The 61,177-nt window shown below is 37.4% G+C and overlaps 2 protein-coding genes across 2 annotated transcripts; one reads left to right on the forward strand and one right to left on the reverse strand.

Moving 5' to 3' along the window:
* The first annotated feature begins 4,643 nt into the window (after nt 1-4,643).
* Nucleotides 4,644-43,595, forward strand: LOC123238756 (NACHT, LRR and PYD domains-containing protein 3-like). The gene is given in 11 exon segments (XM_044665960.1): nt 4,644-4,923; nt 6,750-6,887; nt 16,068-17,709; nt 25,989-26,183; nt 27,446-27,616; nt 29,527-29,697; nt 36,812-36,979; nt 37,527-37,697; nt 39,515-39,685; nt 40,733-40,903; nt 43,496-43,595. Coding segments are annotated over 11 exon segments (3,378 nt in total).
* Nucleotides 43,596-52,028: 8,433 nt separating this feature from the next.
* LOC123241185 (olfactory receptor 52I1-like) lies at nt 52,029-57,709 on the reverse strand. Its single transcript, XM_044668888.1, has 2 exons — nt 57,612-57,709; nt 52,029-53,094 (listed from the first exon to the last, which is right to left on the reverse strand). The coding sequence occupies exons 1-2, from the start codon at nt 57,707-57,709 to the stop codon at nt 52,029-52,031; spliced, it is 1,164 nt and encodes a 387-aa protein (XP_044524823.1).
* Between the last annotated feature and the right edge of the window lie 3,468 nt (nt 57,710-61,177).

Consider the following 61,177-nt stretch of genomic DNA (forward strand, 5'->3'; position numbering starts at 1 on the left):
TGAACAACTGAACCAGGGCAGCTCCTAAGCCTGCATACTTGGGAAGGGATAAATGAGAGTGGAAGAATCTGCCCTCTTAGCTCACACAAAAACCCTAAATTCCAATCCAAGTTTTGAAAACTGAGACCACTCAAATACTTCCACATATATATTTCTCACTTAGAATCTGGGAGTGAGGGATGATTTGGGAACTCTCCTATTTTCTCTCCACTATAGACAAGTGAGGTTCTGGAGAAAGAGATAGAACAGAACATCTTCCAATTCTGCTCTTTCTCCATTCTTTTTCCCCAAAATATGACTAAAAATAACCAGATTTCCAGTCTCTCTTCTGCTCTGGGCAACCCAAATCTCTACCCTTCAAAGAATCATGGAATGTTATATATGTAATGAGTATTAGAAATCACAGGATTATAAATTTTTGTGTTGAGATTGCTTAATGAGGATTTATTCGAAGTGTTCTATTTTGCATCTGGGGAAACATTCAAAAAGGGGAAACAACTTGTTCAAAATCACATAATCAAGAAGTTGCACTAATTTTTTTAATACAATACCAACTGGTCCCATACTTTTATTTCACTTTTCTCTAATTGGTTCTCTATTGCATTCACACAAAATCTGTTCCAAACTTTTCCTTCTCTCCTCAAGCTTCCCATCCCACTCCATCAGATTCCTTAGAATGAGAACTTTATACCTGAGAACCGCACCTCAGATTTTATTGATTAGAGATCACTCAAAGTGAACTCCCTCTTTTCTGCATCTCTTCACAAGTCTTGACATGTTCCTTTTCTACTTCACTCCAGACTAATATAATAACTTACATTTCTCCATGTGACCCTCATATCCCTTCCAAAGAATTAACTCCCATAAAAAAGAGAACCAATGTGGGGAAAAGTTCAGCAAAATGACAAATATTGAAAAAAAGGTTGACAATTTTCATTATTCTACATCTATAGTTCCCCTATATCAAGGAACAAAAGGTGTTTTTTTTCTTATGTCTTCTTTCAGGCTAAACCTTGGTCATTATATTTTTGTAGCATTTGGTTTTAAATGTTTTTTTTTTGTTATTCCTTCCATTGATATTGTTTTAGTCATTTTGTATATTGTTTTTCCATGCTGGCTTCACTTTTTTTGAATTTAAATTTATTTGTTTGTTACAAGAAAAATCCAGTTAATTTCCTCCTATCTTATCTCTCCCCATTAGAGAAGGCATCTTTTGACAGAAAGATACATCTTTATGTGAAATTATGTCTTACTTAATTCTATTTATCATTTCTTTCTCTGGAGGAAATTTTTCTGTTGCTACATATAATGTTCTCTTGTTCCCTCTACTCATTTCACTTTTTGTAATTTCATATAGGCCTTTCCATGTTTTTTTCCAAAATTAACCTGCTTGTCATTTCTTATGGTACAGTAGTATTTCTTCACAATCATATGCCACGACTTGTTCAGCTTTCCCCAATTTATTGACATCCCTTCGATTTCCAGTTCCTTGCTACTATAAGTATTTTAGAACTTATAGATTCTTTTCCTTTTTCCCTAATCACTTTAGGAAATAAACCTAATAGTGGTGTTGCTTTGTTTTTGTTGTTGTTGTTTTTATTACATATATATATATATATACTGTGTATTATATACAATACTGTGTATTGGCTCCAAGGCAGAAGAGTGGTAAGGGCTAGGCATTGGGGGTTAAATGACTTGCCTCTAGGTCTGGCTCTCAATCCACTGAGCCACCCAGCTGCACCCCTTGTTGTTGTTTTTAAAAACCCCTGCCTTCTGTCTTAGATACTATGTATTAGTTCTAAGGCAGAAGAGCAGTAAGGACTAGGCAATGGGGGTTAAGTGACTTGCCCAGGGTCACATAGCTAGGAAATGCCTGAGACCAGATTTGAACCCAGAAACTCCCATATCTAGGCCTGACTCTGAGCCACCCAGCTGCCCCCTATTGCTTTGTTTTTAAATATTTATTTATTAATTCTTTTTCTTCTTTTCTTCTTTCCTCCCTCCCCCTTCTGTCTTTCTATCCCTTTCTTCCTCTTTCCCTTTCTTCCTCTCTCCCTTCCTTTTCTTTCTCCTTCACTTTCATTCTTCCTCCTTCCCTTATTTCCTTTCTTCCTTCATCATTCTCCCTTCCCTCTGTTCTTCTTTCCTTCCTTCCCTCCTTCTGCCCTTCATTCCTCCCTCCAAAGCTATATCTTTTCTTCTATCTCTGTGTGCTCTATCCATGATCTTATTAGATATCATAGATTCAGTTTTCTATGCAGATACCTCCTCAATCTAAATATCCAACCCTAATTCCTCTCCTGACCTCAAATCTTTCATTTCCAGCTACCTGGTGGGTATCGTCCTCTATAAAATGAGGGTAATAATACCTCCCTAATCCTACCAAACATGTCTCAGTGTTGTTCTGAGGATAAAAATGGGATATTTATTAAGCACTTTACAAATCTTCCTTCTTTCCCTCTTTCATTACTTTCTTCCTCCCTTCTTTCATTCCTTTCCTCTTTCTTTCCTTCTTTTTTTCCTTCCTTCCTTCCTTCCTTCTGTCTTTCTTTTGTTTCTTTCTCCCTTCCTCCTTCTCTTCCTTCCTTCCTTCATGGAGATCATCAAAAGAGAGTGAGAACTTGAGAACAGGGAATAGAATTGTTCTATTTGCACCTAAATTATTGAGACCGAGTGAATTGGGTTTGGGAGCTAGCATAAAGGGATAAAGTCAATGCTAATCTTGTGGAAAGGGTAAAGAGAGCCTAAGCTACCAAGAATGTGAGAATTCCAAGCTAAGTATATTGAAGCAATATATGGGTAGAGGGTAGAAAGATTTGGGAATGTACAGGAATGAATGTGTATGTCAATCAAACCTATAAGAATACTGGACTCACAAACCCCTCCTACAACCAGGGCCCCTATGATCTTTGCCTATACAGTGTGACTATAAAACACAGTTTCTAGCTGGAACAAGCCTGGAGATGTTATATTCTCTCACTCATCAAGAGGCAGAGAATTTGGTGCTGGAAAGAACTTTGGAACTTATCTAGTACAGCTTGAATTAATTAAAAGGATATTAGTTTTGGAGCCAGATGGAATTTGGGCTTAAATCCTTCCTCTGATACACAGCAGCTATGCAACTCAGCTATTTAGCAAACTTCCCTGAGATTCACTTTCATTATAAATGTACTTAAAGTTGGTAGGGTTATTGTGAAGGCCAAATGAGAAAATGCATGCAAAAACCTTTGTAAACCTCAATGCACTATCTACTATTGTTTTATTATAGCACAGGAAATTGAATTCTAGATGATTGTGAGGACCAAATAGAAAAAAAAAATGTATTTATAGGCTTTTGTAAACTTTGATGCACTTTATATGTTAAGTATAATATTTTTTTTATCCTGGGACTCCATTCTAGGAGCATAGGGCCACAACCAGTAGGCAATGGGACACACAGTCGCTCAGGGTCACCCAGCTGAGAAGTGTCTGAGCCCAGACTTGAACCTAGGACCTTTCGTCTCTAGGCCTGGCTCTCAATCCACTGAGCTAGCCCAGCTGCCCCTACTTCAGGTTGCAGTTTCTTTAGCAGATGTAGTTTTTACAGGGTGGGGTTGCTAGCCCCACGCCCAACCCTCCTCCTTTTTCATCAGGGCTAGGGACCATCCTTGGCCCAGGAGTGGTAAGGGTGGGCAGTAGGGGTCAAGTGACTTGCCCAAGGTCACACAGCTGGAAGTGTCTGAGGCTGGACCTGAACCTAGGACCTCCAGTCTCTAGGCCTGGCTCTCAATCCACTGAGCCACTCAGCTGCCCCCAAGTATAATAACTTCAAGTATAATATTAATGCTAAGAAAAGCTAGGGAAGTCTACTCTATGGTGGAGATCAAATGAGACAAGTGATTTAAAGGACTCTGTAAACCTCAATGACATTTATGTGTTAACTTTTTTTTAATCTGAGGAAATTGAAGTTCAGAATGATGAAGCAATTGCCCAAGGATCACACACCAAGTAATTCCCAGGAGTGAGATTCCAATCCACATCCCTCCAAATCCCCACTCCACTGCTCTTTCTGCTACAAAAAATACTCTCAAATCTTTCTAGAAGTCTCATTCAGCTCCAGTTCTGCATCCTCACATGGAATGGCATGTTGGGCCCTTTAAGAATTAATGATGAGGAAGTAAAATTGCGCATTGAGAAACATTGTCTGTTGTTGCCAGACTTGGTTAGGTAAGAGAGAGAGAAGGCAGAACCAGAATCCCAATCCGGACTCCTGCTTATTGGGACAGATCTCTTGGTCCGTAGGACATCTCATTCATTTCCACTTTATATTTCTCTCCCAAGCTGAGACTTTGAAAAGTTTGAGATTGGAGACATTTTTGAGATTGATTGGCCCTGGTAGAAGTGAGTAAGGATTAGAATATGAGAATGGAATATTAGAGGGAGAGACTAAATGGGAGGAACCATTGGTCATTTTTTTTTCAATAAAGAAGTGCTGAGAGTTTGGGCTTGCCTGCACTGATCTAGAGCAGAAGGCATTGAGTAATTGGCAGGGATGAATTAAGGAGTAAAATAGTAAGATGGCCATAGCCCATTAAACCCAACTTCCTTACAAGGTTAGAATTTTTTCTACCATATTCTCTTGAACTTGGCTCTGGGACGATATGACTGAGAGTATCCGCTGTATACTGGTGTGATACTTAGAAGAGTTGACCTTTGAGGAGCTCAAGAAATTCAAGTTATTTCTGGAGGATTCTCCCCCTAAAGAGAAATTTCTCAGGATCCCTAGGGGACAGATGAAAAAGGCTGATAATACTGACATGGCTGAACTCATGGTTCTTCATTATGGGGAATGGGAGGCATGGGATGTGGCTCTCATGATATGGGAGAAGATGGGCCTGAGAGAGCTGTGGGAGCAAGCAAAGAGAGAGGCTCCACAAATGGGTGAGTATGGAGAGACCTTTGCCTGTTGGATATACCTATTTTCCAACCTTTTTCTCCTATTGTACCACTTCACCAAACTCTTATTTTCCCCTTTTTTTCCATGTCTTCTAATACCCAACTTCTCTCCCAATTTCTCCTAATTTAATACTAGTTTTTGCTCATTTTAACCTCTCTTTCCCACCTCATCCCTTCACCCACCATATTTTCATTTCCCTTACCTCCCTTCCTTTCCTTTTTCCTATCTTCATCCTCTTTTATGTATCTTCCTAATTCCTTCTATTACTCCCTCACTCAGAACCCCTCTCTATTCTTATTTGTATATCTGGGAGACTCAAAATAAACAGAATACTAGGCTTTGAGAATGGATTAGTGGGTAGAAACCTTGGGCTCCTTTTTGCTCTCAAGGCCATTGGCCTTGCTATGACCTCTTATTCTGGGAAATTATAATTTGCCTTGTAGTTATTTATTTGTATGCTGTCTTTTCTATTAGACTGTAAGCTCCTTGGAGACAAGGATTATCTTTTTGCCTCATTTTGTATCTCCAGCATAACACAGTGCCTAGCACGAGTAGGAAATTAATAAATATTTATTGACTGACTGATGATCTCTGGAAATAAGGGGAAATTCTTTTTCCCCAGGCATTGTCACAGGTGAAGTACCAGTTGTGACCAAAAACAGAGAGGAAAAGTTGGGCCTTAGAGAAAACAAGAGTCAGAGAATCTCAAGTGAACTAGGACAGAGAAAATCAGAATGGGATAGAGGGAAGAAAATCAGGGGACAAGATAAGTTGAGCCCCTCTTCTGAACAGAGAAGAAACTTGGGCTTAGGAGAACAGTCCCAGGAAGAGAGTAGCCAGAACAATGGTTTGGGGGTAGGATTTTCAGGTTCTATGTCTGATATGTGATGTTCTTGGAGTATCAGACAACCGTAGCTCATTTTGGCAAATTCCTCAGGACTAATCAGTTTGAGGTCAGGACTTCAGGTGAGTTGGGCTTGGCATTTCTGCCATGTTGTCATTGGATCAGGAGATAGAGTCAGTGACGATAATGATTGAGAGGAATGGCACTCTGATGGGATCAATGGATGAGAAGCATTCCTGGAGCCAAAACGACAACATTATGCATGTGGGCTTTAACCATAGCTCATATCCCATCTGATTCCTGGTCTTCTGATCTATCCCAGGAATAGCTATCCCCTTTCTTGAGAAAAGAGGGAAAGTTTCCCTATCTATTAGAGTGACTATTTAGAAAGGAACAATAACGTTTTTGTTCATGTAAGTTGATAACATAGTATGAATCTAAGGCTGATGCTAAAAAATGGAAGGGGAGATATTTCTCTAAAATCGGTGTGGGAGACATTTCTCGGAGTCTTGTATTTGACCATGCATGGTCTTATACTGCTTATATATACTGCTTAGGCTTCATTTGTATGTTCCACATTCATACTTCCTCCTTAGAATGTAAGCCCTTTGAAGGCAGAGACCATTTGAACTTTTGCTTTTTTTGTTGGTTTTTGCCTTTCTTTGTAGCTACAGAACTTAGCAAATTCCAGACACATAGAAATAAATGGTTGTTGTCTAACTAATCATTGTCAATATCTGGGCAGCACCCAGCTTCTTTCTAATGCCAATGCTATCTCTTTTATATTGTTTTAGCATATAGATTTAAAGACTTCAATTCTATCTTCTGAGCCAAACAGGTAAGCTCATTGTTTTGAGGTGGATTGGGAGGTCTGACACTAGGATGAGTCTTTCTTTTTCTTCCTGGGCTTCTTCCAAGTCTCTTAAGAGAATACTTCCCCTAATAGTTTCTGCCTATGTTTTTCAGATAAACTCAGATGGAACAGCAGGTTCCTGAGAGGGAAGGACAAAAGATCAGAGAGAAGAAAGTTGGGATTTTGGAAACATGTTGACAGACTAATGAAAAAGTGGTCAGGCCAGGACCACATGGACCAATGGAATGAAGGTATAAATCAGGAATTCAAGAACTATATATGGAAAAAGTAACTAACTACGAGTATGGACCAATAAGTGACAACATTCAGGAAAGAGGAAATACGGGCACTAATGGTCAGAAAGGAGAAGCTGAAAGTCAGTGGCTAGACCAGAATTCATAAAGACATAGTACCCAGCAACAAGAATTGAAATCTGCCTCAGAGATTAGATTGAGAGCATGAACTAAGGGTTAGAAGGAAGGAGTAAGATGAGTCCTATCAAGGGAACATTAAATAATCTATATCAGTGATTCCCAAAGTGGGCGCCACTGCCCCCTGGTGGGTGCTGTGGCTATCCAGTGGGGCAATGATGGCCACAGGTGCATTTATCTTTCCTATTAATTGCTATTAAAATTTAAGAAAAATTAATTTCCAGGGGGAAAAGCAATATTTTTTCTGGAAAGGGGGCAGTAGGCCAAACAAGTTTGGGAACCACTGATCTAGATAAAGAGCATTCTACCTATTTTTTTTAAACTTAGGTAAGTCCTATGTTCAAGCATGATATTAATTGTGAGGTTATAGGAAGTGAAAGATTGTTATATTATACAATTATATAGTATCATATAATTATTATTAACAAAAATCACAAAGTATCTGCTCTCAAGGAATTATTAAATTAGTGTATGTATTTAAAGCTCTTTATGAGCCATAATGCATTATGTGAATGTTAACCATTATTGCCATTATGAATGTTACTCTTATGGGATCATAATATTAACATTAAATAGTAAAAACAGTATGGAGGATGAAATCTACACTCTCTTCATTACCCCTTCACAACCAGAACGGGGCAGTCATAATTCTCTCAGACAACACTTACTGGGCCTGACTCATAGAGCAGTGATCTATTCTGCATCCCTCTTTTCCCTGCCCTCTCTTCACTCTTCTCTAGCTTCAGTAAAGAGCATGAGAAGGATTTATTACTAGGGAGGATATTGAGTGTTTTGGCTCTTTAGTTGTAGAGGAAATATTTACCTCAGATCTATTTGGGCTCCTTTCTCTAGTTCTGGGAATATCCAAAAGTCGTAAATTATTTTTTAGAATGGGTGTCTGAAGGCAACTCCATTGAATTTCCAACCATAAAAAGTATGATTTTGCTTTGTATATTGTAAAAAATAAAATCTTCTTCTCAGAACAAAAAAAAAAGATATTTGGCCCAAGCACATGAAGGGTAGCCATTTTTATCAAATTATGAATCAGGCTCACAAAATAGTATTTCAATAAGAGAATGTCATTTCTTCCTTCCTCCATCTCTATATCCTTCTCTTCCTTTCTTCCTCCCTTCCTCCTTTACTTTTTTAAAAGTCCTTGCTTATACTAGCTATCAATTCTAAAGCAGTAGAGTGGCTAGAACTAGGCAATTGGGATGAAGTGACCTACCTAGGGTCACACAGCCAAGAAGTGTCTGAGGCCAGATTTGAACCTAGGTCCTCCCAACTCCATGCCTGGCACTGTCCATTGTGCTACACAGTCATCCCCTTCCTCCTTTTCTCTCTTCTATTTTGTCTTCCTTCTTTCCTTTCTCCTTCCTAATAATTTCTCATTGGATCCCTTAAAGAGAATGTAACTCATGTTTTCCTTTCTGAATATCTTATAATTTAGTTGATTAAAACAACATTTTTAAAGAAATTGCTTGAGTGTTTTTCTCAGATGGGACAAAGATACTTTGGGAGCTTTTGAGAATAAATTGAGTTCTCAGGTTCTCTAACCTTATATTCCATTCTGAACTTTAATATTTGAAATTTGTAGTATCCCTCTTAAAAAAAAGACAAGCCATGTTAACTTATAAGATAGAGCTCATTTGTGGTTCTATAGTTCACCATCTTCTCAGATTCATTATTACCTCACTTAGGGAGTGACACAGTCTCATTTCTGTTATTCAAAGAATCCGAGAATCATAGAGCTTACAGCTAGAAGGCACATGGAAGATAATGTAATCAATTCAACAGTAACTTGTTTTCAGGTAAAGACCTGAAAACCATGATGGGTTGAATGAATTGATCAAGTTCACAAAGTAGTAAATCTCTGTCAGGATTAAATCAGTCTACTGACTCCAAATAGAATGCTCTCACCAGAACATTTTGCTACCTCTTTTCTTAAAAAAAAAAAAAGAAAAAAAACGGTGGAGAAGAGAGATGGAATTTCAACCATAAAATATTGTTCAATAGAAACTGTTCTCATTCTTAGCTTTTTTTAAACCCTTAACTTCTGTGTATTGGCTCCTAGGTGGAAGAATGGTAAGGGTGGGCAATGGGGGTCAAGTGACTTGCCCAGGGTCACACAGCTGGGAAGTGTCTGAGGCCGGATTTGAACCTAGGACCTCCTGTCTCTTAGGCCTGACTCTCAATCCACTGAGCTACCAGCTGCCCCCTCATTCTTAGCTTTTGTTATAGCAATATTTCCATGTTCTTCCTAGTTTATTCACCTCCCCTCAATATGTCCTAATTCTATGGGTACAAAACTCACCTTTTCTACATAGTATGGAAATATTTTCAAGGTATAAATCACAGCTATGGGAGCACCATCTTCAGTATACTTTCAGATTTTCAGTCAGTTTCGCTCAAGTTTAATATTCCCATTGGCTTCTATTACACTTTGAAAATTCCTTAGCAATTTTTAGCAAATTTAGCAAAATTTAACAAAATTCCAATGCAATATTACTTTTTTAAAAATTCTTACTCTCTATTTTAATATCAATTCTAAGACAGAAGGGCAAGGCAATTGGGATTAAGAGGCTAGTTGAGCATCACAGAACTAGGAAGTGTGATGTCAGATTTGAACCCAGGTCCTCCCAACTCCAGACCTAGTACTTTATTCACTTTGTCACAGAGTTGCCCATAGCAATATTCTTTTTTTTTTTTTTTTTTTTTTTTTTAACCCTTAACTTCTGTGTATTGACTTATAGGTGGAAGAGTGGTAAGGGTAGGCAATGGGGGTCAAGTGACTTGCCCAGGGTCACACAGCTGGGAAGTGTCTGAGGCCGGATTTGAACCTAGGACCTCCCGTCTCTAGGCCTGGCTCTCAATCCACTGAGCTACCCAGCTGCCCAGCAATATTCTTAATTACAACTTTCACCTATCCTTATATCTTCTAAGCTCCACATCACCTCTTTGTAGAGATATACGATTTCTTCATTTGATCTCATATTCCTGAGGAGAATCTAGAACTATGAAAAGCAGCATGGAACAGGAGAGAAAGAAGAAAAATAGACTGAAAAAAAAAGAGTAGATCAAGTTACAATGAGTGGGTAAAAGTTTATTAACTGACTTTCTGAAAAAAAAATGTACTCAGGATAACTTTTAAGTTTATTCTGCATTATAATTTTTTCCATCACATTCTTGGGTTTAGATAAATGACAAAATAATAAATCAAGCCCTGATTTGTAGCCATTTGCCAATTTCCAGTGGGAGCTGGCTCCAGCACACCCCTGAGGTCAGGTGTATACTGATGGGCATCTTATCAACTTAAGGAGGTAATCAGGGATGAGCAAGAAAAGAGGAGCTCATCCCCATGTCTCATCAAGAGTTGGATCATTTTCCTTTATTTTTTTAGCATTTACTCATAGATGCCTAAACTTGTTTATTAGATCTGGAGGCCATATTTCCTTCTGTTGTTACTGTTATCCTGATAATTCATCTTTTGATGTTCATGATATTTGAGTTTCCTTTTTTGTGAAATCTTTGGTATTTTTCCCCCTACCCTTTCCTTAGTTCCTTATTACTCACTTCCTGATTCCTTCCCCTTCAATTGTGGTTTCCTTTGGGGCTGGATCTCAAAAAGTCTCAGCCTCCTCTCATTCAGAGGAATTCACAATTCACCAGATCATGTCTCTGCCAAATAAATTTGGGATGGTCAGAAATGACCCCAGTTAGATACTATGTTTTTCCCCATCTTTGGTGGAGTGCTCCCAACTCATATAGTGTCCTGTCCTGGTGACTCAGCCTATATCATTTCCTCTCTTCCTCAGTTCTCTGACCTGGAATCAGAAGTTTAGATCCTCTTTTCCCCTCAGCAATAGCAGTTTAGAACTTTGCAAAACTGCTACTTTCAGGTTTGCTGCCTCTGACAGACTTTTGTTTCTGAAAGGCTGTGACCAAGCTGGTTGTTGAGGCTTGAGTCAACTTCTGAAGCTTAGGGTGAGGGTCTCCATAGAACTGGAAGGAGGCATGTATGAGTGGGTTTTGATATAAGCCTGAGTCGTGTCCTTGAATCTTGTAGTGTAGACTGGTAGTGATGCCAGTAGTGTGGGAAATAGAGGAAGGGTGTTAAGCAGCCTCAGAGTCAGTGAGTATCAGTTTCTGGGGTTTTTTAGCCTTCTTTTCTATTCTAGGTGTCGTAGGCACTATAGATAGCTAAAGGAGCTTTATCTTTGGTATGTAATTTCTGCTTTTGAAAGGTTTGAGAGGTCATAGGTATTGGAGAAGTTGTCTAGCTTGCCATGCCCTGGATGATTACCCATGTCAATCTTGGGAGAAATTATCACCCTGCCTCTCTAACTTTTCCCAGCACACATCATGTTTCTTCCTCAACACCCTTGCCTAAGAGGTCGATTTCCCAAAGCCACAAAAGCTGAGAAACTGGTCAAAGTCAGAATCAATTAGCAAAACAAAAACATTTTCCTCAGACCACACACTCCCAATCTTAGAAATTTCTGAGAAACACAGTTCCTGTTCTGCCCTCTTATACCTTTCCTGGCAGATTACTAAGCAAAGTATACTCATACGGGAGGGAAATAGCATGAACGTTCTACTTTCAAATCCACGTACCTCACTTGTCCAAAGAGAACGCTTTTATTTCAGAGGTTTAACCTAATGTGTGTGGGTTCTATTTGAAATCTGGTTTGGGAATGGGGCTCAGAAATTGATCTATTATTAATAGATGATGAATCCATCCTGAAAGTATTTTTTTTAACCCTTAACTTTTGTGTATTGTCTCATAGGTGGAAGAGTGGTAAGGGTGGGCAATGGGGGTCAAGTGACTTGCCCAGGGTCACACAGCTGGGAAGTGGCTGAGGCCGGGTTTGAACCTAGGACCTCCTGTCTCTAGGCCTGACTCTCACTCCACTGAGCTACCCAGCTGCCCCTCCTGAAAGTATTTTTAAAAGAAATTTTTTTAAAAGTGGCTTAGTTGGAATGGGGAGGGAAGATTCAGGGAAAGGAGACAGAAACCTGGAAGATGGAGTGGATGAAGCAACACCAGGGTCATAATCAGGTTAAGTGCTTACTATAAGGAAGTGACTGAAAATAATGTTTTTAAAAATATGCTTGACAAAGAAAGTGGGCACAAAGGAAAGAAATGATGAAAAGTCCTGAGTCAATAAGTAATTAGTTATGATTTTATGTTATATCTAATTATAGATTAATACTATATATACCACTGCTAGTTTTGTCATCTAACTATAACAATAACTCATAATAATAAAAGTTAATATTTCTAAATTTCTAATTTCTAAATTTTTTAGATTTTCCAAAGAATTATCATCACTATACTGAGTAGCATTATGTATTCTAAAGAATATTGATATAGGGGTGGGGAGTAGAGGACATAAATTTAGATCACAAATCTGTTGCTTGCAACTTTAAGCAAATCTTTTAACTTCCCTGGCCTTTGGGTTTCTACTTTGTAAAATTAAAAGGATGTCTAAATGTCTCAACTCCTTTTCAGAAGTAAATTCTATGACAATGTGGATAGAAAAAAATATTATTAGTAACTTTTTTTTTTAATTTTAAACCCTTAACTTCTGTGTATTGACTGGAAGATTGGTAAGGGTAGGCAATGGGGGTCAAGTGACTTGCCCAGGGTCACACAGCTGGGAAGTGTCTGAGGCCGGGTTTGAACCTAGGACCTCCTGTCTCTAGGGCTGGCTCTCAATCCACTGAGCCACCTAGCTGCCCCCTATTAGTAACTTTCTTTTACAGATGAGAGACTTAAGCTCAGAAAGTTTGAATAAATTATTGAAAATAACATGTTCATAAGCTTTGGAGATGTAATTTCAAAGGAATTATCATGAATTCAAATCCAACATACTTTCTACTACCCTATGCTGCCCTTCTTGAACTCTCAGAATTGTATTATGGCCATGTTTTGTGTACTGGACTCCTTCAGTAATCTGGTTAGTCAGTCAATAGACATCCGTTAAGCACCAACCATATACCAGGTACTGTGCTAAGTGTTGAGGATAAAAAGAAAGGCAAAAGAAACCAACAGACTCCTTAGAAAAGTGGTTTTAAGTGAATAAAATAAAATATATTGTGAAATTAATTTCTGTACCCTAAAACTCCAATTCCCAGCATCCCATGTACCTTCTCACATTACATGCTGATATAGGGAGGATATAAATTTGATGTAGCCCTGCCTCTTGCTCTTTTTCGATAATAGCACACTGTGGAGGTGAGGTGAAACAAGAAGCAGGAGAACTTGCTCACATGGTTTTCATTTTGTTAGATAATTAGGTTTTTTTCTTCTATTTCCTTTTTATTCTTCTACTTCAAGTGATTATTAATAAACTCTAGAAAATATAATTCTTGGAGTATTTGGATATTAATTTTAATCCTATAATATAGAATTACAAAGGAGATCAATTATTCTGAAATAAAGTGATGATTATTTTTAATTTAGAGAACTCAAGTTTAGAACATTTGTTTCTGAAAACATAAGTCTGGCAATGTCACCCTCCCTCCTTAGTCAATCAATTTCAATGACTCTCTAATACATCTAGGATGTAAGAAATAAAATTAATATAGCGCGATAAAATTTAAAATATCATGGGTTCAATGGTTTTATTGAAAGCCATTTAGAAAAATGAAGCCACGTTGAGTTAATTTAAAGGGACCCGCCATTCACCTGCTCCTCCTCCACCATCACAAAAAGAATGGGAGACAGTCCCAGCACTCCCTATTTAACCTTCTATTTATAGTATTAGGTAATTGCCTATGTCATTTACATAAGCCAGGAATCATGGGAAATGTAGTTTCAAGTCCCCTAAACATCCATAGGAAGTTTAATATTTTATTTTTTTAGAAAAATTTTCCATGGTTACATGATTCTTGTTTTTACTTTCCCCTTCACCCTCCTTCACCACCACCCCATATCCAATGTGCATTTCCACTGGTTTTAACATATGTGATCAATCAAGACCTATTTTCATATTATTGATAGTTGCATTGGTGTAGTTGTTTAGTGTCACATCCCCAACCATGTCCGCATCAACCCATGTGTTCAAGAGGTTGTTTTTCTTCTGTGTTTCCAATCCACAGGAAGTTTAGATCAGGGACCTCAAAATTAGTTCAAGGACTCCCAAATTTCCAATATCAGAAGGATCAAATATGGATTCCTCTGTTTAGCTTCCAAAATCCATCATAATGTCATTAACCATTCCAAGTATCTGATGCTTTATTCCCATCCTGACCCTCACATACTCTTTGATTCAGTAATACCAGCTTCCTTGCTTTTAACAAGATGATCTATATCCAGAATCTGAGCATCTTCACTGGCTGTCCCTTGTGCCTGAACTTTTCTCTCTCCTCATCTCTATCTCTGGGTTTCCTTAGGTTCTTTCAAATCCCAGAAAAGAGAGGGCAGCTGGTAGCTCAGTGGATTGAGAGTCAGGCCTAGAGACAGGAGGTCCTAGATTCAAATCTGGCCTCAGACACTTCCCAGCTGTGTGACCCTGAGCAAGTCACTTGACCCCCATTGCCCACCCTTACCACTCTTCCACCTAGGAGCCAATACACAGAAGTTAAGGGTTAAAAAAACAACAACAACAAAACAACAACAACAACAACAAATCCCAGCAAAGATCTCACCTTCTACAAGAAGCCTTTTTTTTTTAATTTCCCTTAACATTGGTAACTATCCTTTATTGATTCTCTCCAACTTATCCTGTAGAGATCATGATGCACATAGCTATTTGCATGTTGTCTCCCTCATTGGACTATGAGCTTTTTGAGAGCAAGAACTGTCTTTGGCCAATGTATCTCCAAGTGCTTGGCACAGTGCCTGGCTCCTAGTAGATGTTTAATAAGTATTTGTCTACTTGAATTTTAGATGAAATAAGAATTATAATTAGCACTTGCTTCAGTGGGGATTAAATTTGTGGCAATCATAAGAACAAGGTATCATAGAATTCTAGACTTGAAGGGTCCTCAGATGTCATTTAGTCTAGCCTCTTATCATAATAAGTTGGGTAATTGTTGTATCAGGAAGGAATAATCCCTATCTATAACTATTTATGCAAGGCTAATCTCATTTGAGTGTAACTACTATAAGTGAAGTCAACTGTGGATATTCTGGGTAGGTTAACTTCAGGCCATAAACATTCAGAAAGGACCATTTCCTCTCAAGTTAACTATTTGCCTATTAGCAGGACAGAACATCTTGAGGAAACTTTTATTTATACGAGATAAAAATTAACTACTAACATTTGGTCTTGGGCTTATTCTGAGCCTTTGCCTGAAGGACATATGTCTAGCCATAGGGAAGAATGTCAGTGCTGTATGTTTTCCCCGGGAGATGAATTTGAGCCACAATTTCAGCTTCTCTATTCTCAAAGAGTCATCAATACAAAGTTGGAGGAAAAACCCACATTTTGGTACATTCAATGGAGCGCTGATTAAGAATAGATTCCATGTTTTTAAAAAAATGGAAGAAACTTTCTCATAATTAGACTTCACTAAAAATTGAATAGGTTGCCCCATTTGATAGTAATGTCCCTATCAACATAGTTCACAAAAAGATACTAATCATCATTTGTTGGGGATGTTATATACATGGGAGTTGTGACCTTAGGTAGGAATTAGATGACTCCTAAGATTTATTAAAACACAATATTTTGAGATTCTGATTCTGTTCCTCAATTGTCTTTCTGAAGAACTTACTGGGGCAGCTAGGTCATTCAGTGGCTTGAGAGCCAGACCTAGAGACAGGAGGTCCTGGGTTCAAATTTGGCCTCAGATACTTCCTAGCTGTGTTACCCTAGGCAAGTCACTTAACCCCAATTGCCTAGCCCTTACCACTTTTCTGCCTTGGAACCAATACCCAGTATTGATTCTGAGATGGAAGGTAAGGGTTTAATTTTTTTTTTAAATCATTGATCTCTGGAGTTCCTTCTGAACATGATGATTGTATTTTTTACCTTGATTTCACTAATATAGGTTGCCAAAAAACATATAGAAACAGAATTATGGAGAAATATCGGGTCATGAGAGACAGGAATTCTTGTCCTGGGGAATATGAAAACTTACACCACCGATTCACACAGCTGTTGCTTCTGCAAGAATATCGTTATAGAGAGCAGAAAGAACACGAGCTCTTGGCCAGTGGATGGGAACATGCCGAGATCATGGAAAATCAAGGACAGCTTATAGAGGTGGCATCTTTATTTGATCCTGATAAGAAGAGAGAAGCCCATCCACAAATTGTTGTGCTTCAAGGGGCTGCTGGGATTGGGAAAACAACACTGGTCAGAAAGGTGATATTAGACTGGGCAGAGGGAAATCTCTACCAGGACAAGTTTGACTATATATTCTATCTCCATTGCAGAGAAATGAATCATCTAAGAGGAAAAAAAACAAGGTTTGCTGATTTAATTGCTAATGATTGGCCATTTCTAGAGGCTTCTATGAAAGGAATCCTGTCCCAGCCAGAAAAACTCCTCTTTGTCATTGATGGCTTGGATGAACTAAAATTCTCATGCGATGAGCACAGCTATGACCTCTGTAAAGACTGGAATCTGCAGCAGCCAGTGCCTATTCTCCTGAGCAGTTTATTGAGGAAAACTATGTTGCCTGAATCTTCCCTGCTCATCACTACACGACTCACTGCTCTGGGGAAATGCGATTTTTTATTTGAAAATCCACGTCATGTAGAGATCCTAGGGTTCTCCGAAGAGGACAGGTGGAAGTATTTCTGTAAATTTTTTGGAGATGAAGATCAAGCCCAACAAGCCTTCAGTTTGATAGTTAACAATGAAACTTTGTTCACCATGTGCTTTGTCCCACTGATGTGTTGGATAATCTGCACTTGTATGAAGCAGCAGATGAGGAGAAAAAAGGATCTTAAGCAGGCCTCCAAAACCACAACCACCTTATACATGTGTTATCTTTCTAGTCTAGCATCCCCTGGTGCCAGAAGCTGTTCAGTTCAGCACCACAGGAGCCTCTGTCGCATGGCTGCGGAGGGAATTTGGGAAGGGAAAATCCTGTTTGATGGAGATGACCTCAGGAGGCATGGTTTAGAGGCCTCTGATGTCTCTGCTTTCCTGGATATGCACATTTTTCAGAAAGATAGTGACTCTGAAAATTGCTACAGCTTCATTCACTTGAGTTTCCAAGAATTTTTTGCTGCCATGTTTTATGCCCTTGGGGAAGAGAAGGAAATCAGTGGCAGAGTAGCCCCTCCCATTCCTGGAGTCAAAGACCTTCTAGCAAAGTGCAGAGACTCCGCCACTAGCTTTGTGGCTTTAACAGTGCATTTTTTGTTTGGTTTCCTGAATGCAGACAATAGAAAGAGGCTAGCGGAGATATACAACTGTAAAATATCACAAGAAATAAAGTTGGAATTATTGCAATGGATACAAGCAGTGATTGAACAGCAACATAAAGATCCATCCTTAAGGAATGATCTACTAGAAATGTTTTCTCATTTATATGAAACTCAAGATGAAGAGTTTGTGACAACTGCAATGGCTCACTTCCAGGAAATCAGTTTAAACATTTATTCCAAATTACATTTCTTGATTTCTGTTTTCTGCATCAAGTGTTGCCATAATTTGGGGAAAATTTGCCTCAACATAGCGTAAGTACCCCATGTTTCTTCTATGCCTCATTCAGACCCTTGGCTTCTGTTTTCCATTTTCCATTAGAAGAACTGAGTGTCAGTCCCATGTTGGGGAGAAAGTGCAAATTATTCAACCCTAACTTTGGGGAAAATGTGTACCCTTAGCATGCCCCATCCTGACCTTTCTTTGGCTGAGGGTAGAAGGTTCAATGAACTAAAGGCATGTGGCTGTTACATTATCCAGCTAAACTTTGGGGCTGCCCCCATCTTCTTCAAATATTTTTCAGGAAAGAAACAAATCCTTGAGAGTGAGATTCTATGTCCATGAAATAACATTAGTATCTTAGTTATAATTGTCTTCTGTTGACTTGCTAATGACAATATAAATGACTTCTACTTTCCATCTTCCAGTTTACCATAAGTTCTTTGTTGTTAAAATCATTTTGTACCCTAGGATCAATGTTGTGCAAGAAGCAATGAAGGAGGGGGCAGCTGGGTAGCTCAGTGGATTGAGAGCCAGGCCTAGAGATAGGAGGTCCTAGATTCAAATCTGACCTCAAACACTTCCCAGCTGTGTGACCCTGGGCAGATCACTTAACCCCCATTGCCTAGCCCTTACTGCTCTTCTGCCTTGGAAACCAATACATTGGTTTCCAAGGCAGAAGGTAAGGGTTAAAAAAAATTTTTTAAGAAGTAATGAAGGAAATAGGCACTTATTAAATGCCTACCATGCATCAGGAAATGTATTAAGAACTTAATTAATATTATCTCATTTAATTTTCAGAACAACCTTGGAAAGCATGTGCTTGTCCAGGGACAAACACTTGTAAACATATGAGCCTAGAATTGAACTCAGGTCTTCAAGACTCCAGGTCCAGAACTATATCCTCTGTGACATCTAGTACCAGAAAAAAATATAAAATTAAAAATTAAGAAGGATGACCTCCAATCTCAGCTATCACCAACTACGTGACCTTGGACAATTCACAACCACTCTAGGCATCAGTTTCCTCCTCTATAAGAGGAAAGTATTGGATTAGGAGCCTCTGAGGTCCTTTCCAGTTCTAATATTTTAGAATTCTATGACTCCAAATAGTTAGTATAGGTTTCAGGAAGTCACATTTCCTGGTGAGAGATATGAAGTAAGCCCTTACTCTAAGTATTTTCTTTCACAAGATGAGGAAGTTAGAAGCACTTGGCAAATTTTTTAATGCAATAGAAATGTGAAATTATTATTATCACCATTTTATGCCTTACTTTCAATCCAAATTTATAATTTCCAAGGTATTTTACCTTTAATTTCTGTACCTTTAAAGTTATCATGCATGATCAAATGAGATATTATATAAAGAGTTTTGTTAAACTAAAATCACTATATAAATATTAGCTATTGTATTGGAGTGCCAGAAATCGTGGTATCACCATAATTACTACCTGTGAGACCATGTAAAACTACCTGATTTTTATGAGGATCAGTTCCCAGATATGTAAAATGAGACAAATTCTTACTTTATTTTATAAGGTTGCTGTTTGGAAAACACTTGGTAAACCTTAGAACACCACAGAAATAATAATTTTCTATTATTACTATGACAATTTTCCTCATGTCTTACATTTGCATTTAATTTCAAAGTTTTGGGGATACTTTACACTTATTCTCCAAACAATTATTTAAGGCAGAAATGGCAGCATAACATAATTTCACAATAAAACAGGCATTGGAAAGCACTTTAGTGGCCATCTACTCCATTCTATTCCTTAAAGGAACCCTCCCTATAACATTTTTAGCAACTAGTCATACAGTCTCTTTTGAAGGACTTCCAAGGAGGAGAAATGAACAACTGCTCAGAGTTAGCACATTCTGATTTTAAAGAGCTCAATTGTTGGGAATATTGTCCTGACATTAAGCCTAAATTTATTTCCTTGTACTTTCTCATTACTCCAGTTTTTCCCTTCAGAATTTAAACAGAGTAAGTCTATTTACTCTTCCACATAACATTCCTTGAAATACTTGAAAACAGCTATCAGGTCTGCTGAGTATTCTCTTATTCAACTTAAACACTCCCATTTTCTTCAAACAATCCTCATATTAAATATATTCATGGTGCTTCATGATTGTGTTTCTTCTCTTCTGAATGCTCTCCAACTTACCAATATCCTTGTTAAGCTGTTTTGCCCAGAACCGAACATAGCATTCTAGAATACTAGGTAAGAATTATTATCCCTATTTTATGGTCAAAAAATGGTGGACAGAATGTCATGGAGAAAATGTCAGATAATAAAGCGAGTCAATTATATAGAAAATATGAAGTGAAATGAGTGTGGGGTGGGAGATACCTTAAGTAATGAATAAGATGTAAAAATGTCAAGAGAAAGGTTTACAAGACATTGGGTAGCTCCTCCACAAATGAAGAAAATATACAGGAATTGCATACAATAAGAAGGCATGGATGGTTTAAAATATTTCTGCTATGTGGGCCATAAACTGTGATACTCATTCCTTTCTAACTTTGCTTCCTAAGTATCTAATTATTCTTCTAGATCACCCTTCTGTGGTACCACAATTTTTTTTTACCCTTTTCGGTGTATTGTCTCATAGGTGGAAGAGTGGTAAGGGTGGGCAATGGGGGTCAAGTGACTTGCCCAGGGTCACACAGCTGGGAAGTGGCTGAGGCCGGGTTTGAACCTAGGACCTCCCGTCTCTAGGCCTGGCTCTCACTCCACTGAGCTACCCAGCTGCCTACAATTTCTTTGAAATCCACAGGGTTATTGTTTCATTGTATATCAGCTAAATTTGCTCTCTACTGAAATCTTTAGAAAAAATTGTAATATTTTGGAAATCCTAGTATTCATCCTCTCTTCTAATTTTAGTTTACTCTCTATTGCTTCATCTTCATGGATTCTTTGTTGTTCACTCATTTCAGTCTAACTCTTTGTGATCCCATTTGGGGTTTTCTTGGTAAAGATAGTTGCCATTTCCTTCTTTGTTTCACTACAGATAAGGAAACAAAGGCAAACATAATTAAATGACTTGCTGAGGATCACATAGATAGTAAGTGTCTGAGGCTAGATTTGAGCTCATCTCTTCCTGACTCAAGGATGGCACTCTATCTACTGTACCACATAGCTTCTCTCATGGACTCAAGCTTTTTAATTTACTTTTCTCCTTTTTTTTTAACCCTTGTACTTCGGTATATTGTCTCATAGGTGTAAGATTGGTAAGGGTGGGCAATGGGGGTCAAGTGACTTGCCCAGGGTCACACAGCTGGGAAGTGGCTGAGGCCGGGTTTGAACCTAGGACCTCCTGTCTCTAGGCCTGACTCTCACTCCACTGAGCTACCCAGCTGCCCCCTTTTCTCCTTTTTTTGAAGCCTTTATCTTAGTCTTTTTCACTGTTATATGCTTTATGAATCATCCCCCTTTAAAGCTTGATTTCCCCACTAAGGACAGAATCATGATGCTCTCTCCCATTCTCCATATTAAAGAATTCACTTTTCTCTGGCCTTGGCCCCTGTCCTATGTAGATTCTTAAAGGATGAGAATTTCCCATCTTGATTCCAATACCCTTTCCTTCAGGCCAACATAGGAGTTAACTTCACCAGTTCTTCTTGTTATTTAGTTGTTTGACTGAATCAATGTCTACCACTTGTTTGAGATTTTGGAAAAGGCAATATCATATTCAGAGTTATCTCTGCCACTTTTGGATTTCCTCATCTAAAGAACACCTCACAGAGAAGAAAACTCATACCTTCTTCTATATATTTCCCCATTCCCCCTGATATGGATAGACAGAGTCAATGTCTACTTTTTGTTGCAATAGAAAAAATGAAACAGCAAGTTTAGGGTGCATTGGCAGAGTTTTTATTACAGGAGAAAATCCATGAGTAATTCCCAAAGTATAAACCAATGAATCCATTTGTGTGCCATGCCAGAGAATAGTCACTGGTTTAGAAAAAGGGATGAGTGAATGAGTTAAGAGCAAGCAGTCTCCATCATTAATTTATAAGGCAATAATCTTTTTTTTTAAACCCTTACCTTCCATCTTGGAGTCAATACTGTGTATTGGCTCCAAGGCAGAAGAGTGATAAGGGTAGGCAATGGGGGTCAAGTGACTTGCCCAGGGTCACACAGCTGGGAAGTGGCTGAGGCTGGATTTGAACCTAGGACCACCCATCTCTAGGCCTGGCTCTCAATCCACTGAGCTACCTAGCTGCCCCCAATAATCTTTTTTGGTATTCTTGCTTTCTTTCTTATGTGATTTTGAATCCTTTTTTTAATTATAATCAGTGGCATTCTTATTTTATGCTAATAAGTGGAATCTCTAGATCAAAGAATATGGAAATCTTAGTCACTTTCTTTGCATACTTCCAAATCAACTTCCAGAATATTTAGACCAATTCACAACTCCACCATTGGTACATAAATGTGTATATCTTTTCATAAAACCTCTAACATTGATTTTTGCCAACTCAATAGTTGTGAGATAAACTTCAGAATTATCTAGATTTGTATTTTTTTTGTTTTTGAGGATTTAGATTTCATTTATTTATTTGTTTGTTTCATTTAAATATACAGTTAACTCCCTTCTTATCTTTCCTCCTCCATGAAAGAAGGCATCATTTTACAAAAAGATATGTGTATATATAAAACTATGTATTACTTATTTCTATATATCAGTTCTTTCTCTGGAGATAGGCATACACAAGTCATTCTTCAAATAATATTTCTTTTGCTATATATAATGTTCTCTTGATTCTTCTCATTACACTCTTCATATTTTTACATAGGTATTTCCATATTTTTTTCCAAAACTAATCTGTTTCTTATTTCTTATGATGTAGCAGTATTCCATCACAATCATAATCCACACCTTGTTAGTCATTCTTCAATTTAAGGGCAACACTTCAATTTCCTTACTGCAAAGAGAGCTGCTATTATTTCTGAATTCTTTATGCATTATTTAATTAGTAGTTATCTGAAGCAAAAAGAATGCTATTTGGTAGGGGAAATTTTCATGAAAGAAACTACCTGATCATCTCTTTCTCTCCTTCTTATGCCATAAGCCCTGATACTCTCAGCCAAAAAGTCAAGATGGATATAGCTGCCAGTGTCATGAATTCTTTTTCTGTTGCCCAGTCCTGTGTTCTCTCAGCTCATGTTCATACACACTGAAATCAGTACGATCTTCTATGAAACTGACTGACCTCTCATTTATATCTTGCTTCACCCACTTAGAATGTGGATTTCTCAAGAACATGTAAAGTCACTTTTTATTCTTGGATCTAATGCTTAGCACAATGGCTGGCAGATAGCAAATATTCAATATTTTTCCATCCTATGAAAACATGTGTAAGCTTTGTAGGGATGTTCTCCCTTATAAATCTTTACCTGATCAGCTACATAGCCTAGGGGCAACAATTCAGCAGTACTCACACAATACTATGAACCAAATTAAATATCATGATAGCATTATGTAGGAAAGCAACATGATTTATTGTGGAAAGAGTAGTGCGTCTACAGTAAGAGGACATGGATTCTAATCTAGTCCCTAGATTTTATCACCAATATGACCTTGGAAAAGATACATAATTAATATATCAATCAATCAATAAGCACTTATTATGCTCCACTCTGCATTTTAAGTTCCAGGGATATAAAAACAAAAATGAAATATTTCCTACTCTCAAGGATCTTATATTCTATCAGCAAACATTATATATATATATATGTATTTTTATACATATATATGACATATACTTATACACATAAACACCCAGAGAGACATACTAAAGCATATAGAAAGTAAAAACTGTAATTCCACAAGAGGAAGAAGCACTAACAAATAGGGGAATCTGGAAATGCTTCATGTAGGAGGCAGCTCTTGAGCTGAGCTCTGAAGGAAACTAGGCATTCTAAGGTGGGATAAAGATGAGATACCTTCTCAATTGGACAGACTGTGCAAAGGCATGGAGAAGTCAGATGGAGATGATAGGCATGATAGATGGCAAATTTGCAAAAATGGATGGACTATGCAATATTAAAAAGGAAGCAAGGTATAAAAAGTCTGGAAAGATAGACATGTAGTTCAACCTCTCTGGGTCTGTTTCCTTCATCATTATAAAATTACGAGGTTCATATAAATGATCCCCAGAGCTCTCTATGATGAAGTATATAGGCCAGATATAAATAGCCATCAATCTGACCAGCAAGGTGTATATATTGAGTCCCATTTTCAGGCCTGGTCAAAGCTATTCTAAGTTTTTGGGCAATCTTCTCCTGAAGAAGTTAGGTAGCCTGGGGGATATTTGGCCTTACATCACCCTACTGCCCAGAACTTAAGCACTAACCAGTGTCATACAGCTAGTATCTTAAGCCAAATATGAATGGAGGAAAATAAATTTTCTTGATTTCAGGATTAGTGTGTTCATTGTGCCACCTCGCTGCCCAATATTCGCACAATAAGATTCTATTATATTCATACATCATGATGTATTTAGTTATTCTCCAAAAAGAGGATAACCTTTTAGTTTCCAATTTGGGGCTACCATAGGAAAATTATTATAAATATTTTTCTGCAAATCAGTCTTTTTCCACTATCTTTAATCCTTTTGGGATATAAGCCTAGTAGTGGTATAGTTAAGTCAAAGGGTATATGTACAATTTAGTAGTTTTTAGCCTACTCACAGAATGAATTGTGTGATTATTCAACATGTAAAAAGATATACATCTAAATTAGTGCTTAAAAGGAATTACTAATAGTTATACAATGAATAATGGTGATTTGATATATTTTGAATTAAAAACAAAGCTGTTCATCCTATTACTTTTATTTTGTGTTATGTTTATGTTTATAATGGGAAAAATATGGAATTCCCTCATGAAATGTTATGCTACTTTTTCATAATTTTACATTTCTATATTAGAAAAGTAAAAATTTTCATCTTATTTGAATAAATTATGATATAAGAACATGACATGTGTATTATTTTATGAAAAGAGCATGTGAGGGATATTTTGTAAAAATAAAAAGTGGAACTATTACTAGAGAAAGTTTGAAAAGTACAAGCTGTATCAAAATCCCCTGTGTCTTCAGAATCCCCATCCTTTGGTATAGCTCAATTCCATGGAGCTCTACTTGCTCTTGGAATAAGCATTGGACAGAGCCTGAGTGCTGGAGGGGTAGGAGATAGAATTCAGGACATAACAGGTGTAGGAAAAGATTAACAAGTTTATAGGTATGGAATTGACAGGAGAGTTGAATGTCCAATGGGCAAAGAGATGGCACAGTGGAGACAGTGCGAGGCCTAGAGTCAGGAAGACTATTGTTTGGTTGCTTAAATTTGGCCTAAGATACTTACTAGCTATATGATCTGGGCAAGTCACTTATTTTTTTCCTCAGTTTCTCACCTATAAAATGAGCTGAAGAAGGAAATGGCAAACCAAATATCTTTGCCAAGAAAATCCCAAATGGGGTCACAAAGACTCAGAAAGGACTGAAATGATTGAACAATAATAACAAAAAGCCTCACATCTATTCCAGCAGGTCTGGCCTTGAAAGAAACAAGTTCATTATTTTGTCTGTTATACATACTTACCCTAACAGAATCCTGCACTGGCAAACTCATTGTGTGATCTCTGCCCCCAACATAATCTGCTTAGAAAAAGACATTTTATTTGGATCAAATTACCCAAGTTCAAGTCCTTTATCTACTATCAACTATCTATAGTTATAAAGGAATATTTTATTGTTATAATTATATGAATATTTTACTGGATTTATATAAAGGCATTCCATGAGGCCCATAAATAGACATCCAATCAATTAGTATGATAGAATTTCCTTCTATTATAATTTTTGCAACCACTTCTTCTCAATGGGATCGCTATAGTTTGATCTCCTATCAAAAAATAAGATTGTCATCCTTTTTTGATAATGTAATCTTGGATAAATTATTGAATTTTAACTTCAGTGTCATCATTTATAAAATGAACTAAGATTTTTATAAAGGTAAAATGAGAGAGGTATTTGAACGTATTTTGGAAAGTATGGACACATTATATAATATAAATAAAGTGTAGACACTGTCATTGCAATTTAACATCAACATCATAGAAATTCCAGTAGATTTCTTTAATTTCTGAAGTTCTGTGGCACTTCTATATATTTATCCCATTGTTAGCTCCTTGAGAGAATTTTTGTTTTGTATCCCAAATGTTTAGCTCAGTGCACAGGATACAAAGTTATAAGCTTTTTTGGAAAAATTGCATAAAGGTTTCTGGTCTTTCTGCCTCTCCAGTAGGTTCCAACTGAAGTCCCTTCAATTCAAAGTTTTCCAACTTGCTGTGGTTGACTGGCAGCATTTATTTTCAGTGCTTTCCAAGAATCAAAACCTAAGAACCCTGGACCTGAGTGGCACTGAACTTGCCAATTCAGCTGTGAATGTTCTTTGCTCGGAACTAAGTCAATCAAGCTGTAAATTACAGAAATTAAGGTGAGTTTGAAGTACTTCCTTAAAGGAAATGCCATGAATATAAGGGTATGGAAGGCAATACAAAGGACAGAAGTGAAGCAGAAGAGAGAGAAAAGGAGAAGAGACAGAGAAGAAAGGTGGGAGGTAAAAATGAAACATTTTAAAGAGAAAATGTAGGAAATGAAGAGCAAGGAAAAGGAGGAATTCGAATGCCATGAAATGATAGATTTAGAGCTGGGTTATCTGGTCTAACACCTTCATTTACAGATAAAGAAGCTGAGACCTGGAGAATCAATGACTTCCAAAGTTTACACAGGTAGCAAGTGGCATGCTTAGGATTTAATCCAAGACCCTCCAAGAAGAAAGATAGGAAGAATATCATCAGAACAGTGACTCTTAAAAGAAAAAAAATTTGTATAATTTGTATTGTCCTAATATGAATTCCCTGAATTGGATGTCATCATGTGGTCAATTGATAATTGTTTATCAGGGATATTGTAGAGGAGATTCCTGTTACTTTTCAGGGCTAGTTGACCTCTGAGTAGGTGTCTCACATCATGATTCTGTAAAATTTGGCCCCTTCATGGTATTGGGTCTTGGGAAAGAACATTGGGGTAAGCTAAGATGTGGAGAGAACTTTATGGGTGTAGACCAGTGAATGAAGGATGAGAAAAAGGTAGTTAAGTTGAAATAGAAACCCATAAAATGTATTTCTCTGATGGAGGGACAGCCAAATAATCTTCTGAGGATTGGTCAGGACCAAAGTTGCTCCTCTGCTTCATAGAGGTTCAAGGAGTCCCAGCCTTTGCCCAGAGAAGCCATCCAGTCTTGTGCTAAGACACAAGGATTCTCTCAATAACACAAATCTATCCACATATTCCACTTCAAGTTCTGAGAGAAAATTTTGATTTGAAGAGATTTCAGGTGAGAGTAGTTCCAAAGAGTTTTCAGTTAAATTTATAGGAGGAAGAGTAAAAAACAATTCATGTAACTAATGAGATGTAGATAAAGAATTAGCATGTATTTCTACCACTGTTGTGAATGTATATCTCTGTTATTCCTCTCTCCTTCATGTTCTTTTAGTTACTCTGACTGTTTTAGAAGTAGATAGGGCACTACAAATAGTAAACTATAAGAAATGTTTGCTGACTGACCAAGTGACTATGCTATGTTTAAGGCCAATGAATCATGAAGGTAGGACTTTTCCTTGGAAAAACTGACAGGAGGGAATGAACTCTGAGGAAAGAAGCTCATTTCCACTCTGAACTTTGCCTTTCTTGTAGTCTGTCCAAATGCCAGCTCACTGCCTCTTGCTGTCAGCATCTCTCATCCCTTCTTAAGAACAACAGAAGTCTGACATATCTGGACCTGAGCATGAATTTCCTTGGCGATGAAGGAATAAATGTACTATGTGAAGTCTTAAGAAATCATAACTGTAATATACAGGAGCTCAAGTAAGTCCATGCAAATTGTTTTTGGGGAGAATTCTTTGTGCATTGGAAACAGGCTGAGAGAATAGAATGAGAGATAGTAGTTTAGGGTCTCCACACTCATCACAAAATTAGACTGAACTTCAAATATCATCTGATCAACCACTCTACAACCAAAGATTCACTCTACATCATCCCTAACAAGATATCATACAAGCAAAGAGTCATACACATCTAAAACAAGGGAAAACCCAGTATCTGCCAAGGTACTTTCTTTTATTTGTTAAGGTCCCTCTGTTACCACCAAGTTCAATGGGTGGGAACATTCTCTTTCATATATTGACTCTCCTAGCATTATTCTCATTGATTGAGAGATTTCTCTTCTTCCAATCTCCCCAGAATATGAGGTTATACTTATGAAAGAAAAAATAAGCATTTCTGGGGTAGAGATCAATATGCCTCTTTATAAACAATGATTCTAATCAGTTTTAGTTCTTATTTCTCACTGATCCACAATCCCTGTCCTGGAACATGGGCACCATTCTAGGAATTAACCCTAAGGGAACACTTCACATTTCATCTTTCATTCTTTACTAAAAATTCACTCTCTGGCACAAATTAGAGGCATCAACTCTTCTGACTTTGCTGGACTCCTAAATTAGCTAAATTCTTGGATAAAGAGATATACCATGTTTTCTCCAAGTAACTGATCGCCCATTTCCTTGGTCACTTCCAGCTTTTGGGCACCATTCCTAGCCATCTTTCTTTTCCTTTTCCTTCCTTTTTCCATATAATTCAGAACACAATGGAATATCTTCCTTTATGTAGTTTTTTAAACAAAAAGTGAATACAGATTCATAATTAATACATCAATATAGTTATTTTATGGGCAAACAAAATAAAATACTTAGTCAAAGTAAAGCTAAATTTCCTATTCTGTACTTCCTAGTTACTGTTTCCTAGTTTAGCTTGACTATTTTATTCATTACTCTAAATGTGATGACAATACTGTCCTGGATAAAGAATCTTTCTGGAAACTACACACACACACAAACACACACACACACACACACACACACACACACACACACACACAGACACGCAGATTGTTTGGGGGATTGTCTTACATATGCTCCATAGACTAAACATTGATTCATTCTATCAATTCCAGTTCAACTTTCAGTCCATCAAGAAGTTTGATTGTACAGAATGCCTTGGTGGGGGTGGAGTCCCAAGCAAATGTCTCACCATGTCATCCCACACTGCTTAATAAACTCCACTGGCTCTTTATCAACTCCAAAATGAAATATAAAGTCTTCTGTTTTACAATTTAAGTCCTTAACAATTTGGCCTCTCCTGCACTTTCAGGTTTCTTAGATTATACTCTCCTCCAAGTACCCAACAACATGGTAATACTTATATCCCTAATCTATGCTTTTCCACTGGATCTCCCCCCATTCCTAGAATACTCTCTTTCTTTTCCTCCACTTCTGCTGCTGACTTGCCTTCAGTGTGCTTTTAAGTTTGCCTAAATGCCACATTCTACAGGAAGCTTTTACTGGTCCCTCTCAAACCTCCTTCCTTTCCCCCATTTCCCAGTTCTTTCCCTCTAAGATTACCTTTCACCTATCTTCTTAATTATATATTGTCTTTCCCATTAGACTATGAGATCCTTGAAAACATGGAATAGTAGTTTGGCTTGTTCTCCAGCACTTAACATAGTGCCTAATAATAATGATTAATAACAGAATACTATAATTAATTATAAATGATTAATAAATGCTTATAGGCTTAACTGATGGTCAAGGCAAGATATTCATAGCACTAGTACTCCATGTGTTTCTCAAGACACCATAGGCACAATTTTGTTTTAAAAGTAAATAGATTTTATGGGCAAATGGAATCCTTTCTCACAGGGAATGTCTACCTTGCAGGTTGTCCAGGTGCCGCTTTTCTGATGCTTGCTGTAAGAATCTCTCCTCTGCTCTCAAGGCCCATGGAAAAATGAAAAATTTAGATCTGAGTGAAAATACCCTTGGAGATATTGGGATGAGCCTGCTTTGTGAGGCCTTGGGAAGTTCAGACTGTAACCTCCAGGAACTGAAGTAAGTCTCTCAGCAAAGAAAACCATTTTAGATTTTCCTGCAATGAGAGAAAAGAGGAGATACCTAAAAAGAATGAAGTTTATACACAAAGAATTTATCAATCTATCAGATTTAGGGGGTGGGGGTTGTAGGTATTTTTTTAAGAAATTTATAGGAGATACTGAAAAAGAATTCAAGAATATCATAGACCTGTGAGAATTGTATCAAAAGAGCTAAGACCCCTTAGAAGAAGCTAGCAATGAATTCTAAAGATAATGAAAAATATGTTTTGTTTCAGTTTGCTGAATGGGAAAGGGGGATAAGGGAAAGAATAAGATCATGCTTTGGAGATAAATGAAATATTGATAAAATGATCATAGGACTGAGTATTGAATTATAATTTTGCTTATATTTTTTTCTTCCAAGGAAAATACCTCTGGAAGCTATCACTCTGGCCAAATCAGTTACTTGAGCAGGCAGGGTAGAAAGGTTATGGTTAGCAGGTGTAACAATAAAGGGAGCCTGTAACCAATGTTTGACAGAAGGGAGAGAGAGAGTCTATGGTGAGTCTCTCTTCTAGCTCTCCCTTGAGGCCAAATATACACTTGGAGACTTCAAGGGGGTGTCACCGCAAAACTGGGTGTCCTGGATGGTTTGCTGCCCCACAGGAGTTGAAGGCAAGGCTTCCCTATAAGATTAGGTATGTGGTACCCCAATCTGATTCTGAATGAGGATGGGGTTCATACAAGCCTCCCCCAAAATAAGTCAACTTCAAAGTGGGTGGTCTGGCTTCAAGATGGAGGCAGCCAGAACAAGCTGTGGTTCTCCTCTCCCTTGTTATCTCTCAGGTACTCTAGAATGCTATCTGACTGATGAAGGTCTTTTGTTATTCACAATTCAGGGATTGGGGAAAGGGGTGTAGGGCAGAGGGATTTTGGGGTGCTCTCTTCTTTATTGCTATGGGGTCCATCACTTAGGTGGGAAACCCAATGTTTCCCACTTCTAAGCTTCTCCCCTCACCTCTTCTCCTTCTGTTTCTATTTCTATTTCTATCCTTTCCTATAATTGTAAGTTTTGACTGAAAGGGGTCTCTCAGCAAGGTTGGGTAATGGGAGAAGGAGACTAAGAGATCACTCTAAAAATGGAATCCAAAAACTTAGCTGACTCTATTGTTGAAGTCTTGATGGGTAAGATGCAAAGGAATGGCTTTGATCAGGGAATCAGGGTTTCAATGTCCAAAGAAAGGTCCTCAGGAAGCCCTCAGGTTTGGATTCGAGGATGTCCTCCTCTTCTCTCCTCCCAGGCCTCTGCCCAAAGACCTCTCCTCCTCCTCCTTCCTCTGGAGAATCCCCAGAATTCTTTCACCATCTCTCAACTGTCAGTAACTGTCACCAACTGCTTTCTCTAGCTCCTTTTGTCCCATCCCCCTTGTATAAATCCCATCTTTACACAGGGAGCAGAAAGAAAATAACTGTGAAGGTCAAAGAACTTCCAGTCAACTTTGATTAGTTCAAGCCATTATACTCAGATGAATTACATCTCAGGTTACAGAAGGGGAGGGTGGGAATAAGGCAGGTCAAGAATATGGAAGACAACAAAAATTATTTTAAACTTTTTTTTAGAAAAGAGAAACAAAGCATAGGGCAAATGCTTGGAATGGAGGTGGTGGGACTACTAGCACCAATGAATGAATGAATGGATAGATGAAAGGATTAATGGATGAAAAAGTATTCAGGAAGAGCTTATTATGTGTTAAACATTGAGCAAAGTTATAGGTGTATTAAGGCCTTAACTCCACTCTCTCTCTGGCCTTCATTTCCTTGCTAGCACGCTTTTCTAGAGGCAATTAAGTGATAGAGTGAATAGAGTACTACACTTGGAGTCAGAAAATGCTGGATTTAATCTGGCTGCAGACACTTTTTAGCTGAGCGATTCCAGACAAGTCACCTAATTTCTGTCTGCTTTGGTTTTGTCATACATAAAATGATTATTATAATAGCATCTACCTTTCAGTGTTGTTTGGAGAATGGAATAAGATAATATTTATACCGTGCTTAGTACAATGTCTGGTAGACAAGTTTTATTGTTCATTCACTGTCATGTCCAACTCTTCATTACCCCATGGACCATAGCTACCCATGAGCTTCTCTTGGTAAGGATACTGGAGTCTTTTTTTCCCATTTCCTTCTCCACTGGATCTAGTGGATTCCTTTGTTAGGCAATAAGAGATTATGTGACTTGATGGGGACACACAGTTAGAAAATGTCAGAAGTCAGATTTGAATTTCAAGTCCGGTATTCTTAACCACTGAGTCATAGCATCCTCTTGCTGGTACACAATAGGAACTTAATAAATGCTTGTTCCCTTCCTTTTTTCCCTTTTCCCTGATTTCTAACTCACCTTTAAGTCTTATATTACTCCATTAATATATAATATCCTTTAACAGAAAGACCATCTTTTTTCCTTGAATTTATATCCCCAGCACTTAGCACAATACACTTGTTCCTTAATATTTTTATACCCTTTTTTCATTTTTCCATACATTCAAAATTACATATTAACTTTTGAAATATCATATGATTGGCATTTACTAATTATCCTACTGTGGTTAAACAAAGAAGCAAGCTTAGTCAAAAATTATTCATTATGGTATGACTTAGTTGGAACTTTATTATTTTCACCCATCCGTAAGGCACAAGAACATCATTTCCTAGCTAAGCATAATGGTTGATTATATTTTAACTAATTAAATCATGCATATTCTTACTTTATGCTATTCATACCTATCATCAATCAAGAAGATAGTTATGGTAATTGATTACATCAAATAAGATACAATAATATCAGTCTGGTCCAAATTTTGTTTCCATTATATTCTTTCATTTTTCGCTATTTTTCAAACGTATGTTTGCTGTTCTTTCTGCTTCAGGGTTAATAAGAATGCAGTTCTGGAAGGGTGATTCTGTGCTAATTTGTCATTCCCGTTTTCCTTGTGTTTCACTGTTTCCTTGGTCTGTGGGAGTTTGGGAACAAATCCAGGCCAGGTACATTCTTGCTGGGGAATTTAGAAACTTGCATTAACTCACTAACTGCTGGTTTATTGCAGGGATGATTCTAGGGGAAGTTTCTGTACTATGGGGGTTTGTTTAGGGGTTTATTTTTGGGATAGTGAATAGTCTGTGACTGTGGTTGTTCTTGCCATAAACCTGCATTGTTTTCCTGTGTCTCCCTGGGGCTAAATAAGGATATTGATTGCAATAGTTTCAATACAAGTGAATGCTACTGAGAAAAGAGTCACATAGGAGAAATGGAGTGAGAAATTTCCATCCTCCTGACAACCTGTTTTGTGGGTTCCTCAGAGCTAATGACGAGCTGTGCTAAACATCACAACATCATGGGCTTAGATGGCTTCCTGCACCTCCAGATATAAACTGACCCCAGAGCTTTCAACTCTCCCCATATCCCTAAAGGACAAATTTCTCAAGTACCAAATCCCCCAAGCCTCATCCATTGTAAGGTTCTCATCTCTCTTCTCTGGTTGTCTTTCTTCAACCATAAGAACATTCATCAATGGAACCTTCTCTCACATTCAAAATAAAGCCTTCTCCTCCCCTCTTTTAATCTCTCCCCTGAATGCTAACCCCTGATTTAACCCAAGCACATCACCTACTCCTTTATACCCTTCTGTTCCCCTCTCCCTTCTTTTATATACCCTCTCATGTTTTAATATAGTCTTACAATTTTTTAAAAAATGATTCACTCTGTAGTCAGAGCATTACCAGGTTCTGTGCATTACATCCCAATACATATATTGATTATTACCTCTACCATATTTCCAACTTCACTCTTCTCTACTTATATACATTTTAAAAGTCTCTTGGTGGTCTCTTTGTTGTTATTCTGTTGGTGTGGCTGCCCTTACCTATTGCATTTATTTACTCTTCCTATATTTCTTTATTTAGAATGTTTGAGAAGTAAATCATCTCATCTCATCAATTCTAGTTTTCTTTGTAAATAATGCTTCAAATTCCTTTTTATTATTGAACATTCATCTTTTGTCCTGTATGGCTAAGTTCAAATTTACAGGATAGGTCACTCTAGGCTACATTGTGAAATGCAATATTTTTTTCAAACACATTATTTCTTCCTTTAATTATTCCATTTCTTCCTCTTTTTTCTGGTGGGTGGGAAAAAGTCCTCTATTAGTTGAATATCCTTTCTTTTGTATTTGAAGGTCTTTCTCTGGTAGCTTATAGAATTTGTCATTATTGGAATTGTTAAATTCAATCACTGTATCTTGCAGTTTTATGGAGGGGAACTGTGAATTCATTCATTTGGAATCTCATTTTCTTATGTTTATAAATTCTAAGGAATTATCTTCTTTCATTTCCTTTAATATGGCTTCAGATTTGTAGGGATAGATGGGGCATTGAGGATGGATTAGCACCTGAAGGTGTAAGTGCTTGCTGAGTCTTTTTCAGGACTGTTCAACTACCTTTGGTGTCCACCTTTAATCTAACTCCACATTTTATCTAACTCTCACCTGTGACTCTAAGAAGCTAGAGCATGTGCAGTGACCACACTCTGATAAAAAAAAAAAAGCTATCTTGGTAGATGGGCTATACCAAATTGTTAGGAAGCCTCAAACCCATCAGTGAGTTAAGGAAATGTCTATGCCAATCACATGAAGATATCCCCTGGTGGAATGAGTAGATGAGAACAATTTGTTCCAATGGCCATGAAGCTGTGAGTTGTATAAGTAGAGATAAGTCAGACATTGAAAATGCCAAGGCCATTGCCAATCATCCTTAATTTTTGTCTTGCTACTGGGCTTTGAGAGTTCTGAAAGAGAGAATGAGATTGATGATGTGTTACTATGCCTCACTTAAATCCAGTTCACTCAAAAGTCATGACATAATCCCATGATGTCATGCTTCAAAACAAAGAATGAACAAGATTTTTTATACTCTCATATTCCTCTGGAATTCCTATGATCCTTAGGTTGTCTATCCATCTATCCTGGAATTCAATATGTTTTGCCTGCATAGTGAGTAAATTTTCTTTTACTATTATTCTTCTCTCCTTCTAGAGTGTCCTTCACTTCTGTGTTTTTGCATTCCCAATCTATTGTCCTCTCTTTTGTTTCTTTGGTGAGATTTGTCATTGTAATTCAAGCTTTGCATTCTTTTAATTATTTTTGCTGTATAGGACATAAGTTCTGCTCCCATGATTCTCATTTCTTTTTTAAACCACTCAGGAATAGTGTGTTGTTGGTTTTATGTTCTCAAATTTTACAGGGTCCTTTATCTCATCAAGAATTGGATCATTTTACTTCATTTTGCAGTATTTATTCATATATCAATATTCATTTAACTCACTTATGGGATCTGGAGGTCATATTTACTTCTGTTGTCTTTTTTTCCTATTTTATCTATTTATGTTCAAAGTCTTTGAGTTTTCTTCCTTCTAAAAATCTTTCTTACTTTTAGTCTTTTTTTCTTATGTATTTTTCTTTATTACTCACTTTTTGACTTCATCCCCTCTGACTTTGGTTTACTTAGGAGCTAACTCAAAGTATCTCAACCTCCTCCCACACTGGGCAATTCATGGTTCACAAGTTTTGGTTGATAAGAACTGGCCCCAACCTGGTGCTGCACCCATTCTTTTACTTGGACTTGGTAGCATGCTATACAGCCTTGAATAGGTCATCTGTCCCACTTCCACTGTTTGTCACTATTTACCCTAGAACTAGCAGATCAAAACTTTCTAGAAGTTGTAGTTCCAGATTGCAGCCGCCAATAGGCAATTGTTCCTGACAGGCAATAGACAAGCTGGTTGTTAGGGCCCAGACAGAGACTTGTAGGGGGGACCAGGGATACAGCTGTGGTTTTTGATATAAATTTGTTTTATGTCCTTGAGTCTGTTAGTGAAGCCTTGCTATTTGTAACATTAAAGGAGGGGTGATAAATGAGCTCAAGTTCAGTGAGCATCAATTCCTAGGTTCTCTTTTGTGTTATTTTTCATCTTCTTTTGGATTATGAGTGTCCTATACAATAAAGGCAACTGAAACTGTCTATTTTTAGAAAGTAATTTCTATTTGGAGAAGTTTAAGAGGCTGTGGGGATCTGAAAATATGTCTAGCCCACCATCTAGTTGCTTAAATGACATGGGAGTCCTGCTTTAACTTATTCTTAATAAATTTATGCTTTTTCTTCATAATTGGGTTACCTTCAAAGATTATTGTACATTTGGAGCTACAATCCTGGTTTATAATTAATGTACCCAAGAAGATAAATTCATGTAGGGAAGTTAGGGTGTTTTTATTAGGGTAGCAGCATGGTATGATGGAGAGAGTGCCAGGTTTGGAGTCAGAGGGCCAGGGTTTGATTACTGACTCTGCAACTTAATTCTTGGGGACCTCGGGCAATCCATTTTACCTTTCTGCCTCTCAGTTTCTTCATCTCTGAAATAAAGAGGTTGGCAAGCTGGTCGCTAAGCTCTCATATTTCTAAGTCCATCTTATTTTTCAGACCATTGTCTTCTCACCTCTCTTCTAGAACATTGCCAATGTTGTTAAATACTTGATTCCCAGAAAGAGTTTAGAAGAGACCTGGCTCTGTGATTTTACCAGGAATAAGGAACCGCTTGGTGAGAAGATTCCCTCTACCAACTCAACTCCACATCTCCTCCATAATTTATAGTCAGGAAGAGCTGCTGGAGTATTAAAAGATTCTAAGTCTTGTCTAGGATCATATAGTGAGTATAGACTTGAGTTGAGATCTTCCTGGCTCTAACAGCAGCCCTCTCTCCTCTGTAACTTTTAATATCCAATGGTCTCAGAACTCTTTCCAAGCAAGCTCAACTGGAACCCTAACTGCTCAATAGATGACTTGGTCTTGCAGTAGCAACAAAGTTTAAGTTTACTGATTTGGGGTCTAAATATTATCAGGTGAGTCAGGAAAGGAAAAGGAAGAGACAGGACAAGTCCTAAAGTCTGGGCTAGGTTGAACTGGATAGGAAGAGGTCATTTGACAATTGTTTTATAGAGGGCCAAAATACCAGGTCTGTGAACCACTCCTGGAGATAGGATTCTTATAAGGAAAACATTTCTCTTCTGGGGTTCTCTTCCCTGCAGGTTGTCCCAGTGCCACTTTACAGGTGCCTGTTGTCAGGATCTCTCTTCTTGCATCAAGAATCAAACCCTGATACATCTGGATGTGAGTGGCAATTTTCTACAAGATAGTGGAATGAGATTGCTGTGTGAAGCCTTAAGACACCCTACCTGTAATCTACAGAAATTGTCGTAAGATTCCTCCAGTTTCCTTTTTGTATTATCCCCTGCAAGACTGGGGTTAGGAAGAGAGTGTTTGAGAAATTAGCAAGAATTATATATTTTAAAAAACCCTTTAAGTCCGGTGTGTAACATGGATGGGAGCTAAAGTCACACATTCTGTGCATTTGCACAAAAGTTAAAGTCCTTCCCATTTCTGCAAGGGAGAGTCCTTCTCACCTACAGTATTCCCACCTCCTGTTTCTGTACCTTTGAGAAAGACTATCCCTCTGGCTTGAATTCATTCAAGTCTGACCTACATTTCTTAAAATCCTAGCATCCTTTAAGGCTGAATCTCAAAACTTTCATGAGATCTTTCCTGAACCCTCATATGTTAGAGCTAAACAACTCTCCCCAAATTACTTTGTATTTACTTGTTATATCTATTTATAAGTCTACATGTTCCCTACTTGGAACATCTAAGAGACTTAATGGATAAAGCACCAGTCCTGGAGTCAGGAAGACCTGAGTTCAAATCTGGTCTCAGATCATTTCCCTCATGAGAATCTTTTTCTTGTAGGTTATCCCTGTGCCATATCACAGATTCCTGTTGTCAGGATGTTTCCTTTGCTCTCAAGAACAACCGAAGCCTCATTCATTTGGATTTAGGATGTAACAACCTATATAACCATGGAGTGAAGCTACTGTGTGAAGCCTTAGGCAATCAGGATTGTAATCTACAGACCCTGGAGTAAGTCATGTATTTCTCTTTGGCAAAGTGCCCTTCTTGTTCAGTTGTAAATTGTCCTTTGTTTTTGAAGAGGATCAGTGACTTCACATAGGGTGATCTCTTGATTTGTGAATGGATTAGATTTAAGTAAGGCAGAAAGTTCTCAGCCTTACTCTCTCTACCAGATACATTGAAGTCCAGTGGCAGGTCAATATCCAGGATAACTGTTGATAGATTGGGATATGGTGGACAATCTTGGCATCTTTAATGTCTAGCCATGCTCTAAATGCTCCACAGTACCTGCTTCAGTTGCCTTCATGGTCATAGGCACAAAATGTTCTCATCTGTTCTTTCCGCTGGGGGATGTCTTCACATGCTTCACACATCCCTAACTCACCAATGGGTTACCCTCAATCTGGTTAAGCTCATCTTCTGAGTTGGTTTACTGGGGTATGACTACTGCACATGCCACAACTTCTTGGAGCCACTGGTGAGAATTGAGTAGCACAAAGATGTTTTAGCCCTGAAAAGTGTTCAGGAAGCCAGCATATCAGAGATGTTAGCTCTCCTCAATATACCATATACCCCATATGTTTTTTAGTAGAAGGTTGGAAGATGAAACAACATCATGTTGCAGATTAGTGAGGTTGATAATTGAGTCTCTGATGGAGCAAAGGGTCAAGGGCTTCACAAATCTCTACAGAAGTTTGTGATAATAGTCTTTGCTTTTCATTCTTTCATTCTTTTATCATCAGTTTCTGAGAATGGTTCAAAGCAGAGATATATTCTATGACATATGACAAACCTAAACAGATTTCCCTGATCCTTTATAGTCAAATATTATAGGCAGAAAGGGAGAGAACACTATTGACTGAATGAAGCTCAATCTCTTAAAAGTTTTACCCTCTCTCTGCCACTATTAGAAGACCTTGCCTAGTGAAGGTCCATGGAGAGATTTCCAGGATTCCATGAACCTGGATTTCAATATATTTATTTTAATATAACTGATTTTCTTCCTAAGCCTCTGTGTTTTATTTTATGCAATGAAAGCATCATCCTGAGAAGGGATTTGTAAGCTTTGTAGATTGCCAAAGGGGACCACAATACTCAATGAGCCACTTTCCCAGAGGTCCTTACCCCTCCCACAAACCTTCTAGCCTTGAGTCTGTGGATGGAATTCAGGGTATCTGTGAACATCAAAGGGAAAAGAAAAATACTCCTTTATTTTCACAAATCTCTAACTAAAATTTTATATTTCCTTCCATTAGGAATGTAGGCAACATGCATCCTAAGAAGGAAATAACTAAATATTTATTAAGCTCTTACTATGTGATAGGAATATACTAACCTCTTTATAAATATCTCATTTGACCTTCATAAGTCTTGGAACATAAATGCTATAATTATTTTCATGTTATAATTGAGGAAATTGAAGCAAATTGAGGTAAAGTGGCTAGTCTAGTAACATGTCCAGCTAGTAAATATCTAGGCTAGGCTTAAATTCAGGTCTTGTTGAATGCAGGACCAGTACTCTATTCACTTCCATATCTGTCTCTAGCCAGGGACCAATGGACTTGACTAGACTGACAAAGGAGTCCTTCATACACAAAGAGGTCAAGAACTCTTGTGCTAGAGAGTCTGGCTAGATAAGGGAAAGGGCCACTGGGATAGGAGCGGGTGTGAGTAATGCTAAAATAAGGCTGTACATGGGGTCAAAGAGACATTGTTATAAACCTATGCTGATGGAGAAATAGGAAAATAATAAACTCTATAGATTGAAGGAGTAATTTTATTCCATTACCCTCCATCTCCAATTTATGAATGCATGCTCCCTACAGGTTGTGGAACTGCCAGCTCTCTGCTGCTTGTTGTCATGAACTCTCCTCTGTTCTCAAGAAAAACCAAAGTCTGACTCATTTGAATTTGGGTGCAAATCCATTGCGCAATAATGGAGTGAAAGTGCTATGTGAAGCTCTGGGAAACCAGAATTGTAAATTACAAAAACTGAAGTAAGTCTCTCAAGCATTCTTCATGTTAGATTCCCCCTATTCCTTTGGAGTAAGAAAAGACAATGGCAGTCTGAGGCTGGAATTAAGAGGATTTTGAAGAATGGGGCAAAGAAATCAATGTTGAAGGCAGTAGGTCCTTTTATTTAAAGGAAGACTCCAAAAGGAAGGTCATACGGCTTAACTGGTCATATACAAGGGAGTTGGTGACAGAGACAATAATCTAGTTATCCTAAGGGAATCCAATTACTCCCTGACAATAAGACCAGGTCTTCCAAAGTAAGACCACCCCTCTGAGTCTCTCACATTGAAGTTGGGAACAACACCATCAAATTTCAATATCCTCCAGTCTTCCATTATAATGGGATTCAGACTGACACCTTCAAAGCTCACTTGGAAAAGTCAGGAAAAATCATGAATGTCACCAGAGCAGGCATAAGGATCTTCTAGGCTAGAATTCTATTCCTTTTCTTAGCTAATTTCTGTCTCTGTCCCAGTGACCTTGTTTGTAAAAATCAATCATGCCCACCTGAACTGAAGTCTGACCTTCCCAAAAAACATCTGAGTGACTATGTTTCTGGGACATTATCTTTCAGTCACTAAATAACACTAATATAGAACCTTTGGTGTCTCTCCTTTGTTGTTTTCTCAGTCATTTTGCCCTCTTCTAGCATTCTTTTCTTGGAGATAATCTCCATCTTCAGCCAAAAAACTTTCTGACATCAGTACTCACATAGGTACAAGAATCTGAGGGAGCATTTAAATATTTAAATACAAGAGACAAATGTTGAGGCTGGGTCACAGTCAAGGGCTATGCATATCAGTTAGGTTTTAAGCATCCTATCAAGACACAAATACAAGAAGGTTAAGGATGAAGCCTTGGCTCTTTGGTTAGTAAGGAAGAAGGAAAGTCAAAATATAAGAGTTATTAGACTGACACTATGTGTATTTCAAAGAAACTATAAGAATAAATATCTTCCCAGAGAGAAAAAGGAAATAAACTCTTGAGAATAAAGTTGTTCTTTGGCATCTGTGCTGTCTCTTCTATAGGTTGTGTAAGTGCCTTCTCTCTGCAGTAGGATGTCGGTATCTCTCCACTGCACTCAAGAGCAATCAAAATCTGACACACCTAAAACTTACAGGAAATGGCCTGGGTGATGATGGAGTAAAGTTTCTGTTCGAGGCCTTGAAAAACTCCGACTGTAAACTACAAAAATTAACGTGAGTCCCAAGCACTGTTTATGGAAATTTCATTCCTGGTTTGAGAGAAAAGGGAAGGAGTTCAGATGAAGAGCACAAATAGGAGAACACTGACTTGATACGAAACATCTGAACCAGGATTAGAAATCACAATTTGACTCCTGGTGAAGGAAGGGAAAGAGTTAAAGATTCTGGCCAGAGCATCTTCCTGAGAAACCCCCATTCCTCTGTCCATGAAGCCATTTGTTTATCTTCACTAGGTAGAAAGTGTTACTCTTTATGAAGTGATGGGAGGTAATTAGGGATTAGCTTTTTCTCTTTACTAATTGAGATGAGTGAATGAACATGTTTCAAGAATTTGATTTTTCTTCTTTGAGAACTATTTTTAGCTTCTTACTGTGAGAAATGTAAGTAAATAAATATTTTGTCTTTATGATGTATCAAGGAATCTATATATTTATATCATTGTACATATCTGATGTAAAACAAAAAACATATTTTAATTTGTAAGATTATGAGAAGATAAATACAAAACATACCAAAAAATAACAGCCCTTGACTTCAAGAAGCTTAGGAGAAAATATTTGTAAGATTTTTTGCAAATCTCAGGATGGTCTAAATGTTAGGTATTCATAAAGGAGAAAATCTTTTTATATCTCTTCTTAGGCATCAAATTTGCTGAATATCATTACATAGCCCTGTAGTTGACATCCTGGGAGGCATTTGCCAACAAAGGGGGGAAAATCATCAAAATAATGAATGTATATACCTCACTTGTAATATTCCAGACCCAAAGTTTCCTATCTCTAAAGCAAAGATGTGGTGATTATTTTAGTTTATATCCAGGGAAAAGCTTTATGATTATAATGAATTAATCAATAAGCATTTGAAATCACGTACTATATGACAGGCATTTTGCTAGGTGTTATATCTACAAAGACAAAAACAAAAATTCCCTGCCCTCAAGGAGCTGATGAAAAGTATATTAAAATACACATAAATGAAACACAGGGGATGCTAGAAGCTGAAGCACTAAGAAAGCATTTCACTTAGAGGGTGACTCTTGGATTCAACTGAAGGAAACTAGAGTTTCTGGGATGCAGAACAGAGAAAACATAGTTTTAGAGTCAGAGGAGTCTTAAAGATTATCTAGTTTAACTCCCTCATTTTACAAATGAAGAAACAGAGACATAGACAGATAAGGTAACTTGCCAATGGTCACCTCAAAATAGAAGGATTTGAACCCAGGTACTCTGTAATTTGACCCAACTGTTCTTTCCAGTGTACCACAATTAGAGAAAGTGTTCTAGGCATGATGGACAATCTTTGCAAAAACATAGAGGCAAGAGATAGCATTCTGTGTAAAAGTCAGAAGGTCATATGAACTTATATGAAAAGCAATACAAAGAGTAATAGAAAGTAATAAAGCTGGGAAGGTTTGGGCTAAGGTATGAATATCTTTAAGTGCCCAACAGAGGAATTTGCATTCGATCTTGGATGCAATAGGAATGCATTTGAATTTATTTTGTAAGCAATGACATGTTTAAATCTATACTTGAGAATAGTCAATTTGGCAGTTGTGTAAAGGATGAATTGGAGAGGAGAGAAATGAGGAGCAAGATCACCTAGAAAGCTATTGTAATGATGCACATTACAATATAAAACATTATGTTATAATACAATTATAATTAGGCATTTGTAATATATTATATTATAAATGATTATAATATAATTATATTGATATAATTATACTATAATATAATTATAAATTACAACATTATGCATTATAATATAATTATATATCATATATTATAATATAATACACATATGCAATTATAATATATACTATTATAATATAATTATTAAATAATTATAACAATTGTTATAAGTGGCTATAAAACTATTGTTTTATAAGGTAAAAGAGTATAGATATATATATAAGAATAATGAGAAAGGTAATCAAGGACCTGAACCAATGTGGTGGCCATTTTAACAAAGAGAAAGGGACAGATATTAGAGATAATATGATAGAGGCAGATGGTTCTAAAGTCCTGAACTAATCAGCAAGAGATGAGTTCAAATCTGATCTCAGATATTGACTAGTTATGTGATTCACTTTTCCTAGTACAGAGGCTTCAGGGATAGCCATAAGAAGAGGTGACAAAAAAAGGTGATTCCACAAACTAGACAGAGAAGAGTTAAGATATGTGGAAAAACAACCAAAGAAGAACAGTGTCATAAGGTTCAGTGTCATTCTTCCCATTCTTATTATTATTTACCCCAGCACACAGGCATTTGCATATACTTATGTATGCACACACACACATATATATATATATATATATACATATATATATATATCCACTTCTATTCTTGTGCCAACATAGTATTGAAGAAATAAAAAATATATATGAGATGCTTCTGTAATGCCAAGTCTCCCTTTTCCTTCCTATTTTACAATTATTGGATTCTTTATCTACGATAGGAAAAAGACTCTCAGTTACAATCCATGTAGGTGTTTATATAGATCTACTTTCTACTAAGTCAAAAGGAATGATTAGAACATTGGCGATGGAAACAAGAATGATAATTGGGTTGTGTTTTTTTCCACAGGTTGGATAAGTGGAAATTAAGTGCAGATACTCAAAGACTCCAAGATGAACTGAGAAAGAAAAAACCTCACTTGATCATTGAGAATTCAAGTCTATGTTGATCATCTCTTTTGGTATATATTAGAGATGTGAATTGCTGGTCAAAAAAAAAAGTAGCATGGAAAATTTTTGTTGAACTGTTAGCTAAAGAGTTTTAAGGAAATCTAGAGGTACTTTGGATAATTGTCTTGTATGATGAATAAAATGTTTGAAATAAGTTCCTCATATGGCTCTTCCCCGAGCCTACATTCAAAAGGGATTTCAAGGAATGATGCAAAAGACAAATGTGTAAAACTGTAGATGGCATCAGTATGTAAGAGCACTGAGGACAAGAAATCTAGCATCCATATCAAATATAAATACTTGGTGTAGACCTTACTCCAGAAGAAGGCTTCTACTTCCTACTGTTGATTTTAATAGGAATCTTGATTTAATTTAATAGGAATCTTGGTGTGCTCTTATTCTGTTAACCAGTTCCCATAGAATTATAACTCATCTTTCCAGCCTTTGACATTGTCAGTCATTCTCTTCTCCCTGAAATTCTATTCTCTCTCAGTTTTTGTGACACTGTTCTCTCTTGCTTCTGCTCTTATTTCTCTGAATACTCCATCTTAGTTGGCTCTGTTGAATTTTCATCCATTTCACACCTGTTAACCATGAGTGTCTCCCATGGCCCTATCTTAGGACCTCTTCCATTCTCCTCTTAATGATCTCTTCATTTCCCATGAAGTCACTTATCATGCATTTTAAAAGGAAACGAAGAAATCCATGTAGGGATGTAACGGGTGACCAAGGATTTTGAGTAACTTGGTCTGGCAGGGCAGTTCCTCTAATACTCAAGGGAGTAAGTGCCTATCTGGCTCCCTGAGCTGAGTCAGCCCAATCTGTATGAAAGGGATAACGCAGCAAACTGTGCCAGAGAGAGAAAAACACCTCAGGAAAAGGGGAATTGGTGATTGACTAGGGAATGTACTTAACCTAGTCTTCTGAGATGTTTCTCCCTGGAACAGAATACTAGAGAGAGAGTGAATGGCGATTGATTGGGACTTGGCTCAACTCAATCAAAGTAAACCCTCTCTCTCTAAGATAAACCCCAAACTGATATCCCTTTTATAACCCTGTTTGATTAATCTGACTGCTTTTCAGGTGTAAAGATTTATAAAAGGTAGGGCAGGAAAAAGGTTGAAGGCATCCCTAACTAAAGGCTGCAAGCAATGGTGTTCAGTCTTGACAGCCCTCAGCTAAAGCCAAGGCTAAAGTTTGATTCTCCTCTCTTCTATCTATAGTTTCTCTGGCTGTCTTTCCTAGGCTAATGCTCAAAGGGAATAAGTCCCTAGGGTAACTGGAGTGGTATGAAGATGAATCGGGAACTAGGAGCTATTCTGTCTACCTCAGGGAAAATCTCTGAGGATAGACTCAGGAGTTCGAATCTGCTCCCTAGTTGATGTAGATTTTCAGTTGATAAAAGAGTCTTTCTCAGGAGTGGATTCACTTCCCAAAGGCTGGAGTGAGAAACTCAGAATTCTTTTCCCTCTCAGATTTCCTTCCAACTCCCAGAAACTGGCAGTTACAAAATCTTTTCATTCTACCCCTCCTCCAAGATTCTAAGAATCTCCCTGTCAATCACTTCACAGCATTCCATAGCATCTCCTTGTGAGCACGTCCAAAGTATCATTTCTACAGTGCAGATGATCCTCTGGTTGTCTAATCAGGCTAACCTTTCTCCTGACTTCCAAATTTGCATCTCCAATTGTTTATTGGATACCTCAAACTGAATATCCCAATTACATCTTATACTCAAGAAAACTAGCTTTTAAAAACCTTCCTACCTTTCTAGTCTTCTTACACTTTACTCCTCTCTGCATACTCTACAGACCAGTGACAATAACTTTTCTTCTTCTTGCACATGAGATCTAATTTCCATGATTTTTCATTGCCCATTGCCCCAGACTTGGAATGTTCCCCATCCTTCTGTTTTCATGGTTTATTTAGTGTCAGTGAAAATCTCATCTTTTGTAAGAAGTATTCAACAGTCTCTCTTAATGCTAGTATCTTTCCTCAAAGATTGAGTCTAATTTATAGTTTGTATATCTTGTTTGTACATAGTTGTTTACATGTTGTATCCCTCATTAGACTTAGATGTTTGAAAGCAGAGAATGGTTTTACCTTTCTTTGTACCCTCAGGGCTTAAGATAGTACCTGGCTCATACTAAGTGAGAAATAAATGCTTGTTTACCTGAATACTTACTAAGGCTTATTAAATTCATTTGTTAAATCTTATCTTCATGATTGCATGCCTGTAAAAAGATATTTTATGATTCCAGTTATAATCATAAATGTCTCTGCTTCCTTCCAAGCATTCCCTTATTTATAACCAAGTTAGGTTTAAAAAGAGATTTTCCTTTTTTCTATTTTCTTTAAGTCAGATTGAAGAGAAGCAGATCCTGGCAAACTAATGTGAAGACCATGAAGAGAAAGGATTTGCAGTCACTTCATGTGTATGTTCTATGTGTACCAAACTACTATTGTATTCTAAGTTTGAGCCAGCTCTTTAATTGTATTCTGTGCATATTTATGGATCCCTTCCAGCTCTCAATCAATTACAACCTCCAAGGCAATCTATGCTATTTTTGGAGAGTTCTAGTTTTAAGATGCAAGCTCAATATTAGGAAACACTTCCTGTCTTCTTATAACTGTTGCACTCTGGTTCTCATTTTGTCCTTTGGGAACAAACTGAAAAAGAAACGCCTCTTCCTCATAAAAAAAATGAAAATATTTGAAGATGTGTGCTGGAGACAGCTCTGAAATTGGCAGACTAAACATCAGAGCTTAAATTATTACTTTGTTGATTACCTAGACATAAGAAAGTAATGAAGAAAATATTAATAATGTAAATTAAACTTAGTGGCATTGCACATATTTTTGTTTTCCAAAAGCTAATTATGAAATATTTACCAGCACATCCCATATCATCAGCCCCACCAAGTTTTTTTTTTCTTATCAAAGTTAAACATTCCTAGTTTCTTCACTTGACTTTCCTATACTGTTATCACCTTTCCTTGCCATCCATCTTTAAAAACTGGCGGATTTTGAAGCAGTGCAAAAGATGGAGAGATCTTCACTAAGACAACATGACCAATTACAGACATAAATGCAATCATACCTTCTGTTATTGTAATCATGTCACTGGACCATAAGCTACTTTCACTGTTGCATTATAAGCTGCTGATGTCCTTCAGTGTGTTTCCTCTGTCATACTGCCAATCTACAAGAGTCTCTCTTTACTGGGTTTCTACTGCTGCCATCTGCTGTATGACAGTTGTGAAACATTTTTCCATTTGGGGGAAATGACTTTTAAAAGCAAATAGTCTCAAAAGCAATCTCAGCTCTGTTCCGTCAAACCCACAATCACACCTAACAAGTCGGCCAGCCAACTAGGGAAAAAGTTCCTATATGGTTCCATGTTCAGTTATTATTTAGTCATGTTTTACTCTTTGTGAACTCCCATTTGGAGTTTCCTTAGCAAAGATAGTGAAGTGGTTTGTCACTTCCTTCCCCGGCTCATTTTATACATGAAGAATCTAAGGCAAACAGGATTAGGTGACTTGCCCTGAGTGATACATCTAGTTAAGTGTCTGAAGCCAGATTTGAACTCAACAAGAGGAGTCTTCCTGATTTCAGGCCAGCCATTATATCTATTGTGCAACCTAGCTGCATTTTATGGTTAGGTCCATCCACTGAAATATTTTGCTTCTGTGACAACTGTTACTCCTTGAAAACAGCCTCCTATTTAAGTCAGAATGATAACATTTCATTCAGCTCCCATCATACCCATAGTTACTATCCTGGAACCATGAAATCATCCTCAGGTATATAGTAAGACTAAAAGAATGTTTTTTTTAAATTGTCGATTTTATTCTGTTTTCCCAAGAGCAAAGAACTTGCTATTCTCTCTACAAAGACAATTTTAAAAGATATGTAATTTTTAAAGATGTTTATACAAATAAACACAGTATATTGGAATAAGTATCATAATAAAGAAAAACCTCTTTGCTTTAAATATATGTGTGAAAAGACTCAAATATAAAATCTATGAGTGTTCACATATCTGTCAGATTAAGAGACATTCCCTAAAATATAAGTTGTTGAAATAAATAAATGGACAGTTTTCAAGAGAAGATATGAATTGTCAACAACTCTGAAACAATGTTCAGGATCCCTAACTGTGGCACAAATACAAATTAAAATAGCTCTAAGTTATCACTTTTTGAGACTAGGTTAAGATCTGTGATTTTATTTTAAAGCAATTACCTAAGGAACCAATGCATATCGCAATGCACATTGCACTTTTCTACAAATGTTCTACAGTTGCCTTGAGCACTGAGAAGTTAACTCATTTGCAAAGCATCACAAAGCCATCTGTCAAGGGCAGGTCTTCAGTTCATGTCTTCCTAGCACCAAGGACATGTTCTTTATCCAAATAGAAAAAAAAATCAGTATTGATGGTACTGTCAAGGATATGATAATTCATTGTTGATGAAGCTGTGAATTCGTCTGACCATTTGGGAAAACAACGAGAATTATACACGTTTCAAAATTATTCATATTTAGCAATCCTACATTAAAGAATCCAGTTGATGGAGTAGGAGGAAAAAGACTACACATACAAAAACACTTAAAGTATCACTATTTAGAAAAGAAAAAGTTAAAAGCAAAGCATATACTGAATGTTAGTGGAACAGCTGAAGAAGTTGTGGCAGGTCTATCCATCAATAAACAATTATTAAACACCTACAAGCTGTATAGCTTTGTGCTACTATGTATGAGAACAAAGAAACTTTTACTAAGTATCTACACTGTGCTGGGCACTATGATAAGTGCTTTACAAATATTATCTCACTTTATCACTATAACAACCCTCTAAGATGGGTGCTATTATTATGCACGTTTTAGGGATCCTATAGGTTTTGGTATGTTGTCTCATTATTCTCATTCTCTTTAATAAAATTATTATTTTTATGACTTGTTTCTTAACTCATTCATTCTTTATCATTAAATTATTTATTCTTCAGTTAATTTTCTTCTGTGTTTCTGTGACCCCTTATTAAATATAATTTTATTGCATTATGATCTGGAAAGGATGTATTTAATATCTCTGCTTTTCAGTATAAAGTTTCTGTGTTCTGATATGTGGGGCTGAATTTGAACTCAGGTCTTTCTGACTCCAAGCCTAGCACTCTATTCTCTGAGTTACCTAGCTGTCTTTATGCAAACATCTGTAAATTGATATCATTGCAATATAAGGATAACATAAAAAAGAATTGAAAAAACAATACAAAATAGAGCAAAGAGAAGCATATGAAGACTTTTTATTATTTTTACAAAAATAAAAATTGCCCATGGGCACCTTATGCCTTCATTGCTTCTCAGATGCTCTCTCATAAGGAATCCTAACTGTTTTTTACCATTTTTAGTATCCGCCCTCTTCATTTCATACTCCACCAGGCAGCTATATATTATTCTAAAGCATAAGTCTAAAAGATATTCTTGTTCCTATGAATAGAATACTTTGTTAACATGTTAACATTAATTTATACGGACTTTGAAATAACTATATTTAACATCCAGTGTAAATAACAAGTGTGAGAGGCATTGCCCCAACTATGCCCACTAATTCCTGGCTCATTTTCATGCTTTTTGCAATTATAGATTAGGACAACAATTATACAATGACCAAGAGATTGTGCCACAATTACCTAGGAAAAGGTTGCTCTCTTTTCTCAGTGTATGTGCTCTCTCCTATGCCTGGGAGGAAAATAAGGTGGTATCCAGGTGCAATAGAAAGCTACATCTGGGACCTAGAATAGACTCTCCATTACTTAAAATACAAAATTTGGTTCACATCTACTCTGAGCCTACACCCTAATTCTTAGATTATTCTCTCCTTGGTTATAGCCTTCCTTACTCACAATATACTTCACTGTTTATAGTCATGTGACTTATTGAAATAATCAGGTAGGCTATGATAGAAACCCAAACAAATCGTTTAAGTCAAAAAAAGGCTTTCATATAGCAAGCTTCAGGATCCCAGACCACTTCAATCAACTCCTCTTTCCTTTTTCTTTCACATTCCTTCCCAATCTATAAAAGTGTGTGAGGGTCCTGGGTCAAAGAAGAAGAGTAATAGCCAAGTTTTAAAATGTACAGAGATTTTTCTCAGACAGTGCTCTGAGATAATATATTTCCATCAGGATACACTATGCTTCTGGGTAAGATAGAGAATTGTAAGCAAGAGAATAGTGTATGTACAGATTCAGAATTACTTAAGTGGGTAGGCTTTAGGAATAGTCATTAATAAGGTTAACTTGGGAATGTTCACTTGTATTGTCAATAGAATATTTCCTTAGTTTGGTGTTTCCAAAGATATTTTATTAATGACTTGAATGAAAGCATAGCTGGAATACTTGAGAGAATTACAAATGGTAAAGATAACATATATTCATTAACAGATTCAGGATACAAAAGGCCTTGAGATGATCAGTTGACATTCTATACAAGAATAAATATGAAGTACAACAACAAGGTTAAAAAAATCAACTTTAATAGTATGGATTGTGACAGGAATTTTAATGGATGTGGATGGGATAGCTCAATATGAGTCAGCAATATAGGATGGCAGCTAAAAAAACAAATTTGATCTAAGGTTGCATTGAGAGACATATAGTGTCTAAAAGGAACAAAGTGATAATCTTGGTATTCTACTCTGATCCAGACTACATCAATTGTTTTGAACTTTTCAGCCCATAGTTTCAGAAGAGAAATTATATTTTCTTCTCCCTTCACCATTCTGGACAACTTTACTGGAAAGCCTTAAATTTATCAAATCAGGCATGGTTAATGAACAAAGTAATTTTATCCAAGAGAAAGAAAATTGAGAAGGTAGGGCATATGGTTATCTTTAGTCATCTAAATGGGGTACCATGTGGAAAAAGGATTCATCTTTTTCCCTTTTGCCTAGAAGGATCAAAGTAGGAAGGATGATTGGAAGATGTAGATAGGCAAATTTAGCTTTGATGTAAAAAGAAATTTTCTTATAATTAAAGTTGTTACAAAGTGAAATGATTTCCCCCCAAGGAGTTGTAGGATTACCCTCCCCCCCACCAAAGATTTTCAAAGATTGGATAATAATGTATTGGCAATGGTGTAAAATGGTGTCGAACAACTATTTTAACCTAGTGTCTATGAATTTATATAGGGAAAAAAATTCATCTCTATTTAACTCATCTCTAACTGAAATTTAGCAGTGACTTCAGGTATAAAATTAAAATATTGAAGCGGTCTATAGGCTACACCAGACTGTCATCACATACTCACCCAGCACATGCATACATGCATAGATACATACATTTAAAATCCTTGCTGCAGAAAATATAAATTTTTAGGAATAATTTTTTTTTTAAACCCTTACCTTCCATCTTGGAGTCAATACTGTGTATTGGCTCCAAGGCAGAAGAGTGGTAAGGGTAGGCAATGGGGGTTAAGTGACTTGCCCAGGGTCACACAGCTGGGAAGTGTCTGAGGCCATTAGGAATAAATTTGAGATTGAGTAGTTGCCAAATTTTTTCCAGCTCAAATATTTGTGTTTTGTTGATTTTATTTTTGCCAAGGACTACTAGAGATCCTCTAGGATTTTATAACCTGTGTTGGGGGAAAGACTGTAAGTTTTAGAGGTTTTCTAAATGCTATGTAATATACCTGAAAGCTATCCCACATGTTAATGGAAGAAAGTATTCAAAGAGAGATATGGCATCATCAGTCCTCAATGAATTTTAACATATTGCTCTGAGGAAGATGTCTTAATCCTAGGGAACAATTTTGTTCCTTGGCAAATTGTAAAATGCTTCTCTCCCTATGAGGGACCCCATGCATTTGCACTGTAACAGATGTAGAACATAAATCCAATAAAACTGAGAAAGTGGACAGTGAAACCCTCTCCCAGGGTATTGCTATTTTAATGTGTTGTATCAATAGATATGTAAAAAAAATTAAGTCTTCAAGATCTGGCTTCCTTTAAATCTCAGCACATATTCTGCTATCTGCTGGAGACAATTCCTAATCCACTGAGCTACCGTGAGATTGGCTCTGATCTACTCAGCATGTGTCTATTGATTTACACATTGACTCACTTATCAGAAAATAAGCTCTCTGAGGACAAGGTCCAAATGTTGCTTTTTATCCTTATCATATAGCACAGTGCCTAGCACACAGAAATTGCAATAAATGCTTGTTAACTCACTGACTCATCACCACACATAAATAATAAATACTTTTTGATTAATTGAAGACTGAAGAGAAGAAACATAAATACTATGGTGTCTGAAATATTAGTATGGAAGCAACTATGATTTGAAAAGTGCTACAAACTTCCTAATAGGTGAGAACAGCTTTGCTAGGAATGAATGATAGGCATAAAGACCACATTTCAATGTCCCCACTCATTTCTGAGCCTGGGCTCCCCATGTGGATTTACCGTGTTCCATAACAAACACTCGAATAGGTCTTTTTTCTTTTGCTGAATTCTGGCAGATATGATCAGGAAGGCTATTGGCCAGGGCATTCCATACTCGCTCTCGAATACGCTTTGTCTTCAGGCCATAAATAAGAGGATTTAGCATAGGAGGGATGACTAGATAGAAATCAGCCAGCAGAACCTGGGTATGCAAGGGCACAATGTCCTCTCCTAACCAAGCCATATAGATGGACACCATGGCTGGTAAGTAGTAGAGGACCATGACACTCACATGTGAACCACATGTGCTGAGGGCTTTGACCCGAGCATCTCTAGAGGGGAGACGGAACACAGCACGGAGGATCAGAGTGTAGGAGGTAGCAATGAAAGTCACATCAGTCCCCACAATGATAAAGGAAACAATCAAGCTGTAAAGACTGCTGGGCATGTGGTCAGCACATGCCAACTTGGCCACAGCCATGTGTTCACAATAGGAATGGGGGATCTCATGGGAGGCACAATATGGTAGGTGGACCACCATCCAGGTCATTGGAGTCATAGCTGTGACAGCTCTTGCTATGATGCCCATGCCCATCCCTATCATGGTCCGTGGTGTGAGGATGGTTTGGTAGTGCAGAGGTTTACAGATGGCTATATAACGGTCAAAGGCCATGGCTAGAAGCAACCCTGTTTCTACAGCTGTGGTGGCATGGATGATGTACATCTGAGTGAAACAAGCAGCAAAGCCAATAATGCCATTGCCTGACCAGAAAATAGTCAATATCTTGGGGGTCACTGAGGTTGACATGACAATGTCCACAGCAGCCAGGACACATAGGAAGTGATACATAGGCTCATGTAGGGCACTGTCTGTCCAGATCACAGTCACAATGATAACATTTCCTAATAAAGCTATGGAGTACATAGCACTCAGAGGGACTGCCAGCCAAAGGTGGGCTGCCTCTAGCCCTGGGACACCCAGAAGGATGAAAGTAGCTGTGTTCAGTAATGTGTGGTTGAAGAGAGAGCCCATCACAGGGGAGACTTCTTCCCTGTAGACAAAGTCACAAAAGTGATCAGAGACCAAAAGTCAGAGGATCCAAGCAATTAAATTTCATAGGTGATCAAAGTCACATCTTAAAGTGTGACCCACAAGTTTGAACATTTCAAACTAGCTACTCATTTCTCCCAAGAGTTTAATAGATAGAGGAGGGTGTCACATGCTCTTTCATCATCTGTGAAATAAATATATGACATGGCCAAGGTTAAAAAGAGCATAAGTGGTTAGCTGGCACTGGAACCCAAGTCTTAAAGCTCTTGACCAAAATTGTTTCTCCTAATTCTATTGTCACTTTAAGACCAGTTTTATCTCCAACATTCATTCATAAAAACCAAGTCCTACTGAGTGATGTAGCTCATATGAGGTGTCAGGTACTGATTGAACAAAACTGAGCGTGAGTTGCCACCATGACTAGAATACATATTCTACCTCTCCACCTCTACCTTTTTAAAATTCTTAACCTTTCTTCAAGGCTCAGCTCCGGTGTCACCTCCTTACTGATTCCAGCTCCCTCAATTACTAGTGTCTTCCCACATCATCACTGAAAGTTTTTATATTTTCCACATACATACTTCATATACATTTTCTATCTCTTTATGTATGTCCATGTTCTAGCCCATGGTTGATCATGATTCATAAACCTACACAGGATAACATTTTATCCCACTGTATTAATTAGAAATTATGTACTTTTAGATTCCATCTCCCAGAATTCTTTCCCCATCCCAAAAGTCTTTTCCTCTCGTTGTTTACATGTGTCTTTACATTATTGTTTATATAGTTCTGTAATCTCCTCCCTCACTCTCTTTTTACCCCCGTGTGCGGAGCTAAGGAAGGTGGCTTTTTGCTCTAGCTGTTTTATGTTAGTTATTATTAATAAATATTATTAAATATAATACTTAAAATATTGGATATTAATTTTGAAACTCACACTACACATGAGATAACATTTTAACACTGCCATTCAGTTACTAAATTATCATACAGTGAAGTACAACCAAAATGATGAAAGAGTTAAGACAGGAAGTATAAATATCTTAGAGAAAATAAGATTAAAGAGGAAATATGATAAACATCTTCAAGTAACTGAAAAATTATCTGTTAGAAAAGGGATTTTATAGGAAACTAGGTTGTTCAGTGGAAGGAGCACCAGGTCTAGACAGAAGGTTCTGGGTTCAAATTTGACCTCAGTCATTTCCTATAACCCTGCAAGTGATTTAACCCCAATTGCCCAGTCTTTACCACTTTTTCTACTTTGGGACCAATACTTAATGTCAATTCCGACATAGAAGTTATGGGTTTAAAAAGAAAAAAGAATTATAAAAGGAAAATTTTATGATAAAAGAAAAAGGATTATAATTGCTTTACTTGCCCCCAAAGAAACAGGAGCAAGCAGTGAAAGCAGCAGAAAGATTCAAATTTAGATTTTATTTAAAACCTTAATAAGAGAATTATCTAAAAGTAGAATGGTCATTCACGCTTACTTAAACTCTTCCAAAGAAAGCTCATGACCATTCTGAAGATGTTCTAGATGTGATTTTTAGTGATAGTGTTTTGGACTAAGTGAATTCTCTGACTCTTTTTGGCTCTGATATTTTATGATAACATAGTTAACAATAATGCCTCGGACCAAAAGAAGCTTTAGTACTGTTAGAATAAGTGGCCAGAACTTCACATATCTGGCCCGAAGATGGCTCTGACATCACTAAATAATGTTCTAAGTAGAAGGGAAGTGATGTTTCTGCTGCAGTTTGACCGTGTCATTTTTGTGGGGGATTGTGGCCGATATTGAACAATGCATTTTGGAAGGGACATGGAATGTGATAAAGCTTATTGGAGGAGGGTTTCCAGGGCAATGAGAGAATTTGACATCATATTATAGTTTGATAGGTGGGAGGAACTGGGGATGTTAAACCAGAAGGAGATAACACAAAAATGATGTGTTCACCGTCTGCTGCATAATATTCCTCTACACATTTTTTTTTTCAGAATTGCTGTAGGGAGAAGTGGTATAAATAAAGAGTTACAAAGGTAGAGTTTTAATCACAATTTTGGAGGGTGAGGAGAATTCTAGATAATAACAACTGTATAAAATTAAAATAATCTGCTTCAAGATGGAATTCCCTATAACTTAAGGCCTTTATGCACAGACTGAAAAATCCATGGAAAGGTTTTGTAGAGAGAAGCATGTTCAGATATGGGCTTGCACAGACAACTCTGAAGTCCCTTAGAGTTTTGGTTTTATAACTGAAAGGTTTGAGAGACATTATGATGTGGAAAAAAGTCCATGGATTTAGGGTCATAGAGGACCAAGATTTAAATCCAGACTCTGCCACTTATTACCCCTGTGAACTTGGCCAAATCCCTTCACTTACCTGAGCTTCAGTTTCCTTATTTGTAATAAGAGGGGATTGTATTCAGTGGCTCCTAAGGTTACTTTTGGCTCAAAATCTATTATTCTACAAAAGACTTTGGGGGCAGGTAGTTGGCACAATGGAGAGAGTGCCAGGGCTGGAGTTGAGAGGACCTAAGTTCAAATATGGCCCTAGGCAGTTCCTCATTGAATAATCTTGGGCAAATCACTTAACCTCAATTGCCTAACCCTTGCCACTCTTCTTAGACTTACTACTTAATATCAATTCTTACTTAGTATCACTTAGCATCAATTACCTAGTATTGATTCTAAGACAGACAAAGGTTTTTAAAGTGCTTTTTAAACCTCACACTATAAAAATTGTGAGATTTTAATTCAATAAATATCATTTAATATAATTTTATATATTTAATATAATTTAATAAAAATAATTTTCGTTATCACATATTTGATAATTAAAATTCCATTATAGAATCTCAAAATAAGAATCTTGTTAGGGTCTACGAGAACAAAATCCAGGCAGATGGAAAGATGATCTGTTGTGTTTCTAGTCGTAAGAGAAGGAAAAGGTATTATGCTTCTAATCCTGGCTCTACTACTTACAGAGAAACTAAGTGACCCTGGGCAAGTCACTTTACTTGTCTAGGGTTTCTCTTTCTTCATATGCATCATGAGGAAGCTAGAGCTGGAACGGCTCTTAGAAATCACTCAGTTCAACATACTATGGTTTACCTTTCTCCTTAGTCACTTTTCTGAGTCCTTGTTGCTCCAAGGTTGAGTCCAGCTGTAATTTCAATCAATTTCACTCATTCCATTCAAAATGTACCTTCTCTCTTCCGACTTCTACAGAAAGTTTCACTTTGAAAAATCCACCTAGGTTGGTATAGTGGCCATACATGGCATCATCACATCAGATATGTAAAGGCAGAATCAAGCCATCAAGGAAATTAGACAGAAACTGAGTCCCTCTTCTTAAAGGAAATGTGGATTTATAGGGACAGATATTGTTTCCTTAAAGACAACTGTGCTGGATATCTGTATAACATATTTCAATGTCTAAAAAAGCCTTATGGCCAAAAATCCTATCCTAACATGGTGGCCATTAACAGGAGCCAGGGGTGTCGCTCTAATCTCTAAATACTATGGCATCATGAAGAAGAAATAATTTAGAATAAACTGTCATCTCCTGTTCCAAGTAGTCCCAGAAATGAAAACTAGACTGAATGATCTGAACTTATTTGGAGACCAATTTCAATTCAATAAAAGAAGTAATTCTGAAATAACTTGAATTGTTCAATAATAGAACTGGCTAATTTCAGAGGTAGTGAGAGTTCCCTGTTTCTGGAAAGATTCTAAAAAAGCTTTAGAAAAAAAAACTACCTTTTAGGTAGCACCTAGTTCAAAGCATCAACCTTGGAACTGGGAGAGTCTTAGTTAAAATCCTGCCTCAGAAACTTATTAGCATTTTGACGTTGGGCAAATCAGAGGTTCAAATGAGAAAAAATATATAAAGATTTTTACCAAACTTCACTTGCTATATAACTTCAATATTATTATTTCTATATTTTATAATATAGGATATTATAATAGAATGATAAATATAATTTCTACTTTATTTATTTCTATATTATTTCTATATTTTGTAATATAGGATATTGTAATAAAATGATAAATATCATTTCTATATTATTATTACTTCTGTGACTCTAGGAAAGTCACTTAACCTCTCAGTTTGCTCAACTGTAAAAGAGGGAATAGGTCTTTTTCACAGGAAGTTGTGAGGATCAAATGACAGAATAAATGCATAGTATTTTAGATAAAGTACCACATAAATGCTACTTAATGTCATTATCCTCTTCATTAGATTGGGAATCCTTTCCACAGCATCATAAAATCCTTTCAAAACTAAAATCTTATAATTCTTTACCTACTGTGAATCCTTCATCCTTTAAAATAAACCTATTTCCTCTTTACATTGTGTCATTTGGATGAGATCATTTCTTAGAGCTCCTCCAATTCAAAGATTCTATGATTTAATGACCAAAGTTCCTTTTGCCCATTTCTCCATCATGGCATATTGTCATCAAATTAAAAAAAATTAAAGTTACAGTATTCTTTCTTTCTACTGCATGTACCTTTCCTCTTTCTTCACCTTGACCCCTTGCTCTCCCTCTGGGGGGGTGGGAATTAATGGAATGCCCAGTGCTCCTCTCTGAGGACACTCAAACTCCATGTCTCCATTATTTCCAACTACCAACTCAGAGACCTACCCACCTCCCTGGCTGACTTTTGCCAGTGTTTCCTCAGAAGTTGCCCCTCACTACTACTCCATGCTGGCTCTGATCCAAGGGAATAAGAACTTCAATGAGGTGTGTTAGAGGTAGAATGTATGGTGACAAAAGTAGCATTAAATGAAGGACAGATGGAATAGGACCTTTATATGGAAAAGGCAGCTTTAAGATTTGAACCACTTTGTATCCTGTCCTCTTTCTATCCCCAAGGCATCTAGAATACCAATCTATCCCCAATTAAACTCCAATATCACCCTTACTTCCAAATACAGGATTTCCCCAGAGGTTTGGTTGCCCCTTTCTCCCTAATGACCAGGAAAAACAAAAGCTGAAGAGTGAGAATGTGAAGAAGAGAGAAGTCTGACCTGATTTCTCATCATAATTTTGTTATTGACTCATTGAATGATATTTTGCAAGTCCCTTCACCTCTCTGGGCCTGGTTTCCTCATTTGTAAGTAAAAGGATTTGGACTCTCTAAGGTGCTTCCCTATTGCAAGTTACTATAATATTATGAACCTTAGCTGAGCTCCTTGGGACTGATTAAGCAGAGAAAGGGAGCCTTGAGCATTCCAACTGCAATAAAGGGGTACTGGGACAGCCTCAGTGGAACATAAGAATATCAACATTAATGAGGCTGCCTCTCCTTAGCCCTTAGAATCTCCCCAGTGGCCAATGAGGTGATTCTGATGGCAGGTGTCATCACCTCTTACATCCTTAGGATCTCATTGGAAATTGACTACTACACTGCAATTGAGTAGAAAGACAGATCCCTGTGACCATAGCTACGGAAGAGCAGGATATGGTACCTTCATTCGGGCTTCCTGAATACTCCTCAGGCTTTCCCTCAGAATGTTCAAAAAGGAGAGCGATAGAGGCTATAAAGAGTCTACTTAAAACTTCTTCCTGTGAGATACCAAATGAGACAACTAAAAATATTATTTCTTACCCTCGCCAGCCTTGACAATTCAAAACTGTTTTGTTTAATTTTAATGACTTTGAAATTCTAGTTGTGAGTTTTGTAACCTAAGCAAAAGGTTCAAAAAAGCTTTCATTGAAATTATAGGTTCAATAAAAGTCAATCAAGACATTATTTGTTCAGTATTTTAAGGATCTATAGTTTTATAGGTATATGAATTCTGCCTCTACTAATTCAGGTTGCACTCCCTCCTTGGAATTACTAGGAGTAGTTGCTATGAGTAAAAACTGTATCATTCACAATCTACTGTTTGATTGCTAACTCTCTCTGAACAGAGCCAAATTGGTCCTTTGACATGAGGCACACAATTGGTCATTAGGTTTATACTTGAAAACTTTCCTGCTTTGGAGAACCGGACGGCACTTGAGCCCCACTGACATAGCTTTTGAAGGGCCATCTCTATGCAAAATGAGATGTATAAATATAACTATAGGTTGAGGAAATCATCATTCTTGTTAGTATGGGAGCTTCCTCCAAAGACACTCAAAAGTCATCCATAAATTATTAGAAGAAATCTGTCAACTGATCCATCTATTTTGGAAAGCAATTTGGAATTACATCTAAAGAGTTATAAAACTGTGGATACCCTTCCATCCAGCAATACAATTAATTGTTGGGTCAATTTCCAAAGGAGATGAGGAGAAAAAAAAAAAAAGAACAGAAATGTTCCAAAATATTTATGGCAGCTCTTTGTGATGTAAAAGAATTGGAAATTGAAGGGATGCCCATCAATGGAGAATGACTAAACAAACTGTGGTATATGATCATGATGGGATACTAATGCTCCATAAGAAGCAATGAGCAGGCTAATTAAAAAAAACAACTTGTAAAGAACTACATAGCATAATGAATAGTGAAATGAATAGAACCAAGAGAAAAAGCTATAGAAGTAATACTGGAAGAATAAATTGTGAATGTCATCTCCAGAAATTGAACTAAAAGGGAAAATATGAAAGACTTATTTGTATGAACATATTGGTCTTCTAGACAATATCTTCTGTGAGAAGGGCTGGGACACATGTGGATAAATTTTTTTTTCTGGGAACGGTAATTTATTACTACACACAAATGGGATGCTAAATAAAGGATGCATACATGCACATACCTGACAAATTTAAAATAGAATTCAGTAACTTAAATTATTTTACAAACTTCCTCTTATTGATACTTCATTAGAACCTACAGCAGTTTATCAGATTGCTGATTAGTTATATTTCATTCTATCTCTTTTTTTTCTGATAATATGGTCTATTTAAAAAATCCTACAAGGGGGGCTTCCGGGTTAAGATGGCGGCAGAGTAAGAAGCAGCTCTAAACCTCTCCTGACCGAAACACACAAAACTCCTCAAGGGGACATAAAAACAAGTCCAGACGAACGGAGGAACCCCACAACAGGGCACAGCGTGGAAGGTACGTGGAATCGAGACATTTCCAAGCTAAAAAGGGCTCTCACTCAAGCGCGAGCTGAGCAACCGCCCCACCCCCACCCCCTCCACACTCACCTATAGCTCTGAACCCAGCTAAAAAGAAATAGAGCAAGTTTGGGGCACCCATCGAGTCATCAGCAGCTCCGGGACCTGTTCCTGAGAGCAGCAAGACTTAGGACCCCATTAAGTCAAGAACGCACGCGAAATCTGAGCGCGCGCGCGGGAGCGGACGCTGGGAGCGGAGCGCCGGCTGAGCAGAGGCGTGGGTGCCGGCTGAGCAGAGGCTTGGGTACCCGCTGAGCAGAGGCGTGGGTGCTGGCTGAGCAGAGGCGTGGGTGGAGGCAAACACAACCAGGAACTAAAGCCTAAGTGGGGAACCAGTGCAGACGGGTATACGACTGTGGAAGTAGCTCCCTGAGACTTGTAAAGAAACCTCCTGCAGAGGTTCAAGCAAGGGAATCCACCAGGGGGCTTGACCTTGGAAAAAACTAGAACTCAGTCCTCAGGAGCCAATAGATCTCAGACAGACACTGAGAGCGAGGATAAACCTGAGAAGCTGCTGGGCTAATGATGGCTAACCAGTTACAGGAAATTCAGAAGAGAAAGAATAATAACAAAAAAAAGAAGTCTTTAACACTCGACAGCTTCTACACAGAGAAAATCCAGACAACCGAGCAAACAGAGGAGGAGAACAAACAACCATCCAGACCCTCCCCAAATAAGGAAAACTCCTCACAACCTATGGAAGAGTTCAAATCTGAGGTTTTGAGGAAAATGGAAGAGATCTGGCAAGAAAATAACAGCTTAAAAGGTAGAATCTTGCAACTGGAAAGCGAGGCTCAGAAACCAAATGAACTCATAAGCAAATTGAACACAAGAAATGACCAGATTGAAAAGGAATACCAGAAGATTATGGCCGAAAACAAGAAGATTATGGCCGAAAACCAAAAGATTATGACCGATTACCAGAAGATTATGGCCGAAAATCAATCCCTAAAGGCTAGAAT

This window comes from Gracilinanus agilis, chromosome 3 (genome assembly GCF_016433145.1).
Source record: "Gracilinanus agilis isolate LMUSP501 chromosome 3, AgileGrace, whole genome shotgun sequence".
In the NCBI taxonomy this organism is placed as follows: Eukaryota; Metazoa; Chordata; class Mammalia; order Didelphimorphia; family Didelphidae; genus Gracilinanus; species Gracilinanus agilis.

Bases quoted from the DNA above. Each gene is read 5' to 3' on its own strand.
- LOC123241185 (XM_044668888.1), bottom strand. From the start codon at position 57,709: ATGGAGTTTGAGTGTCCTCAGAGAGGAGCACTGGGCATTCCATTAATT. The intron at 53,095-57,611 runs GTACATGCAGTA...CTTTGTCTACAG, and splicing joins AAGGTGAAGAAAGAGGAAAG to GGAAGAAGTCTCCCCTGTGA.